At 37.9% G+C, this 72,089-nt stretch overlaps 1 long non-coding RNA gene across 1 annotated transcript; it reads right to left on the bottom strand.

The window, feature by feature from the left end:
• Positions 1–17,284: 17,284 nt before the first annotated feature.
• LOC109119878 (uncharacterized) lies at positions 17,285–33,902 on the bottom strand. Its single transcript, XR_002027448.3, has 3 exons — positions 33,742–33,902; positions 31,225–31,295; positions 17,285–17,582 (listed from the first exon to the last, which is right to left on the bottom strand). It is a non-coding gene; the product is annotated as an uncharacterized lncRNA (long non-coding RNA).
• Between the last annotated feature and the right edge of the window lie 38,187 nt (positions 33,903–72,089).

Raw genomic sequence — 72,089 nt, 5'->3', positions numbered from 1 at the left:
AAAGAATTATCAACATAGATTTAGTGTATACTGTCTAATAGGCTAGTATTGATTGGTATGAGGTAATAACTTAGTCAAATATTAAATATGTTGCTTAAAAGGAGTTAAAGATAAGGTTTAGTATAGCAATACACTTAGCCGGACCAAGGTGCGCAGTAAACTTTTCTAGATGCCGGACCAAGGATTTAGAAATACATAACTTATCACTTTACATGCAAGATACCAGGAAAGAATTGTTTTAGTTAGAATTATCAAGTTAGAAACCTGTGGGGAACATTTAAACCCTTGTAACATTGATTAATTGATTAAACTCCAAGACTTGAACCTGTTAGTTGTTACTTTAATTTAGCTAGTTAACTTCATTAAGTTTGAAATAAGAACCCCCCTTTTATTATCTTTTTTTCTAAGGAAATAATTGACTAAACAATAGTAATAATAGATTAAAGTTAAGTCTAAACAATTTTCCTTGTGGGAACGGTCCCAATCTCATTAGTTGGGTTCTATACCTGATACAACCGCTTTACTTCTTATTTGAGAAGTATGTTTGAGCGTATCAGATGTTTTGGCCACCAACATGGGTCCTTCCTGAAGAACCCTTGGTTGGTACTTGGGGATGTTTGCCCAGATGTTTCAAACCAAACATGATTTTCTATGAGTTTAGCACTTCTCAAATTAATTTCATTAGAAAAAACACGTAAAAATCTATGAAACATGCTTAACACACAAGTTTTCAAGGAACATCTTTCGAACGTCATGGAGGTTCTTGGACGTTTGACCTCCAAACTCCACGAAACTTGACACACGGCCTATGTATGATATAAGAACTCATTTAAGAACCTTAAAACCTCATGAATCACACATAAACACATAGAACCACATATAAGGCACATAGGTTACTTAGTCATCGAACGTCTTAGTCGTCCCTTGACGTTTGCTTTCATATGCACCTAAAATCTTAGGCACTGAATCATTACCATATATTAGACCTATTTAGGAACTTATCACATCAATACAAACATGTTAGAATCTAATTCACTTATGACATTTTTGGGGTCTTACATATATACACATACAACTCTTGCATGCTTATGAGTAGGATAGATTCATGGTAGCTAATGAAAGGATTGTTCTCATATGGAATTGATGTCTACTACTATTCATGTAAATTATATGATCATAAAACCATATCTTAATTATGATAACTTGATAAGTGTACTAGTATAGACATAGGTATGCAACCTTGTCTATAGATTGCACATGTTTAGCTTGATAAAATAGTTCTTATGGTGTTTACTCTATGTACATTAATATGAATGCATGAGTATTTTATGAATATGGCTTATATGTTATGATGTCAAGTATGTGATATGATGAATTATGAATACGTGTAGTGTATTAATGTGTTTATGTGATGGGTGCTCTGATTTAAGTACACATACACACACATGAAAGAATATTTATGAAGTATGTTCGATAATAGAGTAAGGTAGGGTCTGTTGAAAGGTTTACTCAATTGTACTCTAAACTATGTTGTTCTTGAATATTCTATGTCCATTGAAAAGTTTCCTCTCATGATTTAGGTTGATGAGGACTTCTTTATCTATAACATATGAGCTATGCATATGAGTGGTTAATATGCTAAAATCAATTTTTATAAAGTAATGTAAATAAAGGCTTTTGAATAAAGGGAATTTATCTTAGCACAAAATGAAGTTTATGATGAGGGGCGCCCCTTCCCAAAGGGAAGGATTGTTCACCATAGTCCTAACGGGGTGGATAACTACAATGCCCAATTGGGATAAAGTGGGTTTCCATATATACCTCCACGTTTCATACACAAAATCTATTTTTATAATGTAATGTAAATAAAGGCTTTTGAATAAAGGGAATTTATCTTAGCACAAAGTGAAGTTTATGATGAGGGGCGCCCCTTCCCAAAGGGAAGGATTGTTCACCATAGTCCTAACGGGGTGGATAACTACAATGCCCAATTGAGATAAAGTGGGTTTCCATATATACCTCCACGTTCCATACACCATATTTCCTCATAGGACCTATCAGTTGATACACCTAATATGCTAGCATGATATTCATGTCTTACCTTTGAAAGTAAGATACCCTATTTAGTGTTAGAAGACGACACTAAATTCCATGTTCAGCACACATGGTCTTATTATAGGTTAAGGCTATAGTTTTTCTAATGTAAAATGTACAATGGAAGTAATGTAAGGAACCCGAACTAGGATAAACTAAGGGAAGTTGCTTAGGATAGGTGAGAGTAATGAACTTACCTATGCATTGCACAAGTAGCTCTTGAAGAGTTCTAGGAAGGTGTTCTATGTGTATATGTATATATTTGATGTTCTTTATGCATGACACTATAGTGTTTTCTACTTGTTATGATAATATGCATAGTTTTAATCCTATTGAGTCTATATGATGAGGTATTACTTTATGTGCTTCATGTATGTCTTATTAACTATATTATGAAGCCCCGCTTGGTATGTATGTTGTTGAGTATAGTTTTCATGATTGATGTACGAAGTATATGATAAGGTTTGTAGTGTCTTTATTGGTTTACTTTGTATGTGTAGGCTATGGAACATCATATGTACATTGCACTAGTAGTCTTAGATTGGGATTATGAGTACGGTGTTATAATGTCTTTATGAAATAAAGTCCAAGTATGCTATTGTTGACTATTGACTCCTATGATGTTATTTGAAGTCGTGACTTGTATAATGTCTTGTAATGAGTCTACTGTGTGATTCATGAAGTATGTAGGGTAAAATGAGAAGTATGAGTCTCATGATATGCAATTTTATATAAATATGTATGATTAGGTTAAAGATGGTTATATGAATGTTCATCTTTGTTGGCCTCAAGTTGATGCTTGAGTGTGTATGATGGAACGGGATGCTATTCATTCATTACACCTAGTTTTTCTAGAGAGTTACTAAGGAGTTAAGGATTTAAGGTAAAGGAAGTATGATATTATGAAATGCTAAATGAGCTTTAAATGAATTATGTGGGTTGATGTGATGCTATGAATAGGGTTTACGCCTATATGAAGTATATGAGTTATGTTGTACTTATTGTATTAATGATTCAAGAAGTTTTACTAAAATTCATGATGCATGGTTTCTAACCAAATGTCCTCTTTAAATGCATGTTTTTGCATGGGGTCCACGCTTAGTGCATTGTTGCACTAACACAATTATTCTTTCTATTTTTACACAAAGTGTAGGGTTGATGGCTAGAGGATGTCTCGTAAAGTGAAGGATATGGATAGCTTCCCTAAGTTCAAGGAAAGAAATCTTTAAGTTCAAGCATTTCCTATGTCATTTTTATATTCAAGTTATGTAAAAGTAAGTTATTGTTTTATGTTGTAAGGGTCATGTCCGTAATCTACTCTAATGATGTTAAGTCTAAGATGAAAAAGGGACTTCAAGTCTAACAATGTATTATGAAATTTTTATATATAATGGAACTGATGTTCTAGCATCAGATGTGCTATGAAAGTTTTAAATTTTTCGCTAAATTTCCAATGAAAATTTGATGAATAAAGACTATGGGATTGTATAAGACCTCCAAGAGTACAAGTATGCCAAGTCACTTTTTATGGGGTTCTCTCCGATCGTGAAATCTCCATGGGGCGATACGATATTGTTGGTAAAAAAACATGGGTCTCTTATAATGTGTATTGAATACCGGCAATTGAACAAGGTAACAATAAAGAATAGGTATCCTCTCAATAGGATTGAAGATTTGTTTGATCAACTCCAAGGTCTGAGTTACTTTTTGAAAATTTATTTGAGGTCGGGAAATCACCAACTCAGGGTGACAGGTGAGGACATTACTAGAATGGCTTTTCGAACTAGGTTTGGTTATTATGAGTTCCTAGTCATGTCTTTTGGGTTAACCAATGCCCTAACGGCTTTTATGGATCTTATGAAATGAGTATTCTAGAATTACCTCGACTCTTTCATAATATTTTCATTGATGATATCTTTGTATATTCTAAGAGTGGGTATCAGCATATGGTCCATTTATGGGTGGTATTGCAAGTCCTCAAGGAACATAAACTCTTTGCTAAATTTAATAAGTCTGAATTTTTATTGAGATCGATTGCTTTTCTTTGTCACATTATGTAAAACATTGGAAGTTCTGAAATTATTAAAGAGCGTCAACACATGAACCAAGACATGAAACATTGTTTTTAAGACTAAAATAAGGTACTGAAACTAGGAAGTTTTAGAGTCAACACGTTAAGAAATGATCATGATGTCCGAAGAATTGTGAAATATGTACTTGTGTGCCTTTACATGTTTCATGGGATTTTAAGAGTTGGAATTTAGTGAATTTTTGTACGAAGGTGTTAAATATATAGAAGAGTTTTAGGGTCAAAAAGTATGGGTACGACTCCTCAACCATAACATTAAGGGTCATTGGAGAGGACCCATCTATTTGACCCCAAAACTGTCAAGTTGACAGTGTGCAACCACGAGCCTAAACGACAATCCATCCTTTGATCGATGCTCCTTTGAGGACTTTGTATGATGAAAATTATAATATTTCATAATGTTCCAAAAGACCGGTGTCTTTCTCAAATGACTCTCATGAACGATGAGCAATTGATATGACTATGGGGCCTAGGTTGGGGTCTCGTCGATTGAGGGTCATAATCGAATGCCAAGTTCTGAATTAGAAGTTAATTAGTTAATAGTTTAGGTGATTTATTAAGTATTAAGGGGTTTTTAATTGAGTTTGTTGGGGGACTATATAAAGACTAAACCTCATTTAACTAACTCAACACACTAATATTCTCAAACAAATCTTTCCACCTTCCCTATGCTTTCTCTATACATTCAATACCCCATTGAAGACCCAGCTTCAATTTGAACTAGGGTTTCAAGAATTCATCTTTTATCAATAAAAATTAAAATAATTCCTAAGGTATGGAATCCATTCACTCTTGGGATCACATTCCCCAAGAGGCTCTTCACAATTTGTTTGTAATAATGTGTAAAAGTTGGGGTTTCCTCCAATTTCGTAATTGATCTTTCAAATTTATTTGATGTTGGTTTATTGATTGTTATTGAAAAATTATGATTATTTATGGGTGAACTGTTGTATTATCAGTCTTTTACCATTTTCTATAAAATAATACATGATTGAACCCTTTTCTAATAACCCTAGGTTATTAATTGATGTTGATTTGATTAATTATGATACAGTTCACTTAGATCTTGTATATATTACTTATATATGATTTCATTAAGTGAATTTACTGATTAATATAGTTGTATTGATGGTAAGATTTTGAAGGAGGCTTGTGAAGGCTATTTGGTAAGACTTTATGATCTTGAGTTCCTTAATTCAATTATGATGGCTTATACTTGATAATGGTATTTAATTGAAGTATTATTTTGTTAATTAAGAATGACTTAAAGTCTTTTCAAAAAGGGACTTAGCTTAGCACCGAGCGAACTAGATATAGGAGGTATCCCTTCCAAATATGGGAAGGTAGGTTCACATTTGTTTTCGTGACATGGAGATTAAAATGGAACTCTGCATAAAGAGGGTCTCTAGTATGTCTCCTAGTTTCTTAACTATGTTTCCTCCATAAGAATACTAGCTAGTGGATCCACCTAAAATGTTATGTTCATGTTTTGGTTCTACTTTAGCAAGTAAACCACCTTCTTTCAGTGTAGGTTTTCATCATGCCAGATTCCATATTTAGATCACAAGGTCTACTGTCGTTTAAAGAGATTTTCTCAAAACTAAAATGAAGTAATGAAGTAATGAAGTTGAACACTAACTAGAGTGACTTAAGGGGTTCTACTTAGTGTAGGTGTATTCGACTCTATACATACATTGCACAAGTTGTCCTTGAGAGAAGTCCTAGGAGGTTGTTCTTATGTATTTATGCACTTATGGTATAATGATATGGACATACGTTGACTCTATGTGATACTACTATAACATGATGTTGGTAAGATTGATGAACATGATATTGGTCTAAGTTATTATATATAAAGATGATTACACATGATGATTATGTTATATGCAGCAAGACATTATTTATTATTCCTTTTGTTGTTTATTTTATTATGTGGGGTTATGGGGCCTCACGTGAACATTGCACTTGTAGGCTTGATGTGGGATTGTTTGTAAGGGTATTGTATGTTAATGTTATGAACTCTAGTTCATGAATTATGTTGAAGATATTAATATTGACATATCCTTATGATGATGCTATTCATGTTGATATGGATTTATGATAATGTTGGTCTTGTCTTTGATATGAACTTGTCTTGAGAACTGTGATACTTATTAACTTGTATATATTATCTTGTGTGTGCATAAGGGCTTTTCAAATGACTTAGAATGTTTCTAAAGAATAGTCTTTTTCATGCATGTCTTTAAATAGTTTTATGTGCATGTATTTCCATACTTAGTACAAGTAGTTGTACTGGCCCATATTCTCTATATTTCTACTAATATGTAGGTTTGGGCCTTTAAAGTGAACTGAGGTTATTTGCCAGAAGACATGGACATGTTATTGGCGAGTCATCAATGATTCAAGTATGGTGCCATCTATCTAGCCTAGTAGGTTTGTTATATCTAAAGACATTTGTTTCCTTCTTTTATCATTTGAGACTATTGATGTAAGCCTATAATGGCATACTATATTTGTAATGACTATGCACAAATGTTGTACTCCTTTCAGAGGGTTTAATGTGATACAATGTTATTAGACTATATTGTCACATCCGGGAATATCCCCTACACGTAGTCGGCGTTGTCATCCTCATTGAGGACTAAGACAAGTCTCTCAGCTTACATAATTACATTAATATGTCAAATTTAGATGAAAATTTAAAACTTTTAATTACTTCTTCTTGGAGGTTTACATAGACCTATGCATACACATAGTATATATATACATATATCAAGTACACATAGACCCTTCCTGTAGGAAGAGAACTTTGTCATTTCCTTTTATTCCACATAAATATATAGAATATAAGATAGTTTCAATGTAGTCGTCTTATCTCATAACCATATAATAAGAGTATCTCAAATTTGGTCCTAGGCTATACATCAATAAAAATACCACATATAGGTCATACAACGTTTAGTACTCAAATGAAAAGGAAAGAAACATAAAACTCTTAATATTAAAAACAACATCATGTCTTGATAGTGGCATCACCCTTGGAAACTAAGCACCTACCCTACTTGGATGTTTAAGAAATCCAAGTGTTCTTTAATGTCGTCTACAAAATCCATTCAACGAACGGAACATAAATTATTGGGGAAAAACATGAAATTGGGTTAGTACAACACATGTACTAACTATGAGACCATATGCACATATACTTTGAAATCATGCTAAGAAAATGGACATTTCAATAAGTATGAACTTTTCATTAAAAACATTTATGCACATTCAACAAGACCATACCAATCCATAAGACACATTCATTGAGTCATAGGTATGTACATCACAAAACTAATAACATCAAAATTAGTCAAGTCAACATGCATATCATGAAATTCAATACATGGTCAAGTGACACTATGATGAAGTCATAAATAATCACAAGCAAGAATTGGGGTTCATTATAACATAATCAAAATAAGACAATTAATCACAACCCCTATTAAGTCAACAAGTGCAACGACCAAGCAAAGTCCCTTAACATTACTCGATAAAGTAACTCAACCAGAATCATGACAAACATCCCACTTCACAAAGCATGACATTTAAGAGTACATATCATCATACTTTAACAATATAGACAAACACATATTCATAAGTGACACCAATCAACATATAGTATTAATAATGTGCAAGTTCATCATATGCATATCATATACCATCATAAATATATTCATACATAAGAACATCCTCCTAACACTCCCCCTCAAGGTTAACTAGTTCAATGTTTAGGTAGAGTCTCATACCCCTACCTAGACTAAGCTAAACCTCTTAGGTCATCTTAGTTAGAGTTCAATCCTTTAGTTCATTTTACCTTTTTGGGAACATCTTTCCCTAACCGACATAGACCACATGAGCTAACGTGGAATCTGGTGTAATGGAACCCTAAAGCGAAAGAGGGCGGACTACATGCCAAGGTAGTACCGATATATGAACATAGCAACTAAGTGGATACACTAGCTAGTATTCCTATGGGGGAAACATAGTTAAAGATCCTAGGGACACTCTTTATTCTACATGCATTGTAGTCTCCAATCTCAATATACATTAGTGATCCTACCCTCCGTATGTGGGAAGCTAAACTCCTCACTCTAGTTCACTCGGTGCTTAGTTAGTCTCCCTTTTTGAAATGTCTTTATTGTTTTTATTAAGAAACATAGATAGTTGTAGGACATAGGGTCTTACCCTTGTATAAACATCATCATCATCATAGCTCAATATTAATTGTAGGAGTATAATTCTTTTGTTACAATAATATAAGTGAGGTTAGGACATTAGCCTTTTCATATCATGATAAGGCACATTGGTAAATCATTCACCATCCTTACAACATTTAAGTCTTAAGCCAACACCTCATAAACCATAGTCAAGACATTTCAATTCGACATACACAACCATATAGATCCAAATACGAGGCATGCTCTAATACAACATCATGACTTAATCACAATTGTCAATAATTTGAATTCAAGTATAGGGATCATAAGACTTACCAAGTCTCCTTCATAATTCATCATTAAGGTCTTACCATAAACCCTTAAATCAACCTAATTAGGGTATAAAATCATCATAATTCAATGATCAACATGATAACAAGGTTAAAAGAATCACTAAATCACAATCAAATCATAGTTCATAGCTTAAGACAAGATACATAGATAAATTCACAACATACTTCATAAGCTAGATCACTTATCAAGAACTAGCACAAAAGGACTATAAATCACCCTAATTTATTCATGATTAGTATTAAAACATCATATAGTAGTAATTCAACCAATACCCAATTTAATTGAATCCACATTACATAATTCATATAAAGATCATCATCTAGGGTAACGGGGTAAAGGTCATCTTATACAATCTAGACCACACAAACATTATACATCATAATTAAGTTAGAATACATGTTAATCTATTCATAATATCATAAATATAAATCATAAAAAAATCAATTCACAACATAATTTTCAAGATTGGATGAAACCCACTTGAAAACTCAACTTTTGAAATCAATTTGATGGAACCCTCTGAGGAAAGAGGTCTCAAAGGTGGAAGAGATCACATACAATACAAATTGATGAATATTAATGGTGAAACATCACTCTTTTTATACCATAAACCCTCCCCCTATATTCATCTTCAATGGAGTTCTTCAATGAAGAGAGAAAGAATAGAGAAGGTAGAGAGTTTTGTTTTATGAGTTCTTAGATCTTAGATTAGTTTAGTGGGGTTGGGGTCTTTATATAAGTGTTAATTAACATAATTAGTATTCCCTGAACCCATCAATAAAGACCTTATTCGTTAAATAATTAATCAGAACTAATTTAAAATGTGTAGAAAAGTCAAACCGTCACATACGAGACCTGGACCAATGCTCCGTCTGTGAGTCGATGACCCCTGCCCCCTTCCGTTCTTCACATCCGTAGGCAAGTTCAGAGACTATGCAAAGGATACCCTTCAAGGATTTGGATAATATTTTCTCGACGGATGGCATCTACGCCCTGTCAATCCACACACGCTCCATCTTTTCATCTTTATGGATGAACACTGCCGACGCAGTCATTGATCCCTAAATCCAAGGCTCCTCCTCAAGTGTCGTTGGTTGGTCCTTGGGCACTCGTATCCGTATGTTGCTACCATGAATCAACTTAAAACATGTTAGACACCCTCCCATAAAATTTCATCTATTTCCAACTTCTAAAAGGTAGTCAAATATGCTAAGGCACACTAGCACCTCATTAAACTAGTTTTCGGACGTCAGGAACATTCTTTGACATTTTGGTTTCTAGACTTCCTAAATGACTTAAATTCATTAAAATGGACCTTAAAAAAGTGTCTAAACCTTATGACACTTATGTTAGGATCTAGAACACGTCTTGGATTTTTGAAGTGTTACATTATCCAAGAATGACACTAAAAACCTTTCGAAGGAAGGAATAGACTCAAGACTAACTGCCCAACCAAAAACAATATATAACAACATGAGTTACAACATCAATCATATCAATGACACAAGGTAATTCAAAAAGTTTCAATTACCGCACGTAAGGCTCAACACCACATTATGAGGAATATCCTTCTCACAAAAACAAGAGCTCAACATAGCCTTTATGTGTTCATTATGCCAAACTTCAACTTAGTAACATGGTACATATCATTTTATACAGACTCATTTTATCAAAATACACAACATGACTCAAAACGAGGAAAATTACAAAATTTAAAGTCCAAATGTACAATTTCAGTTTAATTCACTATAATGACATCAAAAATGCACATTTTGAAAAATTTCACCAGAAATAAAAGCAACTTCAATTTTAGTCATTATTTAAATTATTTGTAAGAAATATTAACCTTAGTTATAAAATAGTTGAGGGTAAAGGGACTTCATTCTGCCTCGGCCGCCCATGTTGCACCCTCAACTAGGTGATTCTTCAATAACATCTTTACAAAAGCCACCTCTTTATTCCTTAATTTATTTACTTTCCTATCAAGTATTTGAACCGGAACATCCTCATAACAGCGGTTATCCATCACACAAAGACCCTCAATCGGAAGAATGGACTCGGGATCACCGACACACTTCTTAAGCATGTAAACATGGTAAACTAGATGAGTCAAAGCCAATTTACTAGGCAATATTAACTCATAGGAAACCTTACGGACCCTTTCAAAGATTTCATAGGGACCCATATAACAAGGACTAAACTTTCCTTTCTTGCCAAATCTAACCACCCCTTTCATAGACGAAATTTTAAAATACACCTTATTACCTTCTTCAAACTCTAAATCATATATCCTATGATGGCATAAGACTTTCACCGACTATAAGTCATTTTCAAGTGATTCCTTATGATATGAACTTTCTCCAAAGTCTTATATATCCAATTGGGTCCAAGAAGCGAAGACTCTACCACTTCAAACTATCCAATAGGAGACATACACATCCTACCATATAATTCTTCATAAGGAGCTATGGATATGGATTAATTAAAACTAATATTGTAGGAAAACTCAACCAAAGTCAAATTTTTATCCCAATTTCTCTTGAAATCAATAATACAAGCTCTAAGCATATTCCCAAGTGTTTGAATAGTACATTCTTTTTGACCATTTTTTGGGGATGAAAAGCAGTGCTTAACTTCACCTTAGTACAAGAACCTTCTTGGAATGGTCTCCAGTACCTTGATAAGAATTGTTCACCTCGATATGATATGATGCATAACGGAATACCATGGAGACACACAATCTCATCTATGAAGATCATTGCATAATTTTCTACCAAATAAGTAGACTTTATGGGAATAAAATGAGCGTATTTGGTCAATCTATCCACAACAAACCATATAGAGTCATAGTGCTTTGGAGTCCAAGGCAAACCTACTGCCAAATCCATATTGATGTCTTCCCACTTCCGAGTAGGCACTTTGGTTTCATGTAGTAAGCCACCCCGATTTTTGATGTTCGGTTTTCACTTGTTGGAAATGTGGACATTTTGAAACAAATTCCGCTATGTCCTTTTCTAAACCATCCCACCAAAACAATAGTCGAAGGTCATGGTACATTTTTGTCGAACCCAAATGAATGGAGTAACAGGACCCATGGGCTTCATCAAGGATCTGATTCCTCAAACCATCAACATTGGGATTACACAACTATCCGTGATACCTAAAGACACCATCCTCCCTAAGGAAAATAACTCATTAAGCTTACCAAGAACCAATTCCTTCAACTCAATCAATGAGTGATCAAGGTGTTTTTTGAACTTCACCTCAACAACAAATGATGACTCGGAGTTATGATCGACTATAAAACAACCATTTGGAGAATATTCCAACCTCACACCCAATCTAGACAACATATGAACATCTCTTACAAGGTATTCTTTGCTTCCTCTAAGTGAGACACACTAGCCATAGTCATACGACTTAGGGCATCCGCAACCACATTGGCCTTGCCGGGGTGATAGAGAACACTTATGTCATAGTCTTTCAAGAATTCCAATCACCTTCTTTGTCAGAGATTCAACTCCTTTAGACAAAACACATGAGAGACTCTTGTGATCGGTATACACATCAACACTGACATCATACAAGTAATGCCTCCATATTTTCAAGGAAAATACCAGGACCGCTAATTCAAGATTATGAATTTGATAGTTTCTCTCATGAACCTTAAGTTGTCTAAAAGCATAGGCTACCACCTTCCCATGTTGCATAAGCAAACCCTCTAAACCAACTCAGGATTTATCAAAATAAACAACAACGCCATTTGTACCCTCCGTAAAGTCAACACCGAAGAGAAAATAAGCCTATCTTTCAAGATTTGGAAGCTTCTCTCACAAGCCTCCAAACAATCAAATTTAATACTCTTTTGTATTAAAGTAGTTAAGGGAGATGCATTAAATGCAAAACCATCAACAAACCTCCTATAATAACGCGCTAGAACCAAGAAATTCCTAATGTCGGTAGGAGTCAATGGTCTAGGACAATTTTTTATTACCTCAGTTTTCCTTGGATCAACCTCAACTCACTCACTAGATTTAATATGACCAAGAAACTCCATTGACCTCAACCAAAACACACACTTTTTATGCTTGGAAAATAATTGACTCTCCTTAAGCACTTGCAACACCACCCTAAAATGGTTCATCTGATCACCCTCATTTTTCAAATATACAAATATGTTGTCAATGAAGACAATGACAAATGAATCTACGTACCTTCGAAACACCCAATTCATGACATCCATGTCATTGGGACATTTGTGAGAGCAAATGAAATTACTAGGAGCTCATAGTGACCATACTAGGCCAAAACGCCGTCTTTTCGTATATCCTTGATATATTGTGGTTTCAAGGTATTATTAATACGTTTCCCTTAAGTTTACTGTGTCCAAAAACTTTTTTGTCCTAATTTTTATATAAGTTTCTCTTTATTTGCAGGAAATCTGTCAAAAGATGAATGCGGAGGTTTGTGAGCGAAGAAATGAGGAAGAGACCACCTACGGAGCTTGTGATGGTGCGTCATGCTTGTGATGGTCCGTAGGTGGTAGCATAGTACAGCTACAGAAGGAAGATGGGGAAGACTGACAATGTATGGGGTTACGGAGTCCATGACGGTCCGTCGTGTCTATAACGGTCCGTATTGCAGGTTCATAATGAAGTTTAGAGAAGTAGTCCCAGTAACCATATTCAAAGAGTTTTAGTGTTTTTGAACGAAGACCCTCGGTGGACCGTTGTGCCTGTGACGAGTCGTCATACTTGACGTTGAGGGTAATAAATAGAGCAGCATAAGAAATTGTACAAGTATGGGACGACGGAGTCCATGACGGTCCGTCGTGACCAGGACGATCCGTCGCGAGGTCCGTCGACCCAGCCGCATTTTGAAAGATTTCTAACAAATAGAATCCTTGTTTACTTAGGATTTTATATTCTATAAATAGTTCGAAAAACCTCATTTCTGAGGTTAGACTCTGGATTATTTTGCTAGACCTTTGATTATCATTAGACTTTTTGTGAGATTCTTGATTACTTTGAGATTCTTGTAAGTGATTGTTGGTGATTTTTGTTGATTAATCAAGCAAACTTTTGGATTTTACTCTTTCTCATTGAAGTTAGTACATGAATTCTTATATCATATATTTGAATATTGCGATTATGACTATGGGTAACTAAACTCCATAACTAGGGTTGTGGGCAAATAATGCAATAAAACCTAACTAAATAATAATTCTAGAATAGTGTCTTGCATTTATTAATAATTCTTTCACTTTGAGGTCTTTTTAACGGATGGCCAACGTTAGAACTCGCCTTAATGCTACTTGTCAGACCAAGGAGGTAGATAATAGGTGAAGAATTATCAACATAGATTTAGTGTATACTATCTAATAGGCTAGTATTGATTTGTACGAGGTAATAACTTAGGCAAATATCGAATACGATGCTTAATATGAGGTAAAGGTAAGGGTTAGTATAGCAACACATGTAGCCGAACCAAGGTGCGGAGTTAAATTTTCTAGATGCTGGACCAACGATTTAGAAATACATAACTTATCACTTTGCATGCAAGATACTAGTAATGAATTGTTATAGTTAGAATTATTAAGTTATGAACTTGTGGGGAACACGTAAACCCTAGTTTCTTCGATTAATTGATTAAACTCCAACATTCAAAGTTGTTAAGTGTCTCTTTCAATTTCGTTAGTTATTTTCATTTATTTAGAAGTAGAAACCCCCCTTTTTTTTATTGTTTTTGCTTTCCAAGGAAGTAATTGACTGAACAGTACTAATAATAGATTGAAGTTAAGTCTAAACTATTTTCCTCGTAGGAACGATCCCAACCTTACTAGTTTGGTTATTTTCTTGACACGACCACTTTACTTCTTATTTGAGAAGTGAGTTTGAGTGTATCAATCCTCACCTCTCACCCTAATTTGGTGATACCCCAATCTCAAGTCAATTTTAAAAACGTAGCTTGCGTGTTGGAGTTGATAAAACATGTCGCCAATCCAAGGGAGAGGATACTTATTCTTAATAGTGAATCTATGATGTTCGAAATTATCAATACACATCCTAAGTTACCCATCCTTCTCATTCAAAAACAAAACCGGACAAACCCATGAAGAAATACTAGGTCAAATGAAGCCTTTGTCTTGTAAATATTTGAGTTAAGCCTTCAACTCTTTCAATTCCGTTGGAGCCATCGGATAAGGACAAATTGATATGTGATTTGTATACAGTAACAAGGCAATACCAAAATCAATTTCCTGTTCGGGATTAATACCAGGAAGATCATTACGGAAGACCATTGGAAATTCCCTTAGTACGGGGACCGACTCAATGGGAGGAATTTAAGTGTCTAAATCTTGGACTTTTACTATATGGTACAAACACCTTTAGAGATCACTTTTCATTCTTTCAAACAAGATATGATGCGACCTCTAGGAATATATTTCCCCCCTTCCATTTTCTAATGGGCTCATTTGGAAAGTTAAACTTCACCGCCCTTATTCTACAATCTATAGAGGCAAAACAAGCATGCATATAATCCATACCTAAAATGACATCAAAATCGAGCGTATCAAGTTCTACTAGTTCAATATAAGAAACTCTATCTGGAAAAATTATGGGACAATTTCTATAAGGCCTTTTTGCAAAAACTGACTTACCCACCGGGGTAGAAAATAAAAAAGGGTCATGCAAGATATTGAGAAAAATATAAGTTTTTATCTACTAGAGGAGTAAAATGATATTATAGCACCGGGATTAAGTAAGACATATACATAAATAGAGAAGACTTTCAAAATACTAGTCACCACATCGGGAGAATCTTTTGCTTAACCCTAGAGCAGAAAGCATAGAAGTGATTCTTCTTCGGAGCCTCTTTAACCCACTTACTAGAGCTTGACCACTACCCATGTCTTGACCCCTCAAACTAGGGCAATTCCTAACCTTCAGCCCAGTTTTACCACAGCCAAAATAATTATCCATTCCCTTAAAACAATCAACATACAACTTCTTGCCACACTTTTCACAAGTTTGCTTCTTGGTTGGCAAACAAGAATCTCATCCCTTAATAGCCTTAGGGTTAGACACCCTATCATCTCTAACCTAAGGGAACTTGGAAAGAACTTGATTAGACACCTTCTTCTGAAACCTAGGCTTGTCATGGATCTCAAGCCTTCCCTTTGAAGAACAACCATCAAAAGATCTTGCCCTCTTGGCATCTTTAATGTTCCTCTTAACCCCTGCATTTTCCACGTGTTGAGCATCAACCCTGAGACGAGAAATGTTCATATTGTCATGTCGTATGGCCGAATGACACTCCTCTTTCAAATCATCCGACGCCCTCGTCACAAAGCGGTTCATTTAATTTTTAGGGTCGGAAACCAAAGAAGGATAATATTTTGACAATTGAGTGAATTTCAAAGAGTATTCAATAACATTCATACCTGCTTGATGAAGTTTGATGAACTCCACCACATTGTCTCCCACTTCTTGCTAGTAAAGAACCTACCAAAAAAGCCTTCTTGAGAACTTCCCAATTCACCTGTCCACCCCTTAACAAACTATTGTCCCTCCAGTGGACATACCAAGTTTGGGCCACATTTTTTAGTTAATAAGTGGTTAACTCATCCTTTTTACTAGTAGACAACCCCATTACATAAAGTATATTGTAAACTTCATCAATGAACTCTTTGGGGTCTTCTTAAAACCTTGGACCCATAGAAAGTAGGAGGATCATCCTAGTTCAATCCCTTAGACGGGAGGCCATGGTATAAACTTGTTGGTGTGATCGGGGTACAACTTTTTAATTAGCTTGGGTTGTGATGGCTTGAGATTGAGTAGTGGAGGCTTGTGTTTGGGTTGTAATGGCATTGTCCATTTGGAAAAGAGCAAATTGTATGTCCTCATCCGTAAAAGGAGGAGTATTAACCCGGGCTTGGTCATCATTCAAATCATTGTCAAGAGGAGGAACTTGATCACAATGGGGAGGAACTCCTGCTTTCAAAATGTCTTCTTAAGACTTCATGCTGCATTTCTTTGAGAAATCATTCCCTATTATCACAATAAGAGGATTATATGTAAAAGCACAAAGACCTAACACTCCAAAAGGCGCCATATTGGACTTTTAAGAAAAGCAGGAGTTTCCTAAGCATCTTATATATTCCTATTCATAAGTGTGACGTGCTTAAAAATTATGAATATGAAATTACATACACGTGGTTGAGAAAGACATTGACTCAAAGATATTTAATCTCATGCTCTGGTACAAAGTTTGTCACATTCTGTAATACCCTTTAGACATAACCAGCGTCGTCGTCCTCTTTGATGAATAAGACTAGCCTCTTAGATTACATCATTAAATTCATAGGCCAAATTTAGCAGAAATTTTAAAACTATTCATTGCTTCTATGTCGAAACCGGCTTCGTTGACCTCTCAGAGGTCACAGACAAGCCTACATATGTCAACATTACATCATACAGGTTAATTATTAGCGGAAAATTTTAAACTTTAGTTTGCTTTGGAATATACATAGACATCATAGATAGAAATTAAATATATCACATCATTTTAACACAAGCATCTAACAATGAGATAACCAAATGAAGAAAGTTCATAAATGCATAAATATAAAGTTGCCAAAATGGCACCAACACAACGTCTGAAATAAGTAAGAAAGAAATGCTAGTGGAACACTTTCCACTAGCTCAGGGCTACATCTAATCTAGAATATAATATATAATCATCATCCAAAGCATGAGGGCCTACCATGTCCGGATGAATGCTCCATGTATGGATAGCTTCGATGTAGTCTCGTTAGCTCTAGCATCCACATGCACCGGTACCTAAACATATAGTACTGTATGGGATAAGTACACACCTGTACTAAGCATGGGTGTATGCAAGTACACACCAAGGACATGCATAATTAAGAGGAGCACTCTCCCAATGATATGAATTATTGAAAGCCAAGTCAGTTTGACATGCCAAATTGTATGAGGAAAGTCATGCTATGAGAGTAACATGCATCATCATTCTTTCCATATTGCACACAAAACATAACATATTTCATATAGCACATACATAAACCACATATCATTCGTTCATATGCCATGAGACCTTGAAATCATGAACCTAACATTTGGACTTCCCAAAAAATAAGAGTCAACATATGGGAGCTCAACTAGGGAGCCTTCTTTAGCAAACACAAAGTATGCTCCATTCATACATGCATACTTCATTTTGATTCGTTTCATTCATTCATAAGATGATATTTGTACCTAGGATTTAGTTCAAGACTCTCATCGGGTTCACTATAAAATGACCAAGAACGACCTAATGTCATTACTTGAGTCTAGTTCACCACTTGATTATCTTAACCAAACATCTTTGGTATTATTCATTTTGATATTATGCATTACTGGGTTGTTCTCATTCTTTATTTGTGAACTCTAACTTTTACCGACATAGAACATGTGAGCTCCATGAAATGTAGTGTCTACCCCACATAGAAAAGAGGTTGAATCAGCGGCCAAAGTAAAACCAAAATATGTAAGCGTATATAGGGAATTGAACCCTGCTAGATCCTATGTTGGCTGCATAGGTTCAAAGACTAGGATATATAAGGAGAACCATACCCGCCTAAATAGACAGTGTCATCTCATGAGATTTATACGAACCTCTACCATCCCAATAGAAGGAATCGCGACTCATAGCTAGCCTATCAGAGCTTCGTATAAAGTTCCATTACATTCATCTCACACATCATAGAAGCTGGCTTCTAGCATGAGGACATCACTACTCATTAGATAATTTCTCATCTTATCATTAGTATTAAGTGTGTATTAATCTCAATATATTCATTAGAGTGTTTCGTAGAGATTGGTCTATCCTTTAAGTTTACACTCTCATAGGTTAGTACGTCATTGGTAACAATTACTTAGGCTCATCTAAAATTGATCTCATCTTTCACATTCTCCCCTTATGATGTTGTCACCATATTCATTAACTATAGCATATTATCTAATCATAATTACTCACCCCTTTTTACATTAATTTTCATTTCATTATATGACAATGTGCTAGGCCTTTTAGAGTGTTTCAAACCCTTACTTAACCCTCCGGGGGTCACATCAATTCATCACATACATCTTAGGTTTACTTACATTTAAGGTACGCTAGCCTTATGAACACATACGTACAAGCCATTAGGCTTCACTCATAATTTATATAAGTGACTTGTACTTACCCAAGATTATGTGGTACAAGACTTATGCATCTTGTAAGTATGCCAAGGTCTCAATTTTGATTCCTATAGGCAACATTCATCAAATATTTAATCACGTAAGACTTATGTGTCCATACAAAATTGGGCAAGGGAACCCTATTGCATATCCATTAAGCAAAACATAGTCCTATATTAAAGTTCTATTTAAAATTTCAGCTTGGGGACACGATTTCGAATCCCAACGCCTAAATTCCTTTTCTTACTTTTCTCTCTTTGACTTTTCTATTTTAGTCGGAGAGGATGTGGGATCTATTCCCGCAACCTCATTTTATTTTCCTTTAGTCTTTCTCCTAAGTTCCTCACCTATCTGAGAGGTTGTGGGTTTGATCCCCACATACCTCATTTTATTTTATTTTTCATTTTTCTCCTAACTCTTCACCTAAGACTTACCCCATTTTGAATCCCCCTTCCTCATTTTTATTATTGATTTTTTTAGCTTGTATATGGTGAGTCTTGGGTTCAATCTATAATGACCTCACATTAAAAAAAATTGAAATGCACCTCCCTCAACACTGCCCAACACGAGCCAAATTTTAAGATTTCTTGAAATTTTGTCATCTTTTCAATACCCATTTTCAACATTTATACGATAGATTTTTATGGAAAATTCATTAGTCATTTCATACATTTATCATATGCATTATTTCAAAGTAATTTTATACAAAAACACAAAGATATAAAGATGCCATTTTCATGCTCTGAACCATGCTCAAAAACACAGCTACACACACATTGCACAGATTTTCATCATTACATAAATCCAAACATAAATACACGTATATAATCATCATGAAAGAACGTTACATCCCTAAATTGTACCAGCAAACATACCCAACCTACAACAATCGATGGGATCTAGTGATAGGGACATGCAAAGTTCCTAGTTTTCGTATTAGAATTTGATTGAAACTTAGGGGTCTTTTTGGGAAAAAGATCAAGAGGAAGAAAACCCATACCTTTTCTCATTGTTTTATACACCTTTAAAATCAGATATCAAGTGCTTCCAACTCCCACGAAAAAAATTCTTCTCCAACAAAACTTACGCGCAAACTGTTAGAAATATGCTTTCGCTTTTCGTTTTTAGTTTATTTTTTTGTTTTGAGTTTCTGTGTGCATGTTGTTGAAGTGATGAACTTTGATTTTTTCATTATTAATTATGACAAGTAACGTGAGAAGAGAGTGGATAATGTCACGAGAATGGGAGAGGAGAGAGGTGAGTGTAAGTGTAGGAGTTTTAGTTGAAGACTAAGTGAAACTAGGACTCCTTGATTTACTTAAAAATCTGATTTTTAAGGTTTATTTGAATGAGTCATCATGACCTTACTTAAATCAAATTATTTATATTAATTAATTCAATTTATTATTGCTTCCACCAAGGATCGAACCCGAGTGAACCTTCACTCGCGAAAAAGGTCAAATTCGGGTAAACCCTACCCGAATTGTCTATTATTCACATTAATTAAATAAATATTTAGTGTAATTAAAATACTACCCTTATCCTCAAAAAGACCATTTTACCCCTAGACCCTCCAAATGTAAGATTACCCTTTTCAAGTTCAGTTAAGACTCATCCGGATGAATCTTAATTTTCGGGTGTCATATATGGTTAGACCCAACCTTGCCTTAGCTCAACTAAATAACCAAGTTGGTTGGCTTAGCTGGTACATGAGTTCTGAGGTCTGGTTCCACGCGCATCCATACGTGTCAACTCGGTCTAATCTTGGCATTTTAGGTACGTTTAGGCCTTACTTCGCATAATTATTTTTGGGTTATTACACTACCTCCCCCTCCTTATGAACATTTGTCCCCGAATGACACTACTCTTTACTAGAAACCGGTAAGTCCTGTATAGAACATCTACATACATAGGCAATTCAAAACTCTTTATTGGTGAATATATGATTCACATAATAACATGAAGCTGCACATCCTTGAAACCTACTAGCAGCTTTACATTGATAGACTAAGGAACTCTTTCCTAAATAGTCTCATCAAAGCACACAACATAAGTAAACAAATTATTCACACAAATCAGCAACAAACATGACGACTCAACCACATTAACTTCATACCAGGTCATAAAACCATAAACAGTCAAACCCATGAAAGACTAATTAAGGATACGCACCCAAGACATCATCAGGAGTGTCTTCCCCTGCACCCCTAAACTTGTGTGCAAATAATCGTTGCCACCTTGGAGCCTCTTCACTTGGAAAATTCGGCTAAACTCTCTCCTTCCCTTTTTCTTGACCTCTCCTTTTCAGACAATCCTTCATCATGTGACCCGGTTTACCACAAATGTAACAAGCGTTAGAGACCATCAAACACTCTCCTCGATGCATCTTGCCACACTTTCTACAAGGAGGCCTCTCGTGAGGTGTATCTACTTCATTGTTTCTCTTAACTGTAGACTCGGAATCCCTATCACAGAGACCCATGAATGAACTTAAAAAACCTTGGTGGGAGAGTCCCTTCATAAACCTAGGATTATCAGTGATTTCAATACTACTCTTTCTTTAAAAAATTCTCTTCATCTTGCCTTGATCTTTTCCCTGCCCTAGTGTGCTTCCTCTTCCTGCTTTCTTCCACTTGCTGGACCTGGATCAAAGCCTTGAAAGGTGTAACGACCTGTTTAGTCGTTTTGAGCAACAAACTTCAATTCTGGAAAAACAGGCTGAGGCGACAGACCAAACAACGGACCGTCAAGGGCACGACAGACCGTCGCAGGGTCTCGTTTCAAAACACTTAGAAAATCTGAAATTGGGTACTGAAAATCGACTCTCTGAACTTCGTGACGGAATGGCAGGACAGACCGTCACAGGCATGACGGACCGTCACAGATTGTTCAGTGGAAGTTGACTCTCTGACCCTTGCGACGACCTGCAGGATGGACCGTCGCAGGCACGACGGCCCGTCACATGTTGCGCAAATTCCAGGCAGAATCGAATTTCCTTACACGTTTTAAGGGACATTTTTGGACTATTCTTTCCTTAATTATAGATTTCGTTGGTTTATATTAATAACTCAAATTCTTGGGGGTTAAAAGAGGTAACCCTAAGTTTATTAGTGGGGTATTATTGCCATCTTTTATTCTTAATTATATACTAATTAGGGTAAAAGAAAGAGGGTTTGAATAAGAAAATAGAAAGAACAAGAAGGGAGAGAGAGAAACGGTCGAGAAGAAGAGGAAAACACCAAGCTTTGAGGATTAACTTGCTTGATTTCAATTCTTCGGTGGAGGTAGGTTATGGTTTTCATGCTTCATAAGTAAACTCTTAATAGTGAATGATATGTATTGGTAGTATTGTAAACCCTACTATATGCTTAATGGTATGTTTGCATGAATATGATTATGTGATTGTGATAAGATAAGCATGATGAAAATATTGAATCCCAAATCTTGAGAAGAAACTTTAATATACATTGTTAATGATGATGCCTTGGTATAGAAGAAGGCTTGATGAATTAAAGTAATGGGATCGATAATGCCTTGGAATAGAGAAGGCTTGATGATTTACAGAATAGTATTAGTGGATCGGAGTGTCACGTTCCGACACATAGTATTAGTGGATCGGAGTGTCACGTACCGACACATGTAGGGGATCGGAGTGTCACGTACCGACACATAGTAGTAGGGGATCGGAGTGTCACGTACCGACACAAGAAGAGGAAAGATAATGAATCTTGAAAGATGATAATATACTCAACTTAATAAACTTAATTCCCAAATGAGTATGGCATTGAGGCTTGGGCCCTCATGGATTAACTTGATGGTACTTATTGATGATTATAATACTTGTTGTTGCTACATGTTGAGTTTTATAGTTGATTTACGAGAATATTGATATATATTGTTCCCTATTTTGAGTTGGCCGATGATATCTACTCAGTACCCGTGTTTTGTACTGACCCCTACTTTTATGTTTTTCTTCTTGTTATTTGTGGAGTGCAGCAAACGTGCCGTCATCTTCGACTCAACAGTAAATCAAGCCAGTCTTCGTCACACCGGATCTTCAGGGTGAGCTAACGCTTCTAGCTTGGACTGGATCTTCTCCTTCATGTCTTGATGCCTTGAACTTCCGGCATGGACTAGCTGCTTATGTATTTTTAGCTTCTTAGAAACTCTTAGAATTAGTAGTTTAAAGTAGATGATCTTGTGATGATGACTTCCAGATTTTGGGAATAATAATAGTTATTGATTTTATTAATGAGTTTAAGTCTTCCGCATTACTTTATGTTGATATTACCTTGAAATGTTAAGTTTTAGATTGGTTGGTTCGCTCACATAGGAGGGTAAGTGTGGGTGCCAGTCGCGGCCCGGATTTGGGTCGTGACAAAACTTGGTATCAGAGCATTAGGTTCGTTGGTCTCATCATACAAGAACAGGTCTAGTAGAGTCTTAAGGAACGGTAGGGGGACACCTTTACTTTTCCTTGAGAGGCTATAAGACTTTAGGAAAATTTCACTCTTTCATTCTTTCTTTCGTGCTACTACTTGAGTCCAATTGGTATCTAGGCGATACGAATTGGTATCTGACCATCTTCACTCTCTTTCACAGATGGTTAGAACTAGAGCAACGACTACGTCAACACCAACACTGGCCAGACAAGAAACAACTGAGCCAGCCACTGGGCTGTGGCTCGAGGAAGAACAGCGGTGAGGGGCCGTGGAAGAGGTCGTGGGAGGACGTCCTCTAGGGGAAGAGGACAAACACCTAGCCCATCTGATACTAGGGCAATGACTCCTTCACCGACTGAGGAAGTGATAAGAGAGGGGGAGGATGAGGTGAATGAACAAGTGCAAAATGAGGAAATGCCACCCCAACCTACCCCAGAGATGATCAATCAGGTTCTGGCTTATCTTAGCGGGTTATCTGATCAGGGCCAGACACCCTAGTGTTTTCTGCACCAGCACCTCAGGCTCCGGAGGTACAATATGCGGCTACTATGGCTCCCCGCATGGATGTTCCATTGGAAATAGGCACGTTTCCACGTATGACTACTGGGCCTGTAATGACAAATGATCAGCATGAACTTTTCAGTAAGTTCTTGAAATTGAAACCTCCAGTCTTCAAGGGTGCGGAATCTGAGGATGCTTACGATTTTCTGGTTGACTGTAATGAGCTACTACACAAGATGGGTATAGTAGAACGGTTTGGTGTTGAGTTCGTGAGTTATCAGTTTCAAGGGAACGCCAAAATGTGGTGGCGGTCACATATTGAGTGTCAACCAACAGAGGCACCACCTATGACTTGGGCCTCATTCTCTAGCTTGTTTATGGAGAAGTATATCCCCCGGACATTGAGGGATAGGAAAAGGGATGAGTTCCTGAGCCTAGAGCAAGGTAGGATGTCGGTTAATGCTTATGAGGCTAAGTTCCGTGCACTATCCAGATATGCCACTCAACTCTGTTTTAGTCCTCAAGAGCGGATTCGCCGGTTTGTGAAGGGGTTGAGGTCAGAATTGCGGATTTTGGCCTTACAGATAGCGGCAATGGCAAAATCCTTCCAAGAAGTGGTAGACTTTGTGATAGAAGTGGAAGGAGTGAAGCCAGACGACTTCACCACAACATCGACATCAAAAAGGTTTCGAAAGGGAGGTGAGTTTAATGGTTCTTACACTAGAGGGCAGGGTTCGGGATGTTACGCAGTTCGACCCATTCAGTCTTCACTACAGACTGTAGTTGGAGGACCACCTCAGACCGGTCAACACTTCTCCGAGGGGCCTATGATTCACTCCAGAGAATGTTATGGATGTGGGGAGATTGGACATATTAGGAAAAATTGTCCCAGACAAAGTTATAGACCCCCAATAGCTAGAGGTAGAGGTGGTCATGGTAGAGACCGTTATTCTGGAGGACGTGGTGGCCGAGGTAATGGTGGTCACCAAAACGGCAGAGGTAATGGGCAAACTGGGGCCACTACATCACAACATGGTAGGGGCAACAGACAGACGAACGATAGGGCCCATTGTTACGCTTTCCCTGGGCAGTCTGAAGCGGAGGCATCTGATGCTATCATCACAGGTAATCTTCTGGTTTGTGATTGCATGGCTTCTGTATTATTTGATCCTGGATCCACGTTTTCTTATGTATCTTCCTCATTTGCTAATGGTCTAAATTTACATTGTGAATTACTTGATATGCCTATTTGTGTTTCTACTCTGGTGGGTGAGTCTATGGTAGTTGAAAAGGTATATAGGTCTTGTGTGGTAAACTTTGTGGGGAGAAACACTTATGTAGATTTGGTTATCTTGGCAATGGATGATTTTGATGTGATTCTGGGTATGACTTGGCTTTCTCCGCAATTTGCAATCTTGGATTGTAATGCTAAAACGGTGACATTAGCCAAGCCTGGGATAGACCCGTTAGTGTGGGAGGGTGACTACACTTCCAATCCGGTCCATATCGTCTCCTTTCTTCGTGCTATGAAAATGATTAGTAAAGGGTGTTTAGCTTTCTTGGCACATCTCAAGGATGACACTACCCAAGTACCTTCGATTGAGTCGGTTTCAGTAGTTCGTGAGTTTCTAGATGTGTTCCCTGCAGATATTCCTGGTATGCCACCGGATAAGGATATTGACTTCTGTATTGATCTTGAACCCGGTACTCGCCCCATTTCTATACCCCCTTATAGAATGGCTCCCGCGGAGTTAAGAGAGTTAAAGACACAACTTCAAGAGTTATTGAACAAAGGCTTCATTAGACCAAGTGCATCCCCTTGGGGTGCTCCGGTTTTGTTTGTAAAGAAGAAGGATGGGAGTTTTCGAATGTGTATAGACTACAGACAACTAAACAAGGTAACCATAAAGAACAAGTATCCTCTTCCCCGCATTGATGACTTGTTCGATCAGTTACAAGGTGCTTGTGTCTTCTCTAAGATTGACTTGAGATTCGGTTATCATCAATTGAAAATACGAGCAACGGATGTGCCAAAGACTGCTTTTCGAATGAGGTATGGGCATTACGAATTTGTAGTGATGTCCATTGGTCTTACGAATTCCCCTGCTGCGTTAATGAGCTTGATGAATGGTATTTTAAGCCATATTTGGACCTCTTCGTGATCGTATTTATTGATGATATATTGGTACACTCAAAGAGCAAGAAGGAACATGAAGAGCATTTGAGAATGGTATTGGAAATGTTGAGGGAGAAAAAGCTTTATGCCAAGTTCTCTAAGTGTGAGTTTTGGCTAGATGCAGTGTCCTTCTTGGGGCACGTGGTTTCTAAGGATGGATTGATGGTGGATCCTTCTAAGATTGAGACAGTGAAGAATTGGGTAAGACCTACTAATGTGTCAGAAATAAGGAGCTTTGTTGGGTTAGCTAGCTACTACCGCCGATTTGTCAAGGGATTCTCTTCTATTGCTTCCCAATTGACAAACTTGACTAAGCAGAATGTTTCATTTGTATGGTCGGACGAATGTGAGGAAAGCTTTCAGAAGCTCAAGACTTTGTTGACTACCGCACCTATCCTTACCTTGCCAGTAGAGGGTAAGAACTTCATTATTTATTGTGATGCATCCTATTCTTGGTTGGGTGCAGTACTAATGCAAGAGAAGAGTGTGATTGCTTATGCTTCAAGACAATTAAAAGTGCATGAACGTAACTATCCAACTCATGATTTGGAATTGGCTGCGGTAGTGTTTGCATTAAAGCAATGGAGACACTATTTATATGGGGTTAAGTGTGAGGTCTACACGGATCATCGTAGCCTTCAGTATGTCTTTACTCAGAAAGATTTGAACTTAAGACAGAGGAGATGGATGGAGTTACTAAAGGACTACGATATCACTATCTTGTATCATCCGGGGAAGGAGAATGTTGTAGCGGATGCTTTAAGTAGGAAGGCGGGAAGCATGGGAAGTCTAGCTCACTTGCAAGCTTCTAGACGCCCATTGGCTAGAGAGGTTCAGACTCTAGCTAATGACTTGATGATATTAGAAGTAAATGAGAAGGGAGGATTGTTGGCTTCTGTGGAGGCAAGATCTTCCTTTCTTGACAAGATTAAGGGAAAACAGTCTGATGATGAGAAACTGTGCAGAATTCAAGATAAGGTATTGCGAGAAGAGTCTAAGGAGGCACAAATTGACGAGGAAGGTGTTTTGAGGATCAAGGGAAGGGTATGTGTACCCCGAGTTGATGATCTGATCAACACTATTCTGACAGAGGCTCATAGTTCAAAGTATTCGATACATCTGGGTGCAACCAAGATGTACCGTGATCTAAAGCAACACTTTTGGTGGAGTAGAATGAAGCGTGATATTGTTGATTTTATTGCCAGATGTCCAAACTGTCAACAAGTAAAGTATGAACACCAGAGGCCCGGAGGAAACCTTCAGAGAATGCCCATTCTGGAATGGAAGTGGGAAAGAATTGCAATGGACTTTGTGGTTGGTCTTCCCAAGACATTAGGAAGGTTTGATTCTATTTGGGTAATTGTTGATAGGTTAACTAAGTCTGCTCACTTCATTCCGGTCAAGTTAACTTACAATGCAAAGAAGCTAGCCAAACTTTACATCTCGGATGGTTTGATGCATTTGAGGTTAGGCCTTGGGGTACTGACCTTTTGAGGGATTCGATAGAGAAAGTGAAGTCTATTCAAGAAAAGCTTCTAGAGGCGCAAAGTAGACAAAAAGAATATGCAGATCGAAAGGTCAGAGACTTAGAGTTCATGGAGGGTGAACAAGTCTTGTTGAAAGTTTCACCAATGAAAGGGGTGATGCAGTTTGGTAAAAGGGGTAAACTAAGTCAAAGGTACATTGGACCATTTGAAGTACTTAAGCGAGTAGGAGAGGTGGCTTATGAGTTAGGCATGCCTCCAGGGCTGTCCAGAGTACACCCGGTATTCCATGTGTCGATGTTGAAAAGATACCATGGGGATGGGAACTACATTATCCGTTGGGATTCAGTTTTGCTTGATGAGAACTTGTCTTATGAGGAGGAGCCTGTTGCTATTTTAGATAGAGAAGTTCACAAGTTGAGGTCAAGAGAGATTGCATCCATCAAGGTGCAATGGAAGAATCGACCCGTTGAAGAAGCCACTTGGGAGAAGGAGGCGGATATGCGAGAAAAATACTTACATCTGTTTACAGATTCAGGTACTCCTTTTCACCCTTTTTTTCCTTCTTTTGATCATTCGGGGACGAACGATATGTAAATTGGTATCTATTATAACGACCTGTTTAGTCGTTTTGAGCAACAAACTTCAATTCTGGAAAAACAGGCTGAGGCGACGGACCAAACGACGGACCGTCAAGGGCACGACGGACCGTCGCAGGGTCTCGTTTCAAAACACTTAGAAAATCTGAAATTGGGTACTGAAAATCGACTCTCTGAACTTCGTGACGGAATGGCAGCACGGACCGTCACAGATTGTTCAGTGGAAGTTGACTCTCTGACCCTTGCGACGACCTACAGGACGGACGGTCGCAGGCACGACGGCCCGTCAAAGGTTGCACAAATCCCAGGCAGAATCGGATTTCCTTACACGTTTTAAGGGACGTTTTTGGACTATTCTTTCCTTAATTATAGATTTCGTGGGTTTATATTAATAACTCAAATTCTTGGGGGTTAAAAGAGGTAACCCTAAGTTAATTAGTGGGGTATTATTGCCATCTTTTATTCTTAGTTATATACTAATTAGGGTAAAAGAAAGAGGGTTTGAATAAGAAAATAGAAAGAACAAGAAGGGAGAGAGAGAAACGATCGAGAAGAAGAGGAAAACACCAAGCTTTGAGGATTAACTTGCTTGATTTCAATTCTTCGGTGGAGGTAGGTTATGGTTTTCATGATTCATAAGTAAACTCTTAATAGTGAATGATATGTATTGGTAGTATTGTAAACCCTACTATATGCTTAATGGTATGTTTGCATGAATATAATTATGTGATTGTGATAAGATAAGCATGATGAAAATATTGAATCCCAAATCTTGAGAAGAAACTTTAATATACATTATTAATGATGATGCCTTGGTATAGAAGAAGGCTTGATGAATTAAAGTAATGGGATCGATGATGCCTTGGAATAGAGAAGGATTGATTATTTACAGAATAGTATTAGTGGATCGGAGTGTCACGTTCCGACACATAGTATTAGTGGATCGGAGTGTCACGTACCGACACATGTAGGGGATCGGAGTGTCACATTCCGACACATGGAATTAGGGGATCGGAGTGTCACGTACCGACACATAGTAGTAGGGGATCGGAGTGTCACGTACCGACACAAGAAGAGGAAAGATAATGAATCTTGAAAGATGATAATATACTCAACTTAATAAACTTAATTCCCAAATGAGTATGGCATTAAGGCTTGAGCCCTCATGGATGAACTTGATGGTACTTATTGATGATTATATTACTTGTTTTTGCTACATGTTGAGTTTTATAGTTGATTTACGATAATATTGATATATACTGTTCCCTATTTTGAGTTGGCCGATGATATCTACTCAGTACCCATGTTTTGTACTGACCCCTACTTTTATGTTTTTCTTCTTGTTATTTGTGGAGTGCAGCAAACGTGCCGTCATCTTCGACTTAACAGTAACTCAAGCCAGTCTTCGTCACACCGGATCTTCAGGGTGAGCTAACGCTTCTAGATTGGACTGGATCTTCTCCTTCATGTCTTGATGCCTTGAACTTCCGGCATGGACTAGCTGCTTATGTATTTTTAGCTTCTTAGAAACTCTTAGAATTAGTAGTTTAAAGTAGATGTTCTTGTGATGATGACTTCCAGATTTTGGGAATAATAATAGTTATTGATTTTATTAATGAGTTTAAGTCTTCCGCATTACTTTATGTTGATATTACCTTGAAATGTTAAGGTTTAGATTGGTTGGTTTGCTCACATAGGAGGGTAAGTGTATGTGCCAGTCGCGGCCCGGATTTGGGTCGTGACAAAAGGTCCATGTTTTAATGCACCGTAGTTTCCCTACACTCCTCCTCGAGATCCTCAGTAATCCCTTTCAAGAATCTACTCATCTCATCTCTGCTCTTACACACAAGAGAAGTGGCATACCTAGAAAGTTTTACAAACATCCGAGAGTAATCCCTGACTTACATCGAGCCCTAATTGAGGTTGATGAATTCTTTAACCTTAGCCTCCTTCATTTTTTCTGCGAAAGAACCACTCCAGAGAAGTCGTCTGCTATTCTGCAACATCTTATACTAGGATTGAGCTACATCCTTTAGCTGGCAGGATGCCAGCTTAGCCTTCTCCATATCAGTAAAACCCATTGCACATAGTATCTTGTGGATTTCATCCATAAACTTTTGGGGATATTCCGCAGTCTTAGATCCAATGTAAGCGGGAGGATTCATCCTCGTGAAGTCCCTTAACCTTCTAGCCATGGTGCTGGAATATGGGTTCTCTATGGGAACACCTCGTTGCTCCGTCTGGGTTGTCATATCCAGAGCTTGTAAAGTGATGTCTTGGGCCATCTGTGCCAGGGCTATCGTCACTTCTCCATTTGTCAATCCAACTAGGTTAAAAGGCATCTCCATTCCAGCAACTGGGGCCTCAGGTGCAACTTAGTTGCCCCCAGCAGCTCCTCCTCCTCTTCCCTAGCATATGTTCCTCCTTGTGAACATATTCTAAAAGATAAGAATTGATGGTAGATACACTCGTAACACCATGTAATCAGAAATTATAGAAGGCAGGATAACATCATAAGAAGAGAATTTTCTTAAGCATTATGCAATCTATAATCCATAATAGTGGTGCACTTTACTACCATAACTTAGAAACAACTTAACGTGGTTGTATGAGTTTGATGTCTTGGATATTTAACCTAATGCTCTGATACAACACTTTTCACGATCGGGTCATATACCGTAGTCAAAACCAGCATCGTTGACCTATCAGAAGTTGCAGACAAGCTTATATATGTCATCATTACATCATATAGGTTAACTTTTAGCGGAAAATTAAAAAACTTTTATTTGCTTTGGAGTATACATAGACTTCATAGTAAGAAATGCATTATATCACATAAAATCACAACAACCTTCTAATAATGAGATATTCAAATAAAGGAAATAGTTCATAACTTCATAAATATAAAGTTTCCAAAATGTCACCAACATAACATCTGAAATAAGTAAGAAAGAAATGCTATTGGAAGACTCTCTACTAGCTCATGCCTACATATAAGGTATAATATAAAAGATAAGTATCGTTCAAATCATGAGAGCCTACCAAGTCCGGATGAGTGCTCCATGTCCAGATAGCTTTAACGTAGTCTTGTAAGCTCTAGCATCCACCTGCACCTACACGTAAAAGTAGAGTATTGTATGGGATTAGTACATATTTGTACTAAGTATGGGTGTACGCAAGTACACACCAATGACATGCCTGATTAAGAAGAGCTCTCTCCAAACGATATGAATTATGAAAAGCCAAGTAAGTTGGACTTGCCAAACTAGATTAGAAAAGTCATACTAAGAGAGTAACATGCATCATCTATCTTTTCATATTGCACACAACACATAACATATTTCATATAGCACGTACACATACCATATATCATTCGTTCGTATACCATGAGACCTTGGAATCATGGACATAACATTAGTACTTCCCTTAATGAGGGCTCAACATATGAGACCTCAACTAGGAGCCTTCTGTAACAAAAACATAGTCTACTCCATTCATACATTGCATACTTCATTTTCATTCGTTTCATTCATTCATAGGGTGGTGCAAACACCAGCCATTCCTAGGATGTAATTTCAGATTCTAATCGGGTTCATTGTGCAATTATCAAGAACAACCTAGTATCATTATTTTAGTCTAGTTCACCTCTTGATTAACTTAACCAAACACCTTAGATATCATTCATTTCATATTGTCCATTACTAAGGCAAGCCTCATTCTTTCATTGAGAAATTTAACTTTAACTAACACAGATCATGTGAGCTCAATCATATCCATTGTCTACCCCACACAGAAAAAGAGGTGGAATCACCGGCCAAATTGAAACCAAAACATGCTAGTGTATACAGGGAATTCAACCCTGCTAGATCCTTATGTTAGGTGCATAGGTTAAAAAACTAGGAGATATAGGGAGACCCATACCCACCTAAATGGACAGTCTCATATCATGAGATTTACACGAACCTCTGCCTTCATGAAAGAAGTAATCGTGACTCATATCTAGCCTATCGGTGCTCCGCATAAAGATCCATTACATTCATCTCACACATAATAGAAGCTAGCTTCTATCATGGGGACATCATTTATCATTAGATGATTTCTCATCTCATCATTAGTATTATGTGTGTATTAATTTCAATACATTCATTAGAATGTTTCTCAGAGATTGGTCTCTTCATTAACAATGCAGTCTCACTGGTGAGTACGTTATTGGTAACACTTACTTAGGCTCATTTGAGATTGATCTCATCTTTCATATTAGCCCCTTATCATGTTGTCACGACATTCATTAACTTTACCATATTAGCTCATCATAATTACTCACCCCATTTTACGTGAATGGTCATTTCATTATATGCCAATACACTTGGCCTTTTAGTATGTTTTACACCCTTACTTAACACTCCTGGATCATATCAATTCATCACATACAACTTAGGTTCACTTGCTTTTAATGTACGCTGGACATATGAACCCATATGTACAAGCCATGAGGCTTCACTCATAATTCATCCAAGTGACATATACTTACCCAAGATTATGTGGTACAAAACATGTGCTTCTTGTAATTACGCCACGGTCTCAATTTAACTTCCTATAAGAAACATTCATTAAATATTTAATCATATGAGACTTATTTGTCAATAAGAAATTGGGCGAGGGAATCCAATTTCAAATTCCTTGAGATACACTTAGTCTTATATTAAATTTTTATTTTAAATTTCAGCTTGGGGACCCAAATTCGAATCCCAAAGACTACATTTCTTTTCTTACTTCTCTCTCCTCGACTTTTCTGTTTTAGGCCGAGAGGATGTGGGATCAATCCCCTAGAACATCATTTTATTTTCCTTTAGTATTCCTCCTTATTTCCTCACCTATCTTAGAGGTTGTGGGTTCAATCCCCACATACCTCATTTTATCTTTTTTCATACCTCATTTTATTTTAATTTTCATTTTCTCCTAACTCTTCGCTTGAGACTTACCCCATTTTGAATACCCTGTACTTCATTTTTATTATTGAATATTTTTATAGATTTCATATGGTGAGGTATTGGGTTCAATACCTGATGACCTCACATTACAAAAATTTTGAAATACACATTCCTCAAAACTGCCCAACACGAGCCAAATTTCCAAATTTCTTTAAATTAGGTCATCTTTTCAATACCCCTTTTTCGACATTTATACAATAAATTTTTTTGGAAAATTCGTTAGCCATTCATACATTATTATATGAATCATTTACAAGTAATTTCATACAAAAACACAAGGATTTAAAAATGCCATTTTCATGCTCCAAACCATGCTCAAGAACACGGCTACATACACATTGAACACATTTTCATCCTCACATAAACCTGAACATAAATACATGTATATAATCATCATGAAAACATGTTACATCCCTAAATTCTATCATCAAACACACCCAAATTACAACAATCGATGGGAACTAGTGACATGGACATACAAAGGGGAAAATTCCTAGTTTTTGGATTAGAATTTGACTAAAACATAGGGGTCTCTTGGGAAAGCGACTAAGACGAAGAAAAGACATACCTTTTCTCGTCACATAAAACCTTTAAAATCTGATCTAAAGTGCTGCCAACTCCCATGAAAAATAAAATGCTTCTCCAACAAAACTTACGCGCAAACCATTTGAAAGATGCTTTCACTTTTCATTTTGTGTTTAGTTTTTCTTTTGAATTTTTATGTGCAAGTTTTGAAAGTGATAATATTTGATTTTTTTTGTTCTTTTTTCTGATAAATAACGTGAGAAGAGAGTGGAGAAAGTCGTGAGAATGAGAGTAAGTGTAGGAGTTTTAGTTGAAGACTTGGTCAAACTAGGACTCATTGTTACTTATAAATAAAAAATCTTATTTTTAAGGTTCAGGTTATATGACTCATCATTCACGTACGTAAATCAAATAATTAATATTAATTCAATTTAACATTGCTTCCACCCACGGTAGAACCCGGGTGAAGCTCCACTCGCAAAAATGATCAAATTAAGGTCAACCCTACCCGAATTGTCCATTATAAAAATTAATTAATTAATTAATAATATATATAGTTTAATTACAATACTAACCTTAGCATGGAAAATACCATTTTACCCTTAGACCCTCCAAACCTAAGATTACCTTTTTCAAGTACGGTTAAGAATCATTCGGGCGAATATTTATATATTATGGTGACCTAAATAGCTGGACAGAGCTTGCCTAGATCAACTACTCACCAAGTTGGTTGATTGGGTAATACATGGGTTTTTAGGTCTAGTTCCACGCGCATCAATCCGTGTGAACCCAGTCTAATCTAGGCATTGTAGGTTCGTTATGGCCTTACTTTGCATAACTATTTTCGGGATGTTACATTCTACTTGGAGGCTTACATAGACATGTACATACACAAAGTATATCTATATATATATATATATATATATTATAACATAGTCTCAAATAATCGTCTCACCTCATAACCATCTAATAAAGTATACCAAATTTAGGCCTAGACCATACATCAATAACAATACCACAAATAGGTCATACAATGTTTAGTACTCAAATCAAAAGGAAAGAAATATAAGACTCTTAATACTAAAAACAACATCCTGGATTGATAGTGGAAACAACGTTAGAAAGTGAGGACCTATTCTACTTGGATGACTAAGAAATCAACGTTTTCTTCAATGTCATCTCAAAAAGACTTTCAACAAACGGAACCCAAAATACATGGGAAAAGGAAGAAATGGGTGAGTACACCACTTGTAATAAGTATGAGACCATATGCACACATACTTTTAAATTAGGCTAAGAACAAGGACATTCTATAAGTATGAACTTTTCATTAATAACCTTTATGCACATTCAATAAGACCATATTAATCCCAATGACACATTTATTGAGTCATAGGCTTGTACATCACAAGACGAACAACATTACAATGGTTCTCATGAGATGATACTACAGTGCAATTGTGCTTAAAGAGGGTCTCTAGTATGTATCCTAATTCCTTAACTATGTTTCCTCCGTAGAAATACTAGCTAGTGGATCCACCTTGATTGCAATGTTCATGTTTTTGTTTTACTTTAGCAAGTAGATCACCTTCCTTCGGTGTAGGGTTTCACGACACCAGATTTCATTTTTAGATCACATGATTTACTATCGGTGAAAGAGATTGTTCCCAAAAGTAAAACTATGTAATACGTAATGAAGTTTAACAATAACTAGGGTGACTTAAGGAGTTCTTCTTAGTGTAGGTAGGGGTATGGGACTCTCTCTATACATTTAACAAGTCGGCCTTGAGGGAAGTCCTAGGAGGTTGTTCTTATGTTATTATGCACTTACGATAAAATGAACATATACATTGACTCTATGTGATATTACTCTTAAATGTTTGTTTAACATGATATTGGTTGATGTTGTTATATATGAATATGATTACACAAACTGATTCTTTTATATGAAGCAAGGCATTATTTATGGTTCCTTTTCTTATTTACTTGATTAAGTGGGTTATGGTGCTTCACATGAGCATTGCACTTGTAGTCTTAGGATGGGATTATTTGTAAGGGTCTTATATTTTAATGTTATGAAATCTAACACATGAATTATGGTTATGATTTTATGTTCAAGATATTAATGTTTAGATATCCTTGGTATTTATGTTGATATGGATTTATGATAATAATGGTCTTGTGTTGGATATGAACTTGTCTTAAGTTATGTGATGCTGATTTACTTGTATATGCTCTTGTGTGGGCATAAGGGCTTTTCAAATGACTTAGTATATTTTTAAATAAACGGTCCTTTTCATGCATATCTTTAAATGGTTTTATGTGAATATGTTTCCATACTTAGTACAAGTGGTTTAACTAACCCATATTCTTTAAATTTCTACTAATATGTAGGTTTGGGTTGTTGAAAAGATTTTAGGCCATTTGCAAGAAGATTTCAAAAAAATATTGGTGAGTCCTTAATGATTCGAGGATTGCTCCATCTATCTAGCCTAGTAAGTTTGTTATGTCTAAGGACATTTGTTTCCTTCCTTTATCGTTTGAGACTACTGACGTAAGACTATAATGGAATATTATATTTGTAATGGCTATGTCAAAATTTTGTACTCCTTTTACAGGGTTTAATGTCAGACAATATTATTAGACTATATTGTCACATCCAGGTTTACCCCCTAGAAGAAACAGGCGTCTTTGTCCTCTTTGTAGACTAAGACTAGCCTCTTAGCTTACATCATTAAATTCATAGGTAAAATTTAACGGAAAATTTAAAACTTTTTATTACATCTACTTGGAGGTTTGCTGATGTTCCATGGTTTCAATGTATTTTTAATGCTTTTTCCATAAGTTTAGTGTGTGTCCTAAAGCCTTTTTGTTTTAATTTTAAGTAAGTTTATTCTTCTTTGTAGGAAATCTGTCCAAAGATGAACCCAGAAGTTTGTGAGCGGGAAATGCAGAAGAGACCACCAATAGAGCCTATGATGGTCCGTCGAGCTTCTGACGGTCCATAGGTGTCATCATAGAGAGGAGAGAAGCTGCTGAAGGAAGAGGGGGAAGTCTGACCTAGTGTGGGATTACGGAAGTCCATGACGGACCGTCATAGCCACGATGGTCTGTCCTGCTGGTTCGTCTTAATGATCAGAGAGTAGTCCAATACCAAAATTCCAAGAAGTTAAAGTATTATAGAACGGAGATCCTCGATGGACCGTCGTGCTTGGAATGATCCATCATACCTATTTGTCAAGGGTAATGAAGAAAGCAGAAGAAGAATTTGTGAAGTATGGGATGACGGAGGCCATGATGGTCCGTTGTGACCACAACGGTCCGTCACGAGGTTCGTTGACTCAGACGCGTTTTCACAGATTTTCAGTCATTAGAATCCTTCTTTTATTAGTTTTTTCTTTTTATTATAAATAGTTCAAAAAACCTCATTTTTGGAGTTAGAATTTTTGATAGTTAGACTTTTGGATAATCTTTAGTTCTCTTGTTCAAGTATTAAAGGATTAATTTCAGCAATTGTTACACTTTTTCTTGAATTGATTGTTGGTGCTTTTGTTGATTAACCAAGTGAAATTCTGGATTTTATTCTTTCTCATCAAATTAAGTGCATGAATTCTTATATTAAATATATGAATAGTGTGATTATAACAAAGGGTAACGAAACTCCATAACTAGGGTTGTGGGAACAATGGGTGAATAATGAGGTAAAATCTAACTAAAATAACAATTCTAGAATAGTGTCTTGCCTTTATTGATAAATATTTCATTTAGAAGTCTTTTAAACAGATGGCCAATGTTAGCAATCTCTTTAATGCTACTTGCCGAACCAAGGAGGTAGATAATATGAAAAGAATTATGAACATAGATTTAGTGTACACTATCTAATAGGCTAGTGTCGATTGGTACGAGGTAATAACTTATTCAAATATCGAATACAATGATTAATATAAGGTAAAGGTAAGAGTTAGTATAGTAACAAACGTAGCCGGACCAAGGTGCAGAGTGAAATTTTCTAGATGCCAGACCAAGGATTTAGAGATACATAACTAATCACTTTGCATGCAAGATACTAGGAAAGAATTGATATAGTTAGAATTATCAAGTTTGGAACCTATGGGGAACACTTAAGCCCAAGTTACTTTTATTAATTGATTAAGCTCCAAGATTTGAATATGTTAGCTGTTTACTTTAATATTGTAAAATATTTTTATTAATTTAGAAATATAACCCCCGCTTTAATGTCTTTGGTTTCCTAGGAAAAAAATTAACTAAATAATAGTAATAATAGAATAAAGTTAAGTATGAAATATTTTTCTAGTGGGAATGATCCCAACCTCATAAGTTGGGTTCTTTACTTGATATGACCACATTACTTCTTATTTAAGAAGTAAGTTTGAGCTTATCAAATTTTGGCGCCGCTGCCAGGGAAAGTAGGTTTTGGATTTACTTAAACTTATTACTAATGTTTAGTCAATATTTTCTGAATTTTACTTTTCTATTCTTTTTTATTCTTGCAGAACTATCTTCCTTATATGCCAAATATACAGAGAGGAAAAGAACCCTTGTTTCCCTACGACCACGAATTAGAGAGTAAACTATGCAATTTGAATCGAAACTTGGGTATTAACGATGTTGATCCAAACCAGAATATCCCAGCATCGGTTGATGTTCATGGTAAGTTATTACCTGATAATCCTGATGAAAATCAACTAAGGGGACAAAATCCCGCTCCACACACTCTATAATACTACAGAGTTTATGATAATATTACAGATTCTTATGGGCCACTTCTCTGGCCCCCTCTTCTACAAGGCCACACCTTTGTGGTAACTAGTAGTCTGATGCAAATGCTCACTGCTAGAGGTTTGTTTTCAGGACTACCTCCTGAGGACCCACATGCCAATATACCTAAGGTAATGGCAATGTGTAAAAGCTGTGTAGAGAGGCCTAATTTGGATTTGGATGTGATATAAATAAGAGTTTTTCCTCTCTCACTAAATGGAGAGGCTGCTATTTGGTTCACTGAGCTCCCTTATAACTCAATTTGAACTTGGAACAAACTAAGGGACGTTTTCTTAGCACGTTAGTACCCGGTCTCTAAGAAACTAAATCACAAAGACATAGTGAACAACGTTGTGGCACTACTAGGAGAGTCAGTTAGTAGTTCTTGGGATAGATTCACTTCATTTTTGAGAAGTGTCCCTAATCACCGCATAGATGATGAGTCTCTGAAGGAATACTTCTATTGGTATAGGATGATAATAATAAAGCGTTATTGGATACTATAGTGGGTGGTTCTTATGGGTAGGATCCTTATGCCGATATGGCCACAAAGTTAGAGAAAATATCCCTGAATAATAACGCTTGGAGTACTAGGAAGTCAGATATTTAATGAAATACCTTCGCAGTGCAATCCACACACAACCCAGCCACAGATGAGAATCGTGAAGATATGGCTCAGATGAGATCTGAGCTTGGGTTGGTAATATAACATGTCACTAGGGGTGCAGAAAAGATAAATGCAGTTAACTACTTGTCTAAAACTCCACCACCAAATGATGAATGTTATTATGAGGAGGATTCCTATGCAGTAAATGAGCAGACACGGGGTTTCTGACTGAGTGCCCAAGGCTCAAATCAGGAGAATTGTCATAAGGTCAAGGAAACCAAGGTCGGATCTATGGAAACTATAACCGTGATGGTCATTATGTCCGAGATGGAAACTACAATCATGACAACAACTTCAACAAGGGTAACTATGGTAACATAAATGATAGGAATGGGCCCTTTGTTCCTCCTAAATATTTTGAAGTTACTCCTAGGGATGGTGGAGGTAGTATAGAGCGAGTTGAGGATATGTTGCACAAAGTGATGAGGAGGTTCGATGATAGTGATGAGCACACTAAAGAGTTTAGAAATGATTTAGAGAGTATTGGGCAGAAAGTCGATACACATGGAATATTAATTAAGCAGCTTGAGTTACAAATGGACAAATTATCTTGGACTGTTAATACACGGCAATAGGGAACTCTTCCTAGCAACATTGTCCAAAATCCAAAAAATGATGGACATTGTATGGCAATCACTACTCGCGGTAGTAAGCAAACCATTGACCCACCTATGTCGTCTAATGAGGAAAGGTGATAAAAGATAATGATAAAGTTGTAGAGGTTAGTGGTAAAGTAGAAGAAAACACTTGAAAAGATGTTGATGTTCCTAAAAAGGTAACTGCCATTCCTAGACCATCACCCCTATTTCCTCAAAGATAAGTGAAAAAGACCGAGGATGGTAAATATCGGCATTTTATAACAATGTTGAAGCAGTTTTCTATCAATGTACCTTTGGAAGAATATTTAGAATAAATGCACGGTTATGCCATGTTTATGAAAGATCTGTTTACAAAGAAAATATCGGTCACTTTTGAGGATGATGATAGAATGCAGCATTGTAGTGCTATTGCTACAAGATCTTTGGTACAAAAGAAAGAAGATTAGGGTCGTTCTCTATATCTTGTACAATCGGGTTATTACATTTTGCGAAAGCATTATGTGATCTAGGGGCAAGCATAATAACATGCCTCTCTTCGTTTACAAAAAGTTGGGTTTGGGTTATCCAAAGCCCACTGCGATGAGGCTACTGATGGCTGATCGAACACTAAAATGGTCTACAGGGATACTCCACGATATACTAGTAAAAGTGGAGTTGTTCATATTTACCACAGATTTTGTTATTCTTGATTGTGAAGTCTATTTTGAAGTGCCTATTATTCTTGGGAGGCCAATCCTTGCTACAGTTAGGGCCTTAGTTGATATGGAAAAGGAGTTGATGAAATTTCTGTTGAACAATGAAGAAGTGACCTTCAACATTTGTAGGTCTATGGGATAAAGTGGTGAGCTCAAATCGGTATCTTCTATATCCTACAAAGTTGGTAAGTCATTCGAGACACAAATAGATTAACGTCTACATTTAGAAGCATTAGGGAAAGTAATAAGGAATTTTGATAACGATTGCAATGAAGAGTATGGGTCATTAGTTGCGGCTATTGATCGTGGTGATGTTCGGTTTAAACCGAAGAAATATGAGTTAGACATGAAGAATCGCGAGTCTTCGCCGATGAAACCATCTATAGAGGAGGCTCCAAAGTTAGAAATATTATCTCTCCAACCTCATCTCAGGTATGAATTCATAGGAAATGGTGACACTTTGCCGGTAATCACTGCATCAAACCTGAATGAAGAAAAAGTTGAGAGTTTTGTGAATGTTCTAAAAACGTTCAAAAAAGTTATTGGGTGGACTATTGCAAACATTAATGGGATCCATCCTGGTATTTTTTTCTCATAAAATCAAACTCATGCTCGATCATAAGCCAAGTATTGAGCACCAGAGACGCTTAAATCCACCTTTGCAAGAGGTCGTGAAGAAGGAAACCAATAAATGGTTTGATGCCGGAGTAATATATCCTATCACCAATAGTAGTTGGGTATGCCCTGTTCAGTGTGTACCTAAGAAAGGGGGAATGACTGTGGTCCCCAATGATAAAAATGAATTTGTTCCAATGAGACCGGTTACTAGATGGAGGGTGTGTATGAATTACCGTAAATTAAATGCATTGACCGAAAAAGACCATTTTGCTATGCCCTTTATGGATCAGATGTTGGATAGATATGCCGGAAAAAGGTGGTACTATTTTCTTGATCGATATTCGGGGTATAATCAGATTTCTATTGCACAAGAAGATCATGAGAAAACCACCTTTACTTGTCCATATGGGACCTTTGAATTCAAGAGAATGTCGTTTGGGTTGGGCAATGCACCCGCCACATTTAAAAGATGTATGATACCGATATTCTCTGACATGGTGGAAGATACTATTGAAGTTTTTATGGTTGATTTTTCTGGGGTTATTGAATTATTCGAGCGGTGTTTGAGCCATTTATCTAAGGTCCTTAAGAGATGTGAAGACAGCAATTTAGTACTAAATTGGGAAAAATGCCACTTCATGGTGAAAGAAGGTATTGTTTTGGGTCATCACATTTCAATAAAGGGAATAGAGGTTGATCGAACTAAAGTCAAGGTAATAGAGAGACTTCCCCCACCTATCTCTTTTAAAGGTGTGAAAAGCTTTCTTGGGCATGCAGGTTTTTACCGGAGATTTATCAAAGATTTTTCAAAAATTGTGCATCCGTTGTGCAAGCTGATGGAGAAAGATTGTAAATTTTATTTTTATGAATCTTGTCTTAAAGTATTCGGCAAGCTAAAAGAACAATTGGTGTATGCACCTATCATTATTTCTCCAAATTGGAACATTCCATTTGAGGGGATGTGCGATGCTAGTAGGGTTGGTTTTGGTGTTGTATTGGGACAAATAAAGAACAAAATCATTCACCCCACATACTATGCTAGTGAAGCCCTAAATGAAGCCCAGAAGAACTACACAGTGACTGAGCAAGAACTCCTTGCAGTAGTCTTTGCTATTGTAAAATTTCGCTCCTATTTGCTAGGTACTAGAGTTATAGTGCATACTGACCATTAAGCATTGAGATATTTAATGGCAAAGAAGTATGCGAAACCAATGTTAATCGTTGGGTATTACTGCTATGAGAATTTGACTGTAAGGTAAGGGATAGAAAAGGGACCAAAAATCAAGTTGCAGATCACTTGTCCCGTATAGAAGATAAAGCAATGAGAGAGTTAGGGGATAAGAGTGATATTGATGATACTTTCCCCGATGAGCATAAATTTGCTGCCTCACAAGACTTGATTCAATGGTTCGTAGATTTGACGAACTATCTGGCAAGCGATATTGTTCCATCGAACTTGTCGTTCATCAAAGAAAAAAGTTCATGTGCGATGTGAAGAAATTATTTTGGGATGAACCATACTTTTATAGGAGTTGTGCCGATGGGCTTATTCGGCGTTGTGTGCCAGAAGTTGAGATGTTTACTATTTTAGAGGCATGCCATTCCTCACCCGTTGGTAGACATCATAGTCGTATCCGAACCGCTCATAAGATATTACAATGTGGTTACTATTGGTCAAATCTTCATCAAGATGCTAATGAGTTTGCTAAAGCATGTGATAGATGCCAAAGAGATGGCGGCATTTCAAGAAAGCAAGAGCTCCCTATAAGCCCCATTCTTGTGATTTAGTTATTTGATGTTTGGGGTATTGACTTTATGGGTCCTTTTGTTAGTTCTCATGGAATGAAGTATATTTTAGTAGCGGTTTACTATGTATCTAAATGGGTGGAAGATATCGCCCTCGCAAACAATGAAGGTAAGAGTGTCACTGCGTTCTTGAAAAAGAATATATTCTCTCGATTTGGTACCCCTAGGGCAATTATTAGTTATGGGGGATCCCACTTTTGCAACAAATTGTTTAAGGGATTATTGGAGAAATATGAGGTTTGCCATAATGTTTCTACTCCTTACCATCCTCAAACTAGTGGGCAAGTTGAAGTGTCAAATAAGGAGATCAAACAGATATTGTAAAAAACAGTGAACGCGAGTAGAATAGATTTGTCAAGGAGGCTTGATGATACTCTTTGTGCCTACCTGACAACGTATAAGACTTCCATAGATATATCCCCATACAAACTTGTATATGGAAAAGCTTGTCATCTTCCGGTCGAATTATAGCATAAAGTCATGTGCTATATGAAGAAGTTGAAATGGATTGGAACGAAGCTGGAGAACAATGGTTAACTGGGTTGAATGAACTCGATGAAATTCGCCTGAAAGCTTATAAAAGCTCAGCCCTCTAAAAAGAAAAGATGAAGAAGTAACATGACCTAAAAATTGAAAAACAAGAGTTTATGGTTGGGGATTTCGTGCTTTTAAATAATTCAAGGTTGCGCTTGTTTCCGGCAAGCTCAAGTACAAATGGATTGGACCTTACTTGATTACCCAACTATTCCCTCATGCAACAGTTGAGTTGGAAAAAAAGGATGGTGTGCGGTTTAAGGTGAATGGACAATGAATAAAAATCTATGTTGGCCATGTTGAATCAGCGAATGAAGTGATCGAGGCGTACCATCTTGCCGAAGTCTGAGTAATCAAGTGTCTTCAGTCATGCCGCGACGTTAAATCAGGAGCTTGTTGGGAGGTAACCCAATACTTATAGTTTTCTTTATTTTAATGGTAGCATTTTATACGAGTGGATTTTAAATTTGAAGATAGCACATCAACAGGAAATTCTATAGAAAATCACTCTGCAACATTCACTGACGGATACGTCGACAGACTGTCACGCTTTCGATGGACCGTTGCATGAATCCGTTGTGCCTGGTACGTTTTTCATTTATTTTAATAATTAGGGCACCCACGACGGAACCCATGATGGACCGTCGCATGTGCGATGGACCGTCTTCGGGGACTCATTGCATCAATAACCAGCAACCCGACCCAACCCGGGTGGAAAATTTTAAAAATTTTCAACCTTTAAACCCCCCCCCCACCCTTTCATTTGAACCATTTCTTTCCCTCTTTCTCCCATTACCTTCCTTTCCAACATCCTACCTTTGTCATCCTCTTCTCTATCAACTGCTACATATCAATTCCCCAAATTCCAAATTCACAAAATCTCCTTTCTACTGGTCGGAGTTTGCTGTTGTGGTTCTACTGTTGATAACCAAGTGCCTCACTTGCTTGTTTTTTCTCCTCTTCTCAGGTATGTTTCTCTGATCTCTAACCATTTACATTGCATTTTTGTTTTTCAATTACTATTAGCCTATTTCTTTTTGGTGGGTCTTTGTTCTTTTATTAAATTTTGTCTGACCTAGGTTGAGAGTCTTCGAATGGCCTTGTTAAAACTCGAGAAATTGGGGCTTTAGAATAGATAGTTTTCTCGGTATTTGGGTTAGAAACATGTTGGTTAACATTAAGTATTCCGTTTGAGTCAAAGGGGATGATTGTGGCATCCTCATTTCTGTCACTGAATGACAAAACGAGACCCCGAGGATGGACCATTGTACCCACGACGTACGGTCATAGGGTCTATCCAACACCCCACTATTCATTTTATCTATCTGTCACCAAACGGAAAAATGTGATGGACCATCATTCTCGCGAAGGACAGTCATTCCCACGACGGTACGTCCTGCACAACCGTTCTAGTTTTCGGAGACCCTATCCCAAGGATCTCCAACTTTTTCTAAGTGTCCTCTGATGGACATCTAAGATGGACCGTCATTAACACGACGGTGCGTCATGCACAACCATCATGGTAGTCAGAGACCTTGTCCTAAGGGTCTACATTTTTTTTCTAAGTGTCTACTAAAGGACATCTACGACGGAGCATCATACCCTCGACGGTCTGTCCTGCACAACCTTCATGACGGTCAGAGACCCTAGTACTAAGGGTGTCCAACTTTTTCTAAGTGTCCTCTGAAGGACATCTACGACGGACCGTCGTGCACAACCGTAAGGACGGTCAGAGACCCTTGTCTTAAGGGTCTCCTTTTTTTATAATAAGTGTCCACTTAAGGACATCTACGACGTACCATCATTAACACGACGGTCCATTTTGCACAAACCCCATGAAAGTCATAGACCCCTCTCTAAAGAGTCTCCATACTTTTTCTAAGTGCTCCACGATGGACATCAACGACAGACAATCATTATCACGACGGTTCCTCCTTTTTATCCATCATAACTGTCAGAGACTTTCCTTCTGGAGTCTCCAAATACACATTGTTAAAGTAACACATGACGGACCCCATGACGGTCAGTCATCCTCACGACGAGTCCTCACCTTGTCCGTCGTGTTTCATTGCTTCTACAAAGATGTCATTACAACTTCACTCTTATGTGTATTTTGTCTCGATTTTGCTTGTCTTGTTTACTCCTTCTAGTACTAATAATGATTCCTTACAGGTAATATCTCTAATGGCACCGAAATAAGATAAAGTTTACACATGTGGGTGTTTAAAGTATGTCGCCTTTTCTGCCCGACTGGTTATAGGCTCTATTCAATATCATGATCCCGAGTACATGCCCCCAGGCACTGCCACACCAACACGAGCTACACGTGCAACAAGAGCTACGCCGAAAAAGGTGGCGTCTGGCAGAGTCACTGCATCCGAGTCTAATGAGGAGCACACAATGACCGGCACACCTTCTGGGTCAGCTACAAATGAAGAAGGAGCTTCTGGTTCCTTAGGAGTTTCATGGTCGGAGGAAGCCTCTAGGTCTATAGAAGTCTCTGCACCCACCATGGCTGCACAGTTTGCCTTGTCTAATGAGGTTGACAGTCCTGATTCCACTCTAACTTACGGACTGGTGTTCTCGCCCCGGTTGCCGACCAGCCCGATCGGTGGTGTGTCGACAGGCAATACCAAGTGTATTCTGTCGCCAAGTTTGTAAATGATAAAGGCGTCATCATACGAAGCCTTAAATTGGAAAGGCGGCTCGTCACGACAAGTCTCCCCACTATGCATGATATCCACACTCTCTTCACCAAACACTGGACATAGTGGATAGCTTGTTCTTTGGGCTAATACAGTGAGGAGTTGGTCCGATAGTTTAAAGACTCTTATGTGTCTACTCTCCAATCACAGATCGATAAGCAGGCTGCCCTGCCAGAAAGGCCCCACTTGAGCATGTCAGAGTATGCCGCCTATAGGTCGACATATTTGTGCCATCCTTCCGTCGATATCTGTACTGCAAGGATGTCGGTACCACTACGATCCCACTCAATGTCGAGTTTGACTACACGTCAACAATTGTTAAAAATGGCCAATTCTTACGTGTGCCATAGATTAGAGAGACCACCAAGAGGTGGATGGCCCTGCACTTATCTATTGATGGAGAGGGTGTCGACTAGGTAATGGAGCCAAATGGAGCCATCTGTAAGGCTAACTTGACCTTCACGACTAAGTTTTTATGGTTGATTGTTCGCCACTGCCTCTCCCCCACGGCTTCAGCTAATATAGTCACATGGGATCATGCAGTTCTGATGGCACCGATGATAGCCGCGTTTAAGTTTGACTTTGCTTGGCTTCTATAGGCGGTCATGCATGAGAAGGCTTTCGAGGTCACCACTACTTACCATTTTCCGTGCATGATATTTTCATTATGCAGGTCAGCATGTTTGCCCATCTGGCACATAGGTTATCTCAAGACTTCGTAGGGCACTGTTGATATTGGCCTCATCAGGGATGAGGCCAATGAGTTGGCTCCAAATAGAGGGCCCCATCCAGAGGTGCCTCCACTTGTTGAGAATCTGGTTCATACTCTAGCGCATATTCGAATGGCTATGCAGGCTAATTCCAAAACCACTAACACTACCCTGGTCGAGTCTATCCAGTGTAGTATCACTCCCTTAGCTCCTCTCGCTCAGCCCCTTTCCCCTCTCCGGTCCCGCTTTCTAGGGTCAAGAAACTAGAGGCTCAGATGGCCACACTTCTGCATCATATCCACCCTTGGATGAAGATGTCTATTGCTGAGGCGAAAGAGCGCTTGGAGCGTAAGATGGCACAACAAACAGAGCAGATGATCGCAAAGGTTCAGCATCGCTTAGACGCTTTTGAGTTGTGGGTGCTAGACTGTACATCCCCTCTGGTGGACGTGACGACCCTTCAGGCTGTGGTTGAGAGTCAAAGAGCAGATTTTGATATGATCCTAGAGGTTAGGGTGCCTGAGTTTGAGTCCCTTTCTGCAGATCCTACTGAGGACACAGTGTTTGCTACATTATTCACCACTTCTAAGATTCCACCACCTCCCCCTCGAGAGCATTCCAAGAGGCATAGTTTTCGTGAGGAGGAGGATTCTAGGTAAAGGAAGAAGGAGCACCGTGAGATGGAGGCTGCCAGGAGAGCCTCAATTGCTGATGAGGAGGCGCGTCAGATTAGGGCTGTAGAGTTAGCTACTGGGGCATCTAGCTCGAGAGATGTGGATACAGTGAGAGGCACTATTTATAGTGTTGTTGATTATAAAGACACTATTGATGGTGTCCAGACTACATAGGTAGTGGGTTTCGGGGAACCGGACCAAAAATCTTGCCGATCGCCGACGCTTTTTGCCCCAGGTTATCTTCACCTACCTCTCTCGTATTTCCGTCTTTTATGCATTGGGGACAATTGCATATCTTGTTATTTCGGGTGGGATAAATGGAAATTTACTGCTAGGGTGAAGTCTGAGTATCCTAAATCACGATCCTCTTTTGAGGTTTTCTTGCCTATGTTCTTTTTCCCCGAGAGACTGATTATTTTTATTATTGAACAGGCATGTCTATATCTTGTGTACTTATTATAACTCTGACGCATGATGGATAAAACAAAAATGGTATCCTGATGTAATGAAAATGATGCATCTGGCTCTAAGCATTACATAGAGATCCACCACTTCATGACCCTAAGTCTAAGACTCGGACTAGGTGTCTGATAATCCTGTAGAGTAATGAGATGTCCAGTGAGTGTGAGGAAAATTTTAATAGTCCACTGTTTGTACTAAGCTAGAACTTGCCTAGTTAATCCTGCTAAAAGAAAGTTGTAATAGACAATCAGGAAAGGATCATAGGCCCTTGTGTAATATAGCCAATTTTTAGCCTAAATAAAAAAACCAATGAAATTAATCTCTCTTTGATCCAAATGATGTGTGCTTAAAATAGACCTTTCTTTTTCACCCCAACTTATCTTTTCTGGGAATAATGTGTTGGCCCTGGTCCCTCCTTGGACATGTGCACCTCATCTTATGCCAAAAGCATAAGCTGAGAGTGGCTAATGTAGTAAACACCCTTTTTCGGGGCCCTAACCCAACTTTGGGTATTGTGTACTTTGACTTATGGCAAAGCCATGAGTTGAGGGTTGATATTATGAGGAATGTTCTTCAAAGAGGGGTTGAAAGATCAAAGAAAGAAAGATAACAAAAGTAAAGTGAATCAAGAACCAGTTGAAAAATAAGTGAAATAAAAAAAATAAAAAAAAGCAAGCAAGAAAAGAAAAGAGTCACTTACACAAATGAAGAAAGAAGGGAAAATAGCAAGGTGAAAGAATATTACAAAAAGGGCAGAATACAATGATGAAATAGGACGCTTAACTGATATGTCAAGGAGGGAAAAAGGTCTTTAAAAGTATAACCAAATATACACTACCTGACCCTGAGCCTATGTTACAAGCTAAGAAATTTCTATCGTGATCCTAAGAGTGGTATGGCGAACTTAAAGCAATGAAAATAAGGGCAAGCTTATGGAAATATGCATGAATAAGTTATGAATCTGTTCTGAGAGTGAATGTAGAAAAGTAATCCTTATACTCAAACTGAAATCATTGTGTGAAAAATGAGGATGTTGTTTTGATTTGAGGACACTAGTTACAATAATGGAAATATTAGCACCTCGGTAAGAAATTGAAGAGGATAGGTGTAAGTGCGTGGTGAGTTTGTGTCATGATCTAGTTCCACATAATTCAAGCATAATAGTGATAACATGCATAAATATGATGAGACTGATTGCATTTGATAGCCAAATAATTGTGAAAGCTAAAATTTGGATACTATTGTACAAAGATGTTGTAGTGAGTCCTAGTGCGTCGCTTGAGGACAAACAACGAATTTACGTTGAGGGTGTTGATGTACCGTGGTTTCAGTGTATTTTTAATGCTTTTTCCATGAATTTAGTTTCTGTCGGAAAGCCTTTTTGAATTGATTTTTGCGTAAGTTTTTTCTTATTTGCAAGAAATCTGTCCAAAGATGAACGCAAAACTTTTTGAGCGAGAAATGCAAAAGAGATCACCTATAGAGCTTATGATGGTCCGTCTAGCTTGTGACGGTCCGTAGGTGGCATCATAGTGAGGAGAGAAACTGTTGAAGTAAGAGGGGGAAGTCTGACCTAGTGTGGGATAATGGAAGTCCATGACAGACCGTCATAACCACGACGGTCTATCCTGATGGTTCGTCGTAATGATCAGAGAGTAGTCCAGTACCAAAATTTAAAGAAGTAAAAGTATTATAGAACGAAGACCCTCGACGGACCGTCGTGCTTGGAAAGTTCCATCATACCTATTCGTTGAGGGTAATGAAGAGAGCAGAAGAAGAATTTGTGAAGTATGGGAGGACAGAGGCAATGACGGTCCGTCACGAGGTCCGTCGACTCAAACGCGTTTTGACAGATTTTGAGTAATTAGAAACCTTATTTTATTAGGTTTTTGTTTTTATTATAAATAGTTCTAAAAACCTCGTTTTTGGGGTTAGACTTTTTGATAGTTATACTTTTGGATAATCTGTAGTTCATGTATTCAAGAATTAATTTCAGCAATTGTTAACCTTTTTCTGAAATTGATTGTTGGTGATTTTGTTGATTAATCAATTAAATTTTAGGATTTTATTCTTACCCATCAAAGTAAGTGAATGAATTCTTATATTAAATATATGAATAGTGTGATTCTGACCATGGGTAACTAAACTCCATAACTAGGGTTGTGGGAACCATGGGTGAATAATAAGGTAAAATCTAACTAAAATAGCAAATCTAGAATAGTGTCTTGAATGTATTGATAATTCTTTATTTTAAAAGTCTTTTTAACGGATGGCCAACGTTAGAACTCGCCTTAATGCTACTTGCCGTACCAAGGAGGAAGATAATAGGAATAGAATTATCAACATAGATTTTGTGTACACTATCTAATAGGATAGTGTCGATTGGTTCGAGGTAATACTTAGTCAAATATCGAACACAATGCTTAATATAAGGTAAACATAAAGGTTAGTATAGCAACACACGAAGCCGGACCAAGGTGCGGAGTGAAATTCTCTAGATGCCAGACCAAGGATTTAGACATACATAACTTATCACTTTACATGCAAGATACTAGGAAAGAATTGTTATAGTTAGAATTATCAAGTTAGGAACCTGTGGGGAACACTTAAGCTTTAGTTACTTTTATTAATTAATTAAGCTCCAAGATTTCAATCTTTTAGTTGTTTACTTGGGTCTAGTCAATTATTTTCATTAATTTAGAAATATAAAATCCCCTTTATTGTGTTTGGTTTTCTAAAGAAATAATTGAGTAAATAATAGTAATAATCGAATAAAGTTAAGTATGAACTATTTTCCTCGTGGGAACGATCCCAACCTCATTAGTTGGGTTCTTTTCTTGATACAACCGCTTTAGTTCTTATTTGAAAAGTAAGTTTGAACGTATCATTTACGTAGACCTCTACATACACGTAGTATATATATATATCGAGTATAGATAGACACTCCCTATACGAAGATTACTTAGTCTTCTACTTTATTGCACATAAATATATAGAATATAACATAGTCTCAAAATAGTCATCCCATCTCATAACCATCTATTAGAGTATATCAAAATTGGGCCTAACAAATAAATCAATAACACCACATATAGGATATACAGCGTTTAGTACTCAAATGAAAAGAAACATAAGAGTCTTAATACTTAAAAAACATCATGGTTTGATAGTGGGATCACCCTCAGAAAGTAAAGATGCACTTTTACTAAGTATCGTCTCCAAAAGCCCTTCAACGACTGGAATCTAAAATGTTGTGGAGAAGGAAGAAATGTGGTTAGTACACCACTTATACTAAGTATGAGACCATTTGCACACACACATTGAAATCATGCTAGGAAAAGGGACATTTCAATAAAATGCATTTTTCATTAAAAACCTTTATGCACATTCAACAAGACTGTACCAATCCATAAGACACATTCATTAAGTCATAGAAAAGTAAATAACAAGACAAAAAAAATCACAACTAGTAAAGACAACATGCATATCATGATATTGAATATATGGTTATGTAACTCTATTATCAAGTTATAAATAACAACAAACATGAATATGGGTTCATTATAACATAATCAAAATAAGACAATTATGGACAACCCTATCAAGTCAACAAGTGCAATGGCAAAGCAAAGCCTCATAACCTTACTCAATCAAGTAACTCAACAAGAATCATGACCAACATCCCATTTCATATAGCGTGACATTTAAGAGTGCATATCATCATACTTGAACAATACAGACCAACACATATTCATAAGTGACACCAATCAACATATAGTATCAATAATGTGCAAGTTCATCATATACATATCATCTAACATCATAAACATATTCATACATAAGAAAATCCTACTAACACTCCCCCTCAAGGATAACTAGTTAAATTTTAGGTAGAGTCCCATACCCCTACCTATACTAAGCTAAAGCCATTAGGTCATCTTTGTTAGAGTTCAATCCTTTACTTCATTTTACCTTGTTGGGAACATCTTTCCCTAAACAACATATACCACATGAGCTAATGTGGAATCTAGTATCATGGAACCCTACACAAAAATAAGGCGGACGACTTGCCAACGTAGTACAAAAATATTAATTTAGCAACTAGGTGGATCCACTAGCTAGTATTACTATAGGGCAACATAGTTCAAGAACTAGGAGATATAGTTTGGACCCTCTTTATGTTACATGTATTGTAGTCTCCAATATCAAGAGTAAATAAGTGATCCTACCTTCCTTAGGTTGGAAGGAACACTCCTCACTCTGTTCACTCGGTTCTAATCTAGAGTCCCATTCTAAAGTCTTTAATGTCTTTACTAATCATCATAGTTTATTATATTTCATAGGGTCCAACCCTTGTATAAACATCATCAGCATTATAGATCAATGAGAAATGCTTGAGTATATTCCTTTCATTGCAATACATATAAGTGAGGTTAGCACATTAACATTTTCATATCATTATAAGCTACACTGGTAAATCATTTCCCATCCTTATAACATTTAAATCTTAAGACAACACCTCACAAACCATAGTCAAGACATTTCAATTTTTCCATGGCTCCCCCAACCTCATCGGCAGTTTTAACCTGGCTAAAGGTGTATGGTCAGATATTTGTTTTATTTATTCAAGGAGTTGGAACTACAAAAAACATTTCAACAGTTGAGGGGATTCATTTCATGTCATGGTTTCCAGATGAAATAGTTGATGAAATGGGATATTATCATGCAATTATAATTTCTGGACTCACATTTGCATTGTTTCAAAGGTGCAGACTCATTCTTGATCAAATGCATTCAGGAATATTGAAGGTACATGTATTGTCCATGTCTTCTAGTTTGTCTAGATAGCACATCCTCTTCATTATGTTGTAAATGTCTTCCAAACTTCCTACAATGAATTCCTTTATAACAAGTTTAAGCGAGACTAACTCTAGGAAGATTAGCACAAACCATTTTTGCAGAGCTTTTTATTTTGTCAGGAGGTTGTTCCTCGATAATACAAGTTATAGTAATGATGGTTGCGGAATCAGCTTCAAAATTGGAGCTTTCTTCAGAGTCCTCAAGATCACTTTCCATGGATGATGGTTTTAAAATTTTAATCTGTATATCTTCTTCAATGATACGTCTTGATTCTAGAAAAGGAGAATTTACCTAATTTCCCGCATGATCGGATTATTCGTCGGTTGTATTGGACTTATATTCTCTTATTAATAAAACAAAGCTCTTGATCTTACATATGCATTGAGTTTTTATTGTTATATCTCTATCATCATCTCCGTAATGTTTACCTATATGCTTCTTCGTGCAAATACTAAAAATGATTTTATGCTTGGGGTTTTCAAAAAAATAATGTAGTTATTCTTGCTTGATCCAGCATGATGATGGCATTCCTTTACTGCAATGCAATTACATACTGTCTCTTTACTTTTTTATTTATTATGTTTCTGGATGTTTGCCTCCATTTAGGCTGAGAAAATAGGTACATTAGCCAATGTGAAGGTGGAGTCATACTCGCCAAGCCTTTATGAGACGAAAAATGTGGAGAATCTTATAATGATCATTGCTTCTACTAGGGTTGTTTGCCCTGCTGCTACTACTACCGGTCAAGATGCTACAACAATATCATCTGGGGGTGAGACAACAATATGATTTTATTTTAGTTTTGAATTATAATGGACGTATTGTTAAGAAGATAACTTTGGGAATTACAAGGTTTGCATGGAGTGAAGCAGCAAAACTTGGGCAATAGGAATCCCTTGAGGTTCTTAAGTTGAAAGATAATGCACTCATGGGTGATACTTGGAAACCAAAGGTTTTAGCAAACTCCGGACATTATGGATCGAGAGGGAATAATATAAACTTGGGAGGCGTCAAATCATAATATCCCTATCGTTGGCAAACTTGCTCTTGTCTCCTTTGATAAGCTCAACTTTTTGGCATTTGACCTAGCTGATATACCATACTTTTCAGAGACGAAGCCAGATAACACCATCAAAGCAGTCAAATCTGCAAAAGATATAGTTGAACATAAGATGATATCTCAAAACATAGAATATAAGTTCAGTATATTCCCCCCTGAAGCAGTCAAATGCATTTGTTTATTCCTAGTTTCATTAAAATCTATCCTATCGGCCACAATTTTCCTCTCTTTGTTTTTGTTTTTTCATTGACTAAACTTATTTTTCCTCTTCTGAAGGTATAAATGGACGTTGAGGTTGATGTGGAAGCCATGGATCATCAGACAAATACCAAGCTGGAGTTCTCTTTTGTGTTAAAGCAACAAACAAATAACTTTTTGCATCTATCCTTTCTACGCAATTCAAAAGTATTGTGGTAAGATGTCTAATGTTAAATTTATACTTTATATGTTTTGTTCTATATGATATATAGGTTTATGCTTTATAAATGTTGCTCTAGATGAGGTAAAAAGTTAAACTTTATTAGTGTTGCTCTAGATGAGATATAATATTACACTTTATAAATGTTACTCTAGATAAGATATAAAGTTACACTTTATTAGTGTTGTTCTAGATGAGGTATAAAGTTACACTTTATAAGTGTTTCTCTAGATGACATATAAAATGCAACACATTATAAGTCGTACTCTAGATGACATATAAAAGGCAACACATTCGAAGTGTAACCAATAACACTGCAAAGGCAACACTTTCAGGTGTAGTATAATAAAAAGTAGGTGTCGCTAATGCATCACAAAAAAGTGTTCCCATATACCGTTGTGCCATGCTTTATAAGTGTAGCCGAAAATGACGACATTTGAAAAGTGTTGCCTAATGTCAAAGGTTACGCTTCTTTTGGCCACCCCTAAAAAGTGTTGCTTAAACTTTAAAAGTGTAGCCTTTTATCAAAGGCCACACTTTTTGCTAGTTTAGGCTGCTACACTTAAATGGGCTGGCCGTAGGCCTAAAATGGTGTGGTGATGGTATTGAGTTAATGAATATGTCTTACTGATTTGTATTGGTTCATTAATGTGCATAAGGCTTTTCAAAGTAAATTGCATACTTTAATAAAAAGTCCCTTTTTAACATGATTTTATGTTGTGTGTGCATATGGTCCTAAACAGTAGATTCCGCCTTGTGTCCGCAACGCGGAACAATATTTAGGCCTTCCATGAACCAAGTTCGCGAGGCGGACTGGTTCCCACTAAGAACAAATCCTACTGCCTTGGGCCGCTTGCTAGCTTAAGGCTTGGGTCCTCCTCAAGGACCCTTTGGTTTGTCCTTGGGGAGTTTGGACCTTACATTTTCACCATAGTTACTATAGTATACATGTTAGGAACCACTACTATTATTTCAAACTCCATTTAACATATAAAACATGCCAAGACATACTAAGATACACAAGCATGTTTCAAGGAAAAAATTTAGAACGTCATGGACGTTCTTTGACGTTTGACCTCCGAACTTTACAAACCTTTAGACACTGCCTATTGACATCATTATTGACCATTTTAGGACTTTAGAACCTAATGAATCACGTTTTAGGCTGTAGTTTCACCTAAGTCATTTTAGTTTTATTACAATCCTCCCCACTTTGACAATAATGAAACTTGCTTCATTTTAGGCACTTTCAACAAATGATTAACTCAATACTAGAATCATATAATCATACCATACAATACAAAACTCATTAATAGAAGGAACAACAATTTCACAAAATTAAGTGACTAAAAACACAACAAGAAGACCGAAACTAATTTAAGACTCATCATGCAATAAGAGCCACATTCTTCATTTCAATTAGGAGGAACTACTTCACCATATATTATCATGATAATATACAACTTTTTATGCACATCACAAACATTTTTGACAAAATATTAATTTAGTGAAATTTCAAAAAAACATCATCGTGAATTGCCAAGCATTACAGTGAAATATGCTTAAATGTTTTTTCAAAAATGCAAATTTTAAGCAATTTATGATGGAAGTATGACAATATAAGGGACAAAATCATATAAACTCAATTTACAACATAATCATAACTTCATACAATGCACAACGCAAGGAATCAATGAAATTCAATTTTAAAAAGACTCCTAAACACTATGAAAAATGTGATATGCTATTATGACATTCTTTGTCTAAACCTTGAATTGAATAGAACAGAAGAGCCAACACATAACAACTCAACTTCTTACCATTCTCCCCACTTAGAAAGAACCCGTCACTACACAAGAGAGAAATTATAACTTACCGGTATCATCAAGATCCGGCTTTGTTCCTTAGGCTCAGAAAGTAGAGAATATCCTCTTTGCAGTACCATTAGTCAGAACACTTGGAGGATCTTGCTTAGTTTCTCTTCCTCTAGCTGCAATGTTATCATCCCTACAACAATCAAACCAATTTGCGGTACCAACAAGAAATTTCCCAAAGTGATTTTTCTAACAAGTAGAATTAGTAATCTCAACACCTTGAGAAATACTCCCACCTTTACACTTGAACTTAGGATAACTAGGTCCATCATGGTTTGGAACCCCTTTCTTGAACCTAGGTTGGTTTTTCTCATTAGATCCACTCCTTTTAAAATTCCATGAGACCCTACTAAGTTTAGACTCCTCAATGGATTGACCATACACCATAAGACTAGAAATATTCATGACATTATGGATCATTATAGTATGACACCAGTCACAAACCTACTCACCTAATTCCTTGGGTTGGACATCAAGAGTAACGACCTAAAAGTAACCCCAAAAAGAAGGGAGCACCCTTAGGTAAGAAAAATTGTGTACTTGACCTTTCGGAGGTCTTATACTAGCCTTAGCTATCATTCAATACATGAGACATGGAAAGTAGTGCGTGATATGCTCAAATATACTTCTCGAAAAGATGTATAAGCGGTTGTATCAAGTAAAGAACCCAATTATAAGGTTAGGGTCGATCCCACGAGAAAAATGATTTAGACTTAACTTTAACCTACAATTACTTCTATTTAATCAAGTCCTTTCCAAAAATAGGTATAATAGGGGGGGTTTAAATAACAAAAGGAATTAAATATTTATAAGTAAACAAGTAGCAAGTATGAATATTTGATATTTATCAAGTGGTGAGAGTAACTAGGGCATAAGGGTTCCCACAGGTTCATAACGTGGTGATTCTAGCTATAACAATCCTTTCCTAGTATCTTGCATGCAAGGTGGCAAGTTATCTATCCCTAATTCTTTGGACTGGCAACTAGCAAATTTCACTCCGCACCTTGGTGAAGCTACGTGTGTAATCTTTACTAAACCTTACCTTTACCTAATATTAAGTATCATAATTGATGTACGGCTTAGTTGTTACTTCACACCTATCGACACTAGCCTATTAGATAGTGTATACTAAATCTACGTTGATAATTCTTTTCTTATTATCTACCTTTTTGGTTCGGTAAGTAGCAACAAGGCGAGTTCTAACATGTGTTCTCATTAAAAAGACTTCTAAAAGAAAAACTATCAATACATGCAAGACACTATTCTAGAATTGTTATTTTAGGTAGTTTTTACGTTGTTATTTCACCATAGTTACCACAACCCTAGTTATGGATTTAGTTAGCCATGTTCATAATTACACAATTCATATTGATTAGACAAGAATTCATGTACATACTTTGATGAGATTGAAGAAAATCCAAAAAATAACTTCACTTCGAGAAAATAATGCAATAAACAATTCCGGAAAAATGAAGTATTTTCCAAAATCCAATATTCAACAACAAACATTACAAATCAGAATGATAACCAAGAGTCTAACCCCAAAAACGAGGTTCTTACAAGTATTTACAATAAAGAAATCCTCACATAAAAAGGAAATCTATTTAAGAAAAATCTGCCTTAAAACGCGTCTGAGTCGACGACCAGACCGACGGACCGTCGAGGCCTCATGTCGTTCCAGAATTAGAATCTTTTTAAGCTGATTTCTTCTCCATATCACTGTTACCATCGACGGACCAGGATGACGGTCTGTTGAGTGCACGATTGTCCATCGATGGCTTCCGTTTCTCCACACTTAGAATTTTTTCAAGATGGGTACTAGGGATAGTTTTTCTTAGCAATGACGAATGTGCAGGATGGTCGTAATTCCATGATCTTACGTTAGCAACATTTTTTTTCAGAAGACGATTGCCACCTACAGACCGCCGATGGCTCCGTAGGTCATCACTTTGGGAATATCAACACAATTCTTTCGCGTTTTCATTCTGGACAATTTTCCTACAAACAAAGATAAAAAAAACATTAAAACTACTACTAAAAGTCCTTAGACAAGCACTAAACTTAAGGAAAAAGCATTGAAAGTACCGTGAAATTGCGGGACATCAACACCCTCAACATATATTGGTTGTTTATCCTTAAGCGACATACTATAACTCATAAACAAACATTTTTACAAGAGTATCCTTATTTTATCTTTCATAATCACTTGGCTATTAATCCTGATTATTTTCATTATGTTTATGCATGCTAACACTATTAGGCTCGCTCATGTGGATAAGACCATGACACGGACTCACCACCCACCGACACCTATCCTATGTGATCTCTAAAAAAGGTATTAATTTTCCGGTATTGCAACTAGCGTCCTCACTTCAAAACATCCTCATTTTTTACACAGAAACTTCAGCTTGAGTATAAGGATTATTTTTTCAACACTCACTGTCAGAACAATTTTACACCTCATTTATATTTTTTACCATAGATACCCTTTATTTTTTTATGTTGACCATAATAGACTCGTAGGATAACGATAGGCCTTTCATAGCTTGTAACTTAGGCTCAGGGTAAGGTAGGGTACATTTGGATGTATTTTAGAGACTTATTGCCCTCCTTGACATTACGAATAAGCGTCCTACCTTTTCATCGCTTTATTCCGCCCTATTTCTTAATTTTCTTATATTCTTTGGCCTTACTTTTCTCCTTTTGTGTAAGTGATTTTTTTTACATTTTCACTTTGCTTTCAAGGTTTCTTGAGTTCCTTTTTCTTTTGTTATTTCTCTTTCTTTACTCTTTTAGCCCCACTTTCTGGAGCATTTCTTAACCAGCCACTCTCAATTTAAGGTTTTGCCATGAGTCAAGGTACACAATACCAAAGGTTTGGTAATATCCGTGACAAGGTTATTTTATTCATTAGCCACCCTTAACTTATGCTTTTGGCATAAGCTGAGGTGCACATGTCCAAGGAGGGACCAGGGCCAACACATTATTCCCAGAAAAGATTATTTGGGGTGAAAAAGAATGGTCTATTTTAAGCTCAAATCATTTAGATCAAAGAGGGATTAATTTCATTCGTTGTTTTATTTAGGCTAAAAGTTGGCTATATTGAACAAGGGCCTATGACATCTCATTACTCTACCAAATCATCAACACCTAGTTCGAGTCTTAGACTTAGGGTCATGCAGTTGTGTATCTCTATGTCATGCTTACAGACAAACATTTATCAATTACTATGCCTAGCCATGCATCATTTTGATTACATCAAGATATCATTTTTGTTTTAGCCATCATGCTTCAGAGTAATATTAAATACACAAGATATAGACATGTCATCTAAACATTAAAAATAATCCGTCTCGTGGGGAAAAAGAACACAGGCAAGACAACCCCAAAAGAGAATCGTGATTTGTGCTACTCAGACTTCACCCTATCACTCACTTTCCATTTAACCCACCCCCAACAAAAATATATGCAATTGTCCCCAATACATAAAAACTAAAATACGAGAGAGGTAGGTGAAGCAAACCTGGGGTGCAAAGCGCCAGCGATCAGCAAGCAGGTGGGTCCAGTTGCTCGAAACCCACTACCTATATAGTCTGGACACCCTCAGTAGTGTCCTCATTAGCAACGACACTACAAGTAGCGCCTCCCGCAGTCTCGACGTCTCTGGAGCTAGATACCCCAGCAGCTGACTCTACAACACTAATTTGACGCTCTTCCTCATCAGCAATCAAGGCTCTCCTGCCAGCCTCCATCTCACGGTGCTCCTTCTTCCTTGACCAAGCCTCATCCTCCTCATTACCCTAACGCCTCTTGGCATGCTCTCGAGGAGGAGGTGGTGGAATCTCAGAAGTGGCGAATAACGCAGCCAACATTGTGTCCTCAACAGGCTCTGTAGAGGGGTCCTCAGATTCAGACACCCTAGCCTCTAGGACTATATCAATATCTGCTTGCAGACTCTCAACCGCAGCCTGAAGGGTCGACACTTCCACCGGAGGGGATGTCCGGGCTAGCACCTGCAACTCAAACTTGGGGAAAAAGAACACAGGCAAGAAAACCCCAAGAGAGTATCGTGATTTTGGCTACTCAGACTTCACCCTAGCACTCACTTTCCACTTACCCCACCCCTAAAAAAAAGACATGCAATTGTCCCCAATGCATACAAGTATATAAAATTTGGTGGTAGGTGAAGCAAACCTGAGGCGCAAAGCGTCGACAATTAACATGTTGACAGGTTCGGCGTCCCGAAACCCTCTCCCTCTATAGTAGGGACAACATCAGTGGCGTCCTCAGCAATAACATCACCATAAGTAGTGCTCTTGTCAGACTCAATAGTTTTGGATCTAGACACCACTTTTTGAACCCTCAACTAGCGGGCTTTCTCATCAATCAGTGAGAATTTTCTCGTGGCCTCCAACTTATTCCACTCTTTCTTATGTGCCTGAGACTCATTCTTATATCTAACTCGGTGCCTCTTTGTACGATCTCAGGGGGGAGATGGTGGAACAGCACTGGCGGAGAACAAGGCAACAAATACCGTGTCCACTGTAGGCTCTGCAGAAAGGGCCTCAAACTTAGGCGCCATAACCTCCAGTATGGTATCCATGTCTAGTCTCAGACTCTCCATAATATGTTGGAGAGTCTTCAAATCCACTGTAGAAGTACGAGTGAGAACCCTCAACTCAAATGTATCCAAGCACTGCTCAACCTCCATGATCTGCCGCTCAAGAAGCTGGGCCATCTTCCTCTCTATTTGTTCCTCCGCCTCAGCAATGAACCTCAGCATCAAAGGCTGGATGTTATGCAGAAGTGTGGCAATTTGGGCCTCAAATTTTTGGACCTTAGCAAGCGGGACCAATGTAGCAGATGCAGTCGAGCGGGAGGACTCGGAGCGGTTCTAGCACCTAGGATAGACTCAACCGGGATAGTGATGGTAGACTTTGATGTAGCTGGATTGGGCGATTGGGCTTGCTCTACTGTGGCCGCCAGGTTCTCATCGAGCGGCTGCACCTATGGACGGTGCCCTCTGTTTGGAGCCAACTCATTTGCCTCTTCCCAAATGAGGTTAATATCTACTATGCCAGGCGGGGTCTTCATCACATCAATGTGCCACACAGGTACTCCTGAAGACCTGCCAAACTCAAAGACTATGCACGGGACGAGGTAAGTAGTAGTGGACGTAAAGTCCCTTTCATGCATCATTAACTGCAACAGCCATGTGAAGTCCACCTCGAACCCAACAACCATGGCAACCATTAGCACTTCATGATCCCATGTGACAATGTTATCAGTAGCAGTAGGGGAAAGGAATTGTTGGACTAGTAGCAATAAGAAGTTGTACGTGAAGCTGAGGTTGTCCTTCTTAATGCTCCCCTTGGGCTCGAGTACCCAATCAACAGCCTCACCATCCACACAGAGGTGTTGTGATATCCACCTCTTGGTGGTCTCTATCACATCCGGATCAAGCTAGAACTAGCTGTCCTTGATCAACATCCATCGATTTCAAAACTCGACGGTGAGGGGGGTCCTAGTTGTATCAATGTCCGTACTATAGAAAACCCTGCTAATGTTCGACAAAGAAATATCAACCCTCTTGTCGTGAACTCAGATATATTCCAGAGGTGCTTGTTTGGCTGGAGTGTCCCGCCTGTCCAACTGAGACCGGAGAGTCACCAATAGGAGGCATAGAACTTTTGAATCATTTATTCAATATAGAGGCCCACATTCCGATCCGTCCACTCCAGCCGATGTCTGGTGAATATAGCATTGATTGCAAACATAGTGGGAACACTCCTAGTGAGAACCTGTGCTCGAGTGTCTAGGTCCGAGTCATGACCCCCTTGTCATTCGGAACCTTAACATCAACATATACTTGATAATGACCCTCGATACAACACCGGTTTGGCTAATTAGCAACCGAAGTGGGGACAACAGTGTAGAGTGTTGGAGTAGAATCAGCACTATCAGCCTTATAAGACCCGGCAGACTGGACTGAAGTTGCTGGAGCATTGGCATTAGGAGAAGCAAAAGCCTCCTCAAACCCGGAACCCTCCTTGGAGCCAGACGCTCCCTCGGAATGATTAGCCGACCTAGAAGGTGTGCCGATCAGTATGCGCTCCTCTTTAGACTGGAGGCACTGACTCCAACATGCGCCAACTTCGTGGGCGTGGCTCTGGTAGTGCAGGTAACACGATTAAGAGTGACGGGTTCCTTGTGGAACATACTCCAAGTCACGCTCATCATCTGAGCCTATAACCATTCTATTCGATGGGGCGACAGATTTAGAATTCCTTCTCGAGTAGACACGATCTTGCTTATGTGCTATATGTACCTTCAAAGAGAAGTTATTATTACCACTAGAAACCTGTAATACAGTCAAAAGCATCAAATAAAAGAGTAGAAGACAAAATGGAATGGCAGTGCAAAAGTGCAGAACTGCTTGACGAATCTATCAATGGTCCGTCGAAGTGATGACGATCCATCATGGGGTTCCTTCAAGGTACACATAGATATATTTCTTGAAAAATCAGAAACAAAGGTTCTGACACTACCGACAGTTGTGCAGGATGAACGGTCGAAGAGAGGATAGTCCATCTGTGGGGTCCATCGATAGACACATTGAATATTTATTTAGAAAATTAGAAATAAAGGTTTTAACAGCGTCGACGGTTGTGCAGGAAGGACCGTCGAAGGACAGATAGTCAGCTAGTGGGGTCCATCGATGGTCACTTAGAATATATTTTTAGAAAATCAGAAAAAAAGTTCTAACAGCGTCAATGGTTATGTAGCTTGGACCGTCGAAGGGACGACGGTCTATCAGTGGGGTCCGTCGACGAACACTTAGACTAAGCAAAGGATATTGGGGTTTATGGACTCAAACGATGGTCTATCGAGGTACTGATGGTCCGTCTATAGGTTATCGTTTGGTCCTTCAGGGACAAAAGTTTTCAGCCATTTTGTTTCTCCCAACGTACTATTTCAGAGTATCCTTAAAGTCCTTAAGTTTCCCTAACATTTAACCCAGCATTTCATCATTCCTAGGGCATGAATTATCGTAGTTTGAATATTTGATTCTAAAACCTATTAAAACCCTATGTTAGAAACATAACATGCAAACACGACACACTTTTAACAAGACACCCCTTCCTTTTCAATTTTAGTGTTCTAAGGGATTTTTGACTTCAGGTGTAAGTTTTTAGCATGAAAAGGGGTCCCAAATTCCAGACTCAAAAGGTAAGATATCAAGTTAACATGAAAATTAACGATAGTTAATCTAGCAGATCAAAAGAACATATCTGGAAACTATTGTGGAGGAAAGGGGAGTATGAACACTTGTAGTTGATTAGCAGCAACACCACTCACAACACCCACTGGCAAGGAGACTGAAGAAGATGGAAGATTTGGGGAGAGGATGGAGTGTGTGGGAGTGGGGGAAGTGTGGGAATCTGATGATGGAATAGGAGTTCCTGGATGAGGATGTGGGGTAAATGAGAGGAAATAGGGAGGAAAATGGTTATGGGGGTTATGTGAAGAGGTGGGTACCGGAAAAGTTTGAAAACTTTTAATATGTAGACGGACAGGTCGTGTCGGGTTTGTGGGTGAGGGATCAACGATTCCCCGTTGATGGATCGTAAGTCGATCGACGGTCTATCGAACCCTCCGTCACAGTTCCCTGACATAGAAAAATTTGAAGAACATAACTGTGCAAGTTGGATCCTACCAACGGTCCTTCGATGGGTGAACCAGACTAATTTTCTATAGATTTCTGATGATTTGGTCCCTGCACATTTAACACCCATTAAGCTAATATTTTTGTGTTACCTCTGGACACTTTTTGGACACTGACTCTACTCTACTCTCTAGTAAACACTTCTAAAAAAAATAAAAGAACATTCTAACGATACATAAGAAATAAAAGCAAAAATAATGCAACTATGCCTAGAAAATCACGAAACACCTATAGTTGGCTAGAGGATACATATTGGGTTGTCTCCCAATCAGCGCTTGATTTAACGTCGAGGCACAACGGAGGACTCTTGATTACTCATACTTCATCAAGATTGTATACCTCGATCACTTCTTTCGCTATTTCAGCATGCCCTATATAGATTTTTATACAATGCCCGTTCACGTTGAACCTTACATCTTCCTTGTTGTCCAACTCAACCGCACCATGAGGGAATAGTTGGGTGATCAAATATGGACCAGTCCATTTCGACTTGAGTTTTCCCAAAAACAAGTGCAGCCTAGAATAAACAGAAGTACCAAATCCCAACAAAAAAATCGCGCTTCTCAATCTTTTGGTCATGGTACTTCTTCATTTGTTCTTTATAGAGGGATGAACTTTCATATGCCTTCAAGCAAAATTCATCAAGCTCGTTCAACCCGTTTAACCTCTTCCGTAGCTTCATCGCAATCCATTTTAAACTTCTTAATTGCCCACATCGCCTTATGCTCTAATTCAACCGGTAAATAACAAACGTTCCCATGTACAAGTTTGTATGGGGACAAACATATGGGAGTCTTGTACGTTGTCCAATGGATCAAAGGGCATCATCAAGCCTCCTTGACCAATCTTCTCTACTTGTATTCACCGTCTTTGCCAAATTTTGCTTAATCCCCATGTTTGACACCTCAACTTTCCCACTAGTTATAGGGTCATAAGGAGTGGCCAGATTATGACGAACCCCATATTTTTTTAATAATCCCTTCAACAGTTATTGCAAAAGTCGGATATCCCCATCACTGAGAATACCATTTGGGGTAACGCATCTAGAAAATATGTTATTTTTCAAGAACGCGTTGACACTCTTTCCTTCATTATTTGCAAGTGTGATAGTGTCTACCCATTTCTACACATAATTGATTGCCACAAGAATGTACTTCATCCCATGAGAACTCACAAAAGGACCCATAAATTCAATGCCCCACACATCAAATAATTCAATCACAAGAATGTGATTTAAACGGAGATCTTGCTTTCTCGAAATGCCACTATCTCTTTGGCATACATCACATGCCTTGGCAAACTCATGAGCATCGTTATTGATGGTTGGCCAATAGTGTCCACATTGCAAGATCTTGGGAGCAGTCCGGATACCACTGTGATGCCCATATACAGGTGAAGAATGGCATGCCTCCAAAACACTTAACATTTAAACTTCCGACACAAAACACCAAAAAAGCCCATCGGCACAACTCCTATATATGTATGACTCATCCCAAAAGAACATTTTCACATCATGCATGAACATTTTTGTTTGTTGAAAGGACAAGTCCGGTAGGACGATATCATTAGCAAGATCAAAAACTCTACGAATCATTGAATCAAGTCTTGGGAGGCAGCCTGTACGTGCTCATCAGGGAAAGTATCATCACACTTTTAACTTAATTCCCTCACTGCTTCATCTTCTAATTGGGACAAGTGATCAGCAACTTGATTTTCAGTCCCTTTTCTATCTTTCACATCAAATTCAAATTCTTGCAATAGTAATACCCAATAAATCAACCTCGGTTTGCATCCTTCTTTGCCATAAAATGTCTCAAAGCACAATGATCACTATGCACTATAACCCTCGTGCCAAGCAAATAGGAGCCAAATTTGTCGAAAGTAAACACTACATCAAGGAACTCTTGTTCAGTCACAGTGTAGTTCTTTTGGGCTTCATTAAGGGCTTTACTAGTATAGTAATGGGATGGAGTTTTGTCTCTTCTTTGTCCCAATACCACACCAAGAGAAGCCCCACTCGCATCACACATCACCTCAAATTGCTTGCTCCAATCTGGAGAAATGATGATAGGTGCAGACACTAACTTTTCCTTCAACTCACCCAAACGCCTTAAGATAGGATTAATCAAAATAAAACATACACTCTTTCTAATGAAACTTGCACAAAGGATGTGCAATCTTTGGAAAAAATCCTTGATCAACCTGCGATAAAGGCCTGCATGCCCAAGAAAACTTCTCACACCTTTTACAGAGATGGGTGGAGGACGTCTCTCTATCACCTAAACTTTAGCTCGATCAACCACTATGCCCTACTTTGAAATATGATGGCCCAATACAATACCTTCTTTCACCATGAATTGACATTTTTCTAAATTTAGCACAGGTTGCAATTTTCACACCTCATAAGAACCTCGGACAAATGACTCAAACGCCACTCAAAGGAATCACCAACGACAAAAAAATCATCCATGAACACCTCAATAATGTTCTCCACCACATTGGAGAATATCGACATCATATATCTCTGAGATATGGTCGGTGCATTACATAACCCAAACGCCATTCTCTTGAACGCGAGGGTCCCATAAGGACAAGTAAAAGTGGTTTTATATTGATCTTCCAGAGCAATGGAAATCTAATTATAACCTGAATAATCATCAAGAAAAAAGTACCACCCCTTTCCTGCAAGTCTATCCAACATCTGATCCATGAGGGGCATAGGAATATGGTCCTTCTCGGTCCATGCATTTAATTTTAGGTAATCCATACACACCCTCTATCAAGTAACCGTTCTCATCGGGACAAGCTCATTTTTTAAATTAGGGACCACAATCATTCCCCCTTTCTTTGGTATACATTGAACAAGGCATACCCAATAACAATCGACGATTGGATATATCACTCCAGCATCAAACCATTTAATAATTTTCTTCTTCACCACCTCCTGCATAGGTAGATTTAAGCGTCTCTGGTGCTCAATACTTGGCTTATGATCGGGCATGAGTTGTATTTAATGTAAACAAATCCCGGAAGGTGTTCCAATAATATCTGTAATAGTAAACCCAATATCTCTTTTGAACCTTTTTAACACCTCCACCAAACTCTCAACTTGATGCACATTAAAATCAGATGCTATAAATACCAAAAAAGTGTCATCTTTTCCAAAGAATACATGCCTCACATAACGAGGTAGAGCCTTAAGTTCTACTTTTGGAGCCCCGTCTAAAGATGGTTTCGCGGGTGGAGACTTGCGATACATCATGTCTAACTCCAAATTCTTTGGTTTAAACCGAACATCACCTCAATCAAGTGTCCTGACCAGTGACCCATACTCTTCAATGCAATCACTATCAAAATTCATGGTCACTGCTCCTAGTGCTTCTACACCCAGACACTCTTCTATTTGTACTTTAAATGACTTTTCAACCCTGTAAGATATGACAGATACCGATGGGATGTCACTACTCGGCCTCGTAGAACTACAAATGTTGAAAGTCACTTCTTCATTGTTCAACCAAAAATCACAGAATTGGCAAGAAATATGAATGACTACACCATTAGTAACACATCGTGGAGTATCCTAATAGGCCTCTTTACCATTCGATAAGCCATCAGTAGTCGCATGCAGTGGGCACCCGAACCTAACTTCATCTAAATAGAGAGAGGCATGAGATTTATGTTTTCCCTAAAATCACATAATGCTTTCACATAGTATAATAACCCGATTGTACATGGAATAGTGAAGACACCCGAATCTTTTTTCTTTTGCACTAGAGACATTATAGCAGTAGCACTACAATGTTGCATTCTATCATCATCCTCAAAACTGATCGATTTTTCTTAGTGACCATATCTTTCATTAACTTGGCATAATCATACATTTGGTCAAGAGCTTCTATAAAAGGTACATTCATGGAAAGCTGTTTTAGCACAGAGACAAAACGCCGGTATTTAAGACCCTTTGTCTTTTTCACTAACCTCTATGGGAATGGAGCTGGTGGTCTAGGCATGGGGATCACCTTTTGCGGGTACCTGAGCTTCTTTCACTGTTTTGTCTCCTAACTCACAACTAACCTCCACTAACTCATCATCACCACTTATCATATTTTCTACACCAAACGACATCGTTGGGTCAATAGTTTTCTTACCACCTCGAGTTGTGACTGCCATAAAATGTTCAGCATTTTTCAAATTTCGGACAATCTTGCTAGGAAGAGTGCCTGCTTGGCGTGAGTTCACAGTCAAAGACAATTGGGCCATTTGCAACTCAAGATGCTTGATCGAGATTTCATGTGCATCAACTTTTTGCTCAATACTTGCTAAATCACTCTTCAACTCTTTAATGTGCTCATCGCTAGCATCAAACCTTCTCATGTTTTTCTGCAACACATCCTCAATTAACGCCATACTACCTCAACCATTCCTAAGAGCAACTTTCTTATTTTAAGGTGGAATACAAGGCCTACTTCTATCATTTTTGTTACCATAGTTACCTCGGTTAAAGTTGTTGTCACGGTTGAAATTCTCATCTCGGACATAATTACCCTCTAGGTTGCAATTACCATAAATCTAACCTTGATTTCCTTGACCTTTGCTCCAATTCTCCTGATGGGAGCATTGGGCGTTTTGTTTGAAACCCCTTCGTCTGCTCATTTACCATTAAGAGTCCTCCTCATAGTAATACTCATCAATTTTCGATGTTGGTTCAGACAAGTTTTTCACCACATTTACCTTTTTTCACCCTAGTGACATGTTTCGACACCAACCAAAGCTCTCTTCTCATTTGAGCCATTTCTTCACGAATCTCATCTGTGGCTGGGTTGTGTGCGGATTGCATGACAAAAGTATTTCTCCCACTATCTTACTTAGTTTACCAAGCATTATTATTTTAGGAGATTTTCTCTAAATTCTCAGCGGTCTCACCATAAGGACACTCACCCATAAAATTACCCGCTATCATATTCAATACTGCTTCATTATATCTTCTTGTCTACGATAGAAGTACTTTTTCAATGACTCATCATTGACGCAGTTATTGGGGAAATTCTGAAGAACGAGGTTAACCTATCCCTAGAATTACGTTAACTTCTTAGACACATGGATGTAACGTGCTAAGAACACATCCCTCAATTGATTCCAAGTATAGATTGAGTTATAGGAGAGATCGATAAACCATATAGCAGCCTCTCCCGTCAGTGAGAGAGGGAACACTCTTAACCCGATCATATCCATGTTCAAATCAGGCCTACCCACATAATTCTTACACACCTACATTAATTTTGCGATGTTAGTATCTTGGTTCTCAGAATATAGTCCCGAAAAACAAACCTCTAGCTGTGAGCTTTAGCATCAGACTACTAGTTACCACAAAAGTATGACCATGTGGTAGAGGAGGTAGGACAAGTGGCCCATCAGAGTCAGTGATGTTAACATTTTCCCTAATGTACTCTTGAGGCATCGGGCGGGAGGTTGCCTGCTCGGATAATCTTCACCAGGGTTATCAACAACCACTCGATTATGAGTATCGATAAGGATTGTTTTGAATACTCATTCTGTGAAGTATGAGGTTTAGTTCTGCATACAGTAAAGCTAGACCTGCGAGAGATAATAATAAAGAGAAAAAGTAAAATTAGGAAATTATTGACTAAACTTTAATAATGTGCTTAAAGTTAATTTAAAAGCCACATTTCCCGGTAGTGGCGCAAAAATTTGATACGCTCAAATCTACTTCTCGGGAAAAAGAATAGTCAGTCGTATTAAGTGAAGAACCCAATTATGAGATTAGGGTCGATCATACGAGGAAAATAATTGTCACGACCCAAATCCAGGACGCGACTGACACCCACACTTACCCTCCTATGTGAGCGAACCAACCAATCTAAGCCTTAACATTTCAATATAATATTAACAGAAAATAATGCGGAAGACTTAAACTCCTAAGAAAAATCGAAAATCAACTTCTATAACTCAAAAACTTATCATTATCCCCAGAATCTGGAAGTCATCATCACAAGAACATCTACGATCAAATGACTAAACTAAGAGTATTCTAAAAGCTAAAAATACATAAGAAGCTAGTCCATGCCGGAAGTTCAAGGCATCAAGACTTGAAGAAGAAGATCCAGTCCAAGCTAGGAGCATTAGCTCACCCTGAATTTCCGATGTAGTAAGACTGGCTTGAATTACTGTTGAGTTGAAGACGATGGCACGTTTGCTGCACCCCACAAATAAACAAGAAGACAACATAAAAGTAGGGGTCAGTACAAAACACGAGTACTGAGTAGATATCATCGGTCAACTCAAAATAGAAAACAGTATATATTAAGCAATATCATAAAATCAACTAATATCCTTAACATGCAGCATTTATAGTTACCATAACCCTTGGTTACAACACCAAGCACATCAATGAGGACTAACGCCTCCTCATCATACTAATTTGGGAATTCAGTTCATTAGATTGAATATATTAACATTTTTCAAGATTCATTATCTTTATTCCCCTCGTGTCGGTACGTGACACTCCGCTCCTCAATATACTATCCTGGTGTCGGAACGTGACACTCCGATCCTCATTCGATCCTGGTATCGGAACGTGACACCCGATCCATATATTCTATCCTGGTACCGGAACGTGGCACCCGATCCATATATTCTATCCTGGTGTCGGACCGTGACACCCGATCCATATATTCTATCCTGGTACCGGAATGTGTAACCCGATCCATATATTCTATCCTGGTGTCAGAACGTGACACCCAATCCATATATTGTATCCTGGTACCGGAACGTGGCACCCGATCCATATATTCTATCCTGGTGTCAGAACGTGACACCCGATCCATATATTCTATCCTGGTACCGGAACGTGGCACCCCATCCATATATTCTATCCTTGTGTCGGAACGTGACACCCGATCCATATATTCTATCCTGGTACTGGAACGTGGCACCCGATCCATATATTCTATCCTGGTGTCAGAATGTGACACCCGATCCATATATTCTATCCTGGTACCGGAACGTGGCACCCGATCCCCGAATCTCACTACTTTCGTTCATCAAGCCTTCTTTTATACCAAGGCATCATCATTAACAAAGTAGATTCGGGTTTCTTTTCAAGATTTGGGATTCAATAGCTTCATCATGCTTATTTATTCATTATTACATAATCACATCATTCATGCAAGCATACAATTAAGCATATAGAAGGGTTTACAATACTACTAACACATATCATTCGTTATTAAGAGCTTACTACGAATAGCATGAAAACCATAACCTACCTTCACCGAAGAGTTGAATCAAGCAAGAATTTTCCCAAAGCTTTGTTTCTCCCTTCTCGTTCGATTCTCTCTCTCTCTTCTTGTTCTTTCTATTTTCTTATTCAAACCCTCTTTCTTTTACCCTAATTATCATATAATTAAGTGTAAAAGATGGCAATAATGCCCCACTAATTAACCCAAAGTTACCTCTTTTATCCCTCAAGAATTTGAGTTATTAATATAAACCCACGAAATCCATAATTAAGGCAAGAATAGTCAAAAACGTCCTTTAAAACTTAACTAGAAATCCGACTCCAACTGGGATTATGCAAAATGTGACGGGCCGTCGCGACTGCGACGGTCCGTCCTGCTGTCCGTCGCGACTGCGACGGTCCGTCCTGCTGTCCGTCGCATAGTTCAGAGACCCAAATTTCCACCAAGGGTCTGTGACGGTCCGTCCTGCCATTCCGTCACAAAGTTCAGAGAGTCGATTTTCAGTACCCAATTTCAGATTTTCTAAGTGTTTTGAAACGAGACCCTGCGACGGTCCGTCGTGCCCATGACGTTCCGTCGTGGGGTCCGTCGCTTCTGCCAGTTTTTCCAGAATTGAAGTCTGTTGCTCAAAACGACTAAACGGGTCGTTACATTAGATACCAATTTACCCATCGTTCGTCCCCGAACGATCAAAAGAAGGAAAACAAGGGAAAAAAGGAGTACCTGAATCTGTAAACAGATTTGGGTATTTTTCTTGTATATCCGCCTCCTTCTCCCAAGTGGCTTCTTCAACCGGTCGATTCTTCCATTGCACCTTGATGGATGCAATCTCTCTTGACCTCAACTTGTGAACTTCTCTATCTAAAATAGCGATAGGCTCCTTCTCATAAGATAAGTTCTCATCAAGCAAAACTGAATCCCAACGGATAATGTAGTTTCCATCCC

Source organism: Solanum lycopersicum, chromosome 1 (genome assembly GCF_036512215.1).
Source record: "Solanum lycopersicum chromosome 1, SLM_r2.1".
Classification (NCBI taxonomy): domain Eukaryota; kingdom Viridiplantae; phylum Streptophyta; class Magnoliopsida; order Solanales; family Solanaceae; genus Solanum; species Solanum lycopersicum.
Note: the sequence above shows the minus strand (reverse complement) of the source record. Positions and strands in the feature narration are given on the sequence as shown.